Below are 57,500 nucleotides of genomic sequence, written 5' to 3' on the forward strand. Positions count from 1 at the left end.
ATGTATGTATATATATATATATATATATATCATCATCGTTTAACGTCCGTTTTCCGTGCTAGCACGGGTTGGACGGTTCGACCGGGGTCTGGGGAGCCAGGAGCTGCTCCAGGCTCCAGTCTGATCTGGCAGTGTTTCTACAGCTGGATGCCCTTCCTAACGCCAACCACTCCGCGAGTGTAGTGGGTGCTTTTTACGTGCCACCTGCACAGGTGCCAGAGGGGTCTGGCATCAGCCACGATCGGTTGGTGCTTTGTATGTGCCACCGGCACAGAAGCCAGTTGAGGCTGCACTGGCAACGGCCACATTTGGATGGTGCTTTTCATGTGTCACCGGCACAGGTATCACAACTACTGTTTCCATTGATATTTGGTTCGATGTTCATGTACATGCACTTGACTCAACAGGTCTCCTCAAGCACAGCGAGATGTTCCGGGATCCAAGGTACTTTGAATGGGCAGGGGTTATGCGGAACTGGTGCCGGAAGCATCCCGGGTCTTAGTAGTCACAGCACATCTCCAGAGATCTTGGTCCTTCGCCATTGCCTCTGTGAGGCCCAACGCTCTGAGGTCATGCTTGACTACCTCATCCCATGTCTTCCTGGGTCTACCTCTCCCCCTGATTCCTTCAACTGTTCGGGAGTGGCACTTCTTCACACATCTCTTCTCATCCATCCGCAGTACATGACCATACCATCGCAAGCGTCGCTCTGGCACACCACATCTGATGCTTCTTATGCCTAGCATTTCTCTCAGGGTGCTTACACTCTGTCGTGCATTCACACTGACATTACACATCCAGCGGATCATGCTAGCTTCATTTCTTTCAAGTCTACGCATGTCCTCTGCAGTCACGGCCCATGTTTCACTGCCGTGGAGCATGGCAGTTCGCACACATGCATCATACAATCTACCTTTCACTCTGAGTGAGAGACCCTTTGTCGCCAGTAGGGGTAGGAGCTTTCTAAACTTTGCCCAGGCTATTCGTGTTCTAGTGGTGACACTCTCTGAGCATCCACCCCCACTACTAACTTGGTCACCCAGGTAGCGGAAACTATCAACTACTTCTAGTTTCTCCCCCTGGAGTGTGATGGAATCTGTTTTCTGAGTGTCTGTGGTGTCTATTGTCCCTGTGCATTTGCCGCACATGAAAGCTATCTTATCAGTTAATTTCCCTTTGATGTTGCTGCACCTCTTATGTGTCCATAGCTTACACTGGGTGCATCTTATGGAGTTTCTACCTACACCTTTCCTACAGCTCGAGCAGGGCCACCTGCCCGATGAGGTGTGTGCTGAGTTTGCCTTTCTGCATACTATAATTTTGGTCTTCGCTACAATTACTCTAAGGCCCTTTGATTCTAACCCTTGTTTCCACACCCGAAATTTCTTTTTTAGTTCCGGTAGTGATTCTGCAATGAGGGCCAGGTTATCAGCATAGAGGAGCTCCCAGGGGCAACCTGTTTTGAATTCCTCTGTTATTGCCTGGAGGACTATGATGAATAAAAGGGGACTGAGGGCTGAGCCCTGGTGTACACCTACTTCTACCCGGAATTCTTCACTATATTCGTTGCCAATCCTAACCTTGCTGACAGCCTCTCTGTATAGAGCCTGTACAGCCCTTATTAGCCATTCGTCAATCAACAGTTTCCGCATCAACCACCAGATAAGGGATCGGGGAACCCTGTCAAAGGCTTTCTCCAAGTCCACAAAAGCTATGTAGAGGGGTTTATCTTTAGCTAGGTACTTCTCCTGCAGTTGTCGGACCAGGAATATAGCATCAGTGGTGCTTCTACCCGGCACAAAACCGAACTGCATCTCATCTAAGCAAATTCTCTCCCTAATAAGATGGGTTATGACCCTCTCTGTGGCCTTCATCACTTGATCCAACAGTTTAATACCCCTGTAGTTTTTCTATCTAGAGCATCGCCCTTACCCTTGTAGCAGTTGACTATGGTGCTGCTGCACCAGTCATTGGGTATGACTCCATTGTGAACTACCTGGTTTACAATGCGGGTGACTAGGCATAGCCCACATAACCAGCTGTTTTAAGCATCTCAGCAGTGATACCTGATGGGCCGGGGGCTTTACCTGGTTTCATATCCTTAATTGCCTTAACTACAAGGGAGCTGTCTATTTGGATAGCTGGCCCCTCTACTGGGTCAACATTTGGCAGGCTCTCCTCCTCCCATTCATTCTCCACATTCAGCAGTCTTTCATAATGGCTTCTCCAAGCCTCTTTCTTTTCACCAACATTAAAAGCAAGTGCCCCATCATCCATGCGGACACATTTCTCTCCTGTAACATCACTATTTTCTCTCACACACTGTCTAGCAATACGAAATACCTCAGTTCTTTGGTCCTCACGTCACTGGACATTGGCAAACTTCTTCTTTTCTGCTATATCTTTGGCTATGTATACCTGCCGCCCGGCCTCCCTTTTGGCTACTTGGTACGGTTCCCTGCTACCCCCATCCCTCCAGGCCTGTTTCTTTGAACTAATGGCTTTGTCTACTGCACTATTCCACCACGTAACTCTAGGTCTGGAAGGAACTTTGCACCATCCACAGACTTGGTATGTGGCACTCAGCAAGCTGTCCCGTAGGAATTTCCAGCTACCTTCTATGTCCGACATCGGTAGCTCCTCCTCCCTCTCATCAAATTTCTTGATGAGGATGTCTCTAAATCTCTGACCATGTGAAGGGTTCTTTAGCTTCCAAATCCTTCTTTTCTGGATTGGTCTGTTTCTTGGAGTCCTTCTGGCCTCAAGCCTAAAGTCACTAGTTATTAGCCTATGCTGAGGGATACACTCTTCACCCGGGAGGGTCTTTGTATTTAAGAGCGACCCTGCATCCCACTGTCTGGTGAGGATGAAGTCTATTTGGCTAGCGGAGTCCCCTGACTGATAAGTTATAAGGTGGCAGTCAGGCTTCCTGAAGTTAGTGTTGCAGATTAAAAGGTTACATGCATCACAGAATTCCAGTAGTCTAGTTCCCTCCTCATTTCTGGTGCCAATACCATGGCCACCGTGAACCCCAGTGAAGATACCCGATTCCTGCCCAACATGCCCATTAAAGTCTCCACCCACAAAGATGAGGTCCTTGCCACTAGTCTTTGAGGTAGCCTGTAGAAGGGTATCATAAAAGTGGTCCTTCTGATCATTTGGTAGGCCCGCTTGTGGGGCATAGGCGGAGATAATCGTAGATGTGCCACTCTGTAGGACTAACCTGAGCTTAAGCACTCTATCCCAAACCCTGACAACCTCTATGACCTTATCCACCCATTTCTCTGCAAGGAGAATGCCTACACCCCCTACCCCATCCATGTTACCTTGCCAGAAGACTTTATACCTATGTGCCTTGCCTGTGAGGACCCTAGCTGAAGCACCTCTCCACCTTACCTCTTGTATGCAGCATACATCAACCCGTCTTCTCTCAAGCATCTCTACAATCTCACTAGACCTACCTTTCAGTGTACCAACACTGACAGTGCCAACTCTGAAAACTGGGAAGGAGATGTGGGGGGGAGGGGTGCAATTCGGCACCTGAAAAGAAGAGGGTTGTTGTGGTGGCAGTGAACGATTTTTAGGCATTTTCGTCTGATCTCTCTTCTGACCTGACAACATTCAAGCATTTAGGCATGTTAAGGTTCTGGCCCCTGCGGTAGGCAGGATCAGGTGTTAGCAGCATTGTAAGCACAAGCATTAAAGTCATTGATGGTGTAGATGTAATCTCTGTGGTAGAAATACTGAAATTCTAGGTGTTAGTAGTATTCTAAGCAAGCATTATGGTCATTGAGCGACGTGGTTTAAGCAGTGTAGCAGAAACATGGATATTCTAGAGATGGGCTGGGGGGTGGGGTGGGGTTCTAGCAGGGAGGTGAGAGAGTGAGGGGGATGGGGAGAGGGTGCAGGTAATATAGGGTAGCACCAGTGGGGAGGGGTGTTAGGAGAAACGATGACAGGTTCTAGACAAAATAGAACATAGGATATCACGAGAGGGGTAATACATGGTGAAATAGCGTATTGAAGAGGGGGGTTCGAGGAGTAGACACCCATAATGGTGGTGGGAGAAGGGATATCCGGTATAGATGGAGAAAAATATAGAGATATCCGGTATTGGTGGTGGGGGTGGGCAAGGGCGGGTGCACCGCGAATGGCAAAGTTTGATACAGGGGAGAGTGAAGACTTGAACGGGCAAATTATCATAGAGGGCGAAGACAAAGTAACATGAAGAAAGGGAGAAATTATTAGCACATAAAAATGAAAGGATATTTTGGGAAGACGATGTCAACTGCTTAGCTCACGTAAAGAAACAAGTGTATTAGTATTAGTATATATATATATTATATATATATATACATACATACTCTTTTACTTGTTTCAGTCATTTGACTGCTGCCATGCTGGAGCACCGCCTTTAATCAAGGAAATTGACCCCAGGCCTTATTCTATCAGTCACTTTTGCCAAACAGCTAGGTTACGGGGACATGAACACACTAGCATTGGTTGTCAAGCGATGTTGGGTGGGGAAACACAAATATATACATATACATATATACAACGGGCTTCTTTCAGTTTCCGTCTACCAAATCCACTCACAGGGCTTTGGTCGGCCCGAGGCTTATAGTAGAAGACACTTGCCCAAGGTGCCACGCAGTGGGACTGAACCTGGAACCATGTGGCTGGTAAGCAAGCTATTTACCACACAGCCACTCCTGCACCTATATATATATATGGTGACCAGTTATAGTCACAATTTTGGCTAGGAAAAACCTCACAATAAATTTAGGGGATCCAGACAAAAACCAGCTAGGACAAACCCCCGTGACATTGTTTCCTGTGACCTTTTTTGACCTGGATTCATATATATACACACACACACAGAGTTGAAAAGGGGTTAAGAGTTCATACAAATCAAAAATTATGGTTAAAAAAGTAAAAAAAAGTTGGAAAAGGAAAATTTTAGAAGATGTTTAATATTTTTGTTACAGTGAGTGATTTAAAAAAATACCAGTTTTAATGTATCCATCTTATCAAATATCAAAAAGAATTTTTGGGGAAATATGTTGCTTATGAACCACATGGTTCCGGGTTCAGTCCCACTGAGTGGCACCTTGAGCAAGTGTCTTCTACTATAGCCTTGGGCCAATCAAAGCCTTGTGAGTGGATTTGGTAGATGGAAACTGAAAGAAGCCTGTTAAATATATGTGTGTATATATATATATATATGCATGTATGTGTGAGTATATGTTTGCGTGTCTGTGTTTGTCCCCCCCCCCAACATCGCTTGGCAACCAATGCTGGTGTGTTTACATGCCCATAACTTAGTGGTTCGGCAAAAGAGACCGATAGAATAAGTACTAGGTTTACAAAGAATAAGTCCTGGGGTCAATTTCCTCACCTAAAGGCGGTGCTCCAGCATGGCCACAGTCATATGACTGAAACAAGTAGAGAGAAAGTTTGAACCCATGTTTTAGTGCATAGTGAAATCCTACTTCAGGGACACTTGTTGTTATGTACCTTTTAGTCTATGTAGGATTAGGATGGGGGTTCAAGTTTCAGGAACTCTATTGAAATTGAAGAGGGAGATTCCATTCAGGATATGGCCAGATGGAACATATTGTCTTTCTGTTGAGGGAACATGGTCTGTGGTCAAGTGGTTCTTTTTAGGGATTGTCATTTGAAGTATTTGGAAGGAATCGTTTTTCATTTGCTGTGTGTGTGTGTTTTGTTTTGTCTGTGTGAGTGTCTATATATGTGTTGCAGGATATAGGGACGTGTCTATATATGTGTTAAGGCGGCGAGCTGGCAGACAAGTTAAAGCGCCGGGCGAAATACTTAGCGGTATTTCGTCTGTCGTTACGTTCTGAGTTCAAATTCCGCCGAGGTCACGCACTGGGGTCGATGTAATCGACTTAATCCGTTTGTCTGTCCTTGTTTGTCCTCTCTGTGTTTAGCCCCTTGTGGGTAGTAAAGAAATAGGTATTTCACCTGTCTTTATGTTCCAAGTTCTAATTCCGCTGAGGTCGACTTTGCCTTTCATCCTTTCGGGGTCGATAAATTAAGTATCAGTTACGCACTGGGGTCGATGCAATCGACTTAATCCATTTGTCTGTCCTTGTTTGTCCTCTCTGTGTTTAGCCCCTTGTGGGTAGTAAAGAAATAGATATAGGTATTTCACCTGTCTTTATGTTCCAAGTTCTAATTCCGCTGAGGTCAACTTTGCCTTTCATCCTTTCGGCGTCGATAAATTAAGTACCAGTTACGCCCTAGGGTCTATGTAATCAACTGGATCCCTTCGTCTGTCCTTGTTTGTCCCCTCTATGTTTAGCCCCTTCTGGGTAGTAAAGAAATATATATATGTGTTGCAGGTTATGGCCAACTGTGAGTGGGGTTTGGGAATACAGGGTCAAAACATTTTTCTTTTTTTTTCCCTTTTTCTATTGAGAGAATATGGTCAGTGGTTAAGTGGCGTTTTTAAGGATTTGGAAGGAATTATTTTACATTTGCTTTGTTGTGTGTGTGTGTGTTGTTTTGCCTGTGTGAGTGTGTGTGCCTATGTGTGTCTCTATGTATGTGCCGTTTTTGTTTTTGGGAAATGTTTTGTATATTGTAGTGTGTGTGTGTGTGTGTGTCTTTTTGGCTTTTGGGAGAAATGTATTGTGTGTGTGTGTGCACATGCATGTGACAGATCCTTATTTATTGATTTTGTTATTTGGGAGACAGGGTGGATGTGAAGCAGCTGTGACAGCAAGGGCAAGACTAGGAAATGTGGAGTATTGTTAGGTGGGAAAAGGTTCTGATTGGAGATAAAAGGAAAGGTCTATAGGAGTTGTGTGAGAGCTGCAATGCTGTATGGGAGTGAGACATGGTGTTTGAGGGAGAGAGAGAGATGGTAATTTTGAGAAGGACTGAGAGAGCAATGGTGAGAGAAATGCATGGTGGGAAGCTGTTTGATAAGAGGAGGACTGTTGACTTGATGGGGATGCTGGGTTGGAGGAATCGGTGGAATGGCTGGCAAGGGGGAATCGAGTGTGGTGGTATGTGTACGTGTTGAGGATCATGTTAATGGACGGTAGACTGGCGGTTATATCCATAGTGACCTCATTATTAAAGGTAGGGCATACCTACACAAGTATACTTCACACGAATTTGTTTCCTCATAACTTTCAGAAAAATTGGTATTGCTTTTAGTGAAATCTTTCACAAATACTTTTCGGATGGTATACATTACGATTACATCGGAATTTAATACGAACAAGAAAAACAAATGGTGACCACGCACATCACCTATCTACAAAATGAAGTTTGAAATTTTGTAGATATAAATGGAATGTGTGTCACTTTCGTTGTTAGAGAGGGGAAGGCGGCGAGCTGGCCGAAAGGCTTACCTGACAAAGAAGGAAGATTTATGTATAAATGTTAACTATTTTATTTTCTCATTCATAGAGAGGGAGAGCAAAATATGTATGTGTATGTGGTGAGGATCATGTTCTGAGGAGGGTGCTTGAGTTTGTGGTAAATGGATTGCAAAAGCAACGTGGAGGGGACAGGAGGAGGAGGAGATTGGGAGGGTTGGCTTGAGAAGGGAGGATGCCCCAAACCAGGCAAGATGGTGTGAGGGCAGTTGCTATGGCATTGAGGTAGATCCAGCCACCCCCATTAACGGGGACAAAACCCAGATTTAAAATACTGGATGATGATGATGATAATAGTGGATGTTTAGATACTTAGTTGTGACTTAAATTTGTAAAAGAATTTGGTGTGCTTATGGTTAGGGCAGCAGACTCGCGGTCAGAGGATTGTGGTTTCAATTCCCAGACCGGGCATTGTGTGTTTATTGAGCGAAAATACCTAAAGCTCCACGAGGCAGGGGGTGATGGCAACCCTTGTTGTACTCTTTTGCCCCAACTTTCTCTCACTCTTTCTTCCTGTTTCTTGAGTAACGCTGCAATGGACTGGCGTCCCATCCAGCTGGGGGGAACACATACGCCATAGAAACCGGGAAACTGGACCCATGAGCCTGGCTAGGCATGAAAAGGGTGCATAAAAAAACATATATATATATATGTATGTATGACTGTGGTTATGCCATGTAAAAAGCACTCAGTCCACTCAACCCTGTATGGTTGGTATTAGGAAGGGCATCCAGCTGTAAAAACCAGCCCAAAACCATTACAGAAGTATGTTGCAGTCTTCTGCTTGGTCAGCTCCTCTCAAACTGTCCAACCCATGCTAGCATGGAAGGCAGATGTTAAACATTTGTCTGAGGTGCCACAAACCGGGACTGAATCTGGAATTATGTATTTGGGAAGCAAATTTTTTTTTTAACTGTTTGGCTGTGCCCATGCTGTTATAAGGCATAGTTGAGAAAGGCATGCACATCATGCAATCTCCCCTCAGTTATAAAAGAGATATAAGAAATTTGCTGTGGATTAGCAAATACATACCAAAAACTTCATTGTATAATTAACTTGGTGTGACAGATACCATAGATAGCAGCTATTTGTCAACTGACGTACCTGATAAATAAACAGGTAAATAAATAGAAAGATTAATTAGACAAACATGGGCAGGTGTGGCAGTGTGGTGAGGGGCTTGCTCCTAACCACATGCTCCAGGGTTCAGTCCCACTGCATCACACCTTGATCAAGTGTCTTCTGCTACAGCCTCAAGCTGAGCAGTTCAAGAATTCGGACCTGGAGATCTCCATTTCCAGCGACTTCGAGGGGCCACCTCCCAGTGGTGTCGGGCGTCAACGAAGAGCCCTCGACTACAACAAGACGACCAAAGTTTTTTTTCTTTTTTCCATGCTGGGACACCACCTCGGAGGGTCTGGTTGAACAAATCACCCTCAGTACTTGTTTTTAAGCTATATACTTATATCAAACCCTTTTTGCTGAACTGCTAAGTGATGGGGTGTAAACAAACCAACACTGGTTGTCAAGTAGTGGTGGAAGACAAACAAATACATATACAAATAGATATATATGAGACAGGCTTCTTTCAGTTTCCATCTCCCGCCCCTAAGCCCTAGACCATAACCTAATCACCCTTACCCATCTTGTTGCTTAACAACAACAACAGCCTCAAACTGACCAAAGCCTTATGAGTGGATTTTGTAGACAGAAACTGGAAGAAGTCCATCATATGTGTGTGTGCGTGTTTGTGTCTGTGCTTGTCTCCCACCACTGGTTGCCAGCCAGTGTCTGCAGGTTTACATCCCTGTAACTTAGCAGTTCAGTAAAAGACACTGATAGAATAAGTACCAAGCTCAGCAAAAACATTAAGTGCTGGGGTTGATACGTTAAACTCAAAATTCTTTCAAGGTAGTGCTCCAGTCTGGCCGCAGTCTAATGACTGAAACAAGTAAAAGATAAAAAGCAAAACATAAACACAAACAAGGCTTTGGTCAGCCCAGGGCTGTAGTAGAAGACACCCAGTAGGACTGAACCCTGAACCATTTGGTTGGGAAGCAAGTTTTAGTCTTTGGACTGTGGCCATGCTGGGACACCACCTTGGAGGGTCTAGTTGAACAAATCACCCTCAGTACTTGCTTTTAAGCTATATACTTATATCAAACCCTTTTTGCTGAACTGCTAAGTTATGGGGTGTAAACAAACCAACACTGGTTGTCAAGCAGTGGTGGGAGACAAACAAATCATCATCATCGTTTAACGTCCGCTTTCCATGCTGGCATGGGTTGGATGGTTCGACTGGGGTCTGGGAAGCCCGAAGGCTGCACCAGGCCCAGTCTGATCTGGCAGTGTTTCTACAGCTGGATGCCCTTCCTAACGCCAACCACTCCGTGAGTATAATGGGTGCTTTTTACGTGCCAGCAATACAGGAGCCAGACGAGGCCAAGGTCGGATGGTGCTTTTTACGTGCCACCGGCACGGAGGCTTGGCGAGGCTGGCAATGGCCACGATCGGATGGTGTTTGTTACGTGCCACCGGCACAGAGGCCAGTCGATGCAGTGCTGGCTACGGCCACGTTCGGATGGTTCTCTTGTGTGCCACTGGCACTGGTACCACAACTACAAATTCCATTGATGTTGAAACAAATACATATACAAATAGATATATATGAGACAGGCTTCTTTCAGTTTCCATCTACCAAATCCATTCACAAGCCCCAGATTTATAGCAGAAGACACTTGCCCAAGGTACTGTGCAGTGGGACTGAACCCAAGACTGCACGGTTAGGAAATGAGCTTCTTAACAACACAAAGAAGGTTGATTCATTTGGTTTTATCGTTACCTTCTAATAAACACAACTGACCAGCTAAAAATAGCAGCCAGATCTCCCACAAATTACACTGCTATAGTCAAATATTCTTTGAACTGTAGACACAAGGCCTGAAACCGTGGGAGAGGGAGGGGCTAATCAATCACATTGATCTCAGGGTTTAACTGATACTTATTCTATTGATTCTGTAGTGATGCTATTTGGGAAGTTTTCAGCACGCATGCGCCGAGTTGGATTACTTCTGGTAGGCTGCCGGAAGTTCCCCCATGCGCAGAGAACTGCCAACAGGAAGTTTTCCCGCTAGATCGGTCTTTTTGTAGCTGCAGCCCTATCGAGCGGACACGACTCAACCTTCTCTCAAGGGAAAACCCAACACGTAGAGAAGCCCCCTTCTACGCGGGAACGGAGACAGCATTTTGGCTCACACAAGTTAACTATTGTGAATAGTTTTATGGACTTGGCTAACGGTTTTGCCCTGAAGAAAATATACGTGTATATATTTTATTTGCGAATCCAGACAAAATAAAGTATTATTTATTGCTGTTGAAGATAGTCGAAGTTTTGGTTTTCCTTCCGACACAATTGAATGTAACAGGATAAGACCGACACCCCTCAAGTGTTCCTGTGGCCTTCATCCCTGTTAGAACGCTAGAAGGAAGAAAGGCAAAGATGGACCTAAGTGGAATGTTTGCTGTCATAAATATTAGGTATATGTCTATCCCAGTGGTTTTCAACCAGGGTTCCACGGAACCTTAGGGTTCCGCAAGAAGTTACAAAAATGCTAAAATCGACAGTAATTTTTAATTCTCCTGTGTAGATATGTGTGCATAAGACAATTAAATTATTGCACAGGGGTTCCTCGAGCCTGTGAAATGTTTTCTTGGGGTTCCGCTCCAGCAAAAAGGTTGAAAAGCACTGGTCTATCCAGTATAATGTAATTCCTGGATACCTTGAAAAAAATTAACTGGAATGCCATAGGTCTGCTCAAACAGGGTGGGCCTGGGGCAAAAGAACAATTAACATGTGTAGGTATGGTTGTGTGGAGAGAAGCTTGCTCCCCAACCAATTGGTTCAGGGTTCAGTCCTACTGGGTGTCTTCTACTATAGCCTTGGGCTGATCAAAGCCTTGTGAGTGGATTCAGTAGATGGTTACTGTTGTATGTGTAATTATATATGTGTGTCTGTGTTTGTATTTGTCCCCATCCAGACTGCTTGACAACCAGTACTGAGCAGTTCAGCAAAAGAAACCAATAAAATAAGTGCCTGGCTTTAAAAATTCAACTAAAAATTCTTCAAGGCGGTGCCCCAGCATGGCTGCATTCTAATTGATTGTAAAAGATAAAAGTGAAAGGGTCTAAAACATAAAAGATGCCAATAAGGGACAACTATGTGGTTGCTCAACCTGCCAGAAACTGGCAGAAACGTTAGCACGAGTAAAATGCTTAGCGGTATTTCGTCTACCGTTACATTCTGAGTTCAAATTCCACCAAGGTTGACTTTGCCTTTCATCCTTTCGGGGTCGATAAATTAAGTACCAGTTATGCACTGGGGTCGATGTCATCGACTTAATCCCTTTTTCTGTCCTTGTTTGTTCCCTCTGTGTTTAGCCCCTTGTGAGCAGTAAAGAAATAGGTATTTCGTCTGCCGTTACGTTCTGAGTTCAAATTCCGCCGAGGTCGACTTTGCCTTTCATCCTTTCGGGGTCGATAAATTAAGTACCAGTTATGCACTGGGGTCGATGTCATCGACTTAATCCCTTTGTCTATCCTTGTTTGTCCCCTTGTGGGCAATAAAGAAATAAGAAACAGCAGTCTCTTCTGTACAAGCAAAGCATTTTAGTTCTGGATATAAAAAATGCCTGATCAAAGTTAGAAACTCTGGGTTAATGGACGATAGAGTAGCGTTTATATCCATAGTGACCTCATTATTAAAGGTAGGGCATACCTACACAAGTATACTCCACACGAATTTGTTTCCTCATAACTTTCAGAAAAATTGGTATTGCTTTTAGTGTACCAACCACATGGTTCCGGGTTCAGTCCCACTGCGTGGCACATTGGGCAAGTGTCTTCTACTATAGCCTCGGGCCGACCAAAGCCTTGTGAGTGGATTTGGTAGATGGAAACTGAAAGAAGCCCGTCGTATATATGTATATATATATATATATATGTGTGCTTGTATGTTTGTGTGTCTGTGTTTGTCCCCCTAGCATTGCTTGACAACCGATGCTGGTGTGTGTATGTCCCCGTTACTTAGCGGTTCGGCAAAAGAGACCGATAGAATAAGTACTGGGCTTACAAAGAATAAGTCCCGGGGTCGAGTTGCTCGATTAAAGGCGGTGCTCCAGCATGGCCGCAATCAAAATGACTGAAAGAAGTAAAAAGAAAGAAATACTTATCAGGTGGAATAAATTACGATTACATCGGAATTTAATACGAACAAGAAAAACAAATGGTGACCACGCACATCACCTATCTACAAAATGAAGTTTGAAATTTTGTAGATATAAATGGAATGTGTGTCACTTTCGTTGTTAGAGAGGGGAAGGCGGCGAGCTGGCCGAAAGGCTTACCTGACAAAGAAGGAAGATTTATATTCTCTTTTACTTGCTTCAGTCACCTGACTGCGGCCATGCTGGAGCATCACCTTTAGTCGAGCAAATCGACCCCAGGACTTATTCTTTGTAAGCCCAGTACTTATTCTATCAGTCTCTTTTGCCGAACCGCTAAGTGACGGGGATGTAAACACACCAGCATCGGTTGTCAAGCAATGTTGAGGGCGACAAACACAGACACACACACACATATATATATATATACATATATACGACAGGCTTCTTTCAGTTTCCGTCTACCAAATCCACTCACAAGGCATTGGTCGGCCCGGGCTATAGCAGAAGACACTTGCCCAAGATGCCACGCAGTGGGACTGAACCCAGAACCATGTGGTTGGTTAGCAAGCTACTTACCACACAGCCACTCCTGCACCTATAAATGTTAACTATTTTATTTTCTCATTCATAGAGAGGGAGAGCAAAATTTCACAATTTTTGGTAGACCTGGTATTTGTCAGTGAAACACTGGTTGCTGAGATTGGTGGAGGTCAACACCAAGACACATACATACATACGTTTCTTTATTACCCACAAGGGGCTAAACACAGAGGGGACAAACAAGGACAGACAAATGGATTAAATCGATTATATCGACCCTAGTGCGTTACTGGTACTTAATTTATCGACCCCGAAAGGATGAAAGGTAAAGTTGACCTTGGCGGAATTTGAACTCAGAACGTAACGGCAGATGAAATATGGCTACGCATTTTGCCAGGAGTGCTAACGGTTCTGCCAACTCGCCGCCTTAACATACATATATATGACGGGCTTCTCTCAGTTTCCCTTTACCAATTCCATTCAAAAGATTTTGCTCGGCTGGGGTTATAGTAGAAGACACGGCGAAGGTAAAGAATACGCACACCCGGCAGTTAGGGTTAGGGTTTTTTCTTACGCTGGTGACGGGGGTTGTGCGTGTTCTATACCTCCGCCGAAGACACTTGTCCCGAACCGGGAACTATGTAGTTGGAAATTAAACATCTTACCATATATAACGCAAAAACAATCTACAGACTGCAAGAGTCAATAACATAGAAACGCTCCGGCCCACAACTCGCGTGTCGCCAGATCAGAAGCACAGGCGTGCGCCTGTGAACTCCTCCCCCATCTCCCCTACTCTCCTGACCTTGCACCCTCTGATTTTCACCTCTTCCCAGCGAGGGGTTGTTTGGCTATGGACTACATTGAGCTTTCCATGTTGTGGTTTAGCCACTTTTTACACTAATGTTTTGTTTGTTTTTGTGCCCGGACCGGGTTTGACCTCAAGAGGGTCTTCCTCCACAAAAATACTTCCTTTTTCTTTTTAACTTGGAAAACATTTCTGATAAAAAAACAAAACAAAACAAAAAAACTTTCACTTTCAAAAAGATCTAAACAATTATTTAAATAGCAACCTGTAATAGAAATAATTAGATAAACGAAAATGAAATTTGGGAAGGAAAAGCTACGCACTTGCTTAATTGTCAATGAGTCGATGTGAGAAGCATGCTGTACGGCCGGACGGTGTTTAATAAAATTGGTTCCTAATGAATAAAAGCTTTGTAATTGTAACGCCGGTGTGCAATTCCTTGTACCTACCCACCAAAATATGTTGGAATATTATCGCTATTATCCATTAAGAAAAACGGGATTATCTGAAATATTATCATTGTAATCTAATGTGAATAGTTTTACGGTCGTTCGTTTTACCAAAAATAACAGCCAAATTACTTTCAACTACAATCAAAAGTTTGATTAATATTTTGTTTCACTCAAAGGTTTATACACCCTGCTGGGATCTTTTCGGTTTGAACGGCAGTTTTTAACATAATTTCTAGGTAACTAAAAGGTGATGTTACGGTACAAGTACCGGTGTACTTCTGGAAGTACCAGAGACGAGTGGCGTGTGCCAAAGACCTCGAGCAGTAGAGAACTGTCGTTCCTATAGAGATTAGTGGGCTCCTAGAGCTGATGATTAATTTCCCGTGTAAGGAAAAACAAACTGTTTATATAAGTATAACGAAGACTAAATCGGGATCTTTTCGGTTTGAACGGCAGTTTTTTCTAGCGGTGTCATATGAAATTGTCACCGATAATTATGACCCTAGTATCGATCTATTGCATTTCAATCTGTTTTAGATTTAGGGTTAGGGTGGGGGTAAGGGTATCTTTTTTTCTTCACAAATGTAAATAAACCCAATCTGTTTCTTAAACGAGGGACATATTCATACGGCACAGAAGTTGTTTACCTAAATGGACGTCAGTGATTGGTTAAAATTGCCGAAATGCAAGAAATCAAAGACGAAATATCTTACAAACTGTAGAATTTTCTCAATAAAGCCAAGAGAAAATGATGTTTTATAAACACATTCTACCATTATACGAAGTTAAAAATTTTTTAGTTACCTAGAAATTATGTTAAAAACTGCCGTTCAAACCGAAAAGATCCCCCTACTGTGTCAACCGATATGCGCAGTGACCAAAAGAACAGGATAATCCTCTTTGGAATGCCTTTAATTATAGGTCCACGGGGTCAATGTTAATCTGGATTTAAATAACAAAAATAATATCAGCATGCAAAACTATATAGGCACAGGAGTGGCTGTGTGGTAAGTAGCTTGCTAACCAACCACATGGTCCCGGGTTCAGTCCCACTGCATGGCATCTTGGGCAAGTGTCTTCTGCTATAGCCCCGGGCCGACCAATGCCTTGTGAGTGGATTTGGTAGACGGAAACTGAAAGAAGCCTGTTGTATATATGTATATATATATATATGTGTGTGTGTGTGTGTGTCTATGTGTTTGTGTGTCTGTGTTTGTTCCCCTAGCATTGCTTGACAACCGATGCTGGTGTGTTTACATCCCCGTCACTTAGCGGTTCGGCAAAAGAGACCGATAGAATAAGTACTGGGCTTACAAAGAATAAGTCCCGGGGTCGATATGCTCGACTAAAGGCGGTGCTCCAGCATGGCTGCAGTCAAATGACTGAAACAAGTAAAAGAGTAAAAAGAGTAATATCAGAAGTATAGTTTTTACCAACTTTCAGATTAACCCATAAAGCGCTGAGGTTTGCCGAGGGCACATTTTATGAAAATGAGACTACCAAGCACACATAAAAAAACAAAAGATAGTTAAAATATCTTCTCAGTGCTTAATGGCAGCAAGTTTTACAGAATCGGAAAAGTCATTAGTTGAACTAATAGTCCTCTTGCATTCTGGGTGAGGAGAGGGGTATCTGAGCGTTTGGGTGACATTAGACGTCAACAAACGCCCATACATTAAATGCATCTATCTGGCCCACGATCGTGGCCTGTCGAACTGTGCCTCATGGCCACGATTGTGGCCCGTCGTGCTTTATGTGTTAAGATTTGTTGTTGGAAAACCCCCAAATTTTTCTTGGTATCTCTATTGTTAATTTTAGTTATCTAGATGGTTTTTGAAGACATTCGGGCTGGTCGGAGGAGATAGACCACTGACGAGTAAGATTTTTACTTTTTGGCTTCCCAACTCACTGAAATATCAGATAATGCTTGAAGGGTGCATAGCTTTTGCCTTGCCTTGCAATTTCCTGTGGTAATACCTTAAGAGTTTTCACTTTGAGTCTAAATATCTTTTTTAGAGGACAACGTTAGTTTTATGGCATGGTGTCTAATTAAAACGCTGTGCATCTCTCTTTATTAAATACTGATTTCCATTATTTTTAGTCCCCTTTTTCTTGTTATTTTCTTACTGTTTACTTTTGTAAATCATGTTCTATATCAGTGGTACCTAAACATTTTTCAGGCTACCACTCCCTTGATACCCAGGCCATATTCCTAGCGTCCTCATCCCGACTAACCATCACAAACATAGTCCCTTTTTCTGAAGCAAATTCAAAGCAACTGTATTTCACAAATAAAACTTAACCTAATGAACCCTTTATTTTGTTCCTTTTACATGAATTGCTATTCCATCATCGCTCCACTTTTCTTCAACAGCCCTTTGGAACTTTCCACTGCCCTGAGAGGGGCCCATTTTGGGAACTGCTGTTCTATATCCCTGAAGTGACATTTGGTTTCAAATGTTGGCACAAGGCCTAATAACTTTAAGGGATAAGTCAATTCCATTGACCCCAGTACTCAGCTGGTACTATTTCATCGACCCCCAAAATTATGAAAGGCAACTATACCTCAGTAGAATTTAGGCTCAGAAAATAAAATGCCACCAAGTATATTGTCCTGTGCACTAATGATTCTGTAAGCTTGGGAATCTTTTCCGTTACCGTCAGGTATCTATTTAAATAAATTTTCCTCAGGCGGCTTTCAAATTTGGTGTTCTTGTGTGCTAATTATGAACATGAAATTCATTCTCACCATAAATTAATAAATAAAATGTTTTAAAACTTGCTAATTTTGGGTAATTTTAGCCAATCGAAAGTCACAGACACATTGGTGCCTATTTCCATAGTAACAAGACAAGCTGTAGTCTGCTTAAAATTACATTATGTGCATTTTCTTTTCTTTACCTGCCAATTTACTTTGACAAGTGCCAGTTTTCTGGACTGTTGTACCTCATTTTTGTCACTTTCACATACTCTTTACTCTTTACTTGTTTCAGTCATTTGACTGCGGCCATGCTGGAGCAACTCAACCCCGGGACTTATTCTTTTGTAAACCCAGTACTTATTCTATCAGTCTCTTTTGCCGAACCACTGAGTAACGGGGACATAAGCACACCAGCATTGGTTGTCAAGCAATGCTAGGGGGACAAACACAGACACACAAACACACACACACATACATATATATATATATATATATATACATATATACGATGGGTTTCTTTCAGTTTCCGTCTACCAAATCCACTCACAAGGCTTTGGTCGGCCTGAGGCTATAGTAGAAGACACTTGCCCAAGGTGCCACGCAGTGGGACTGAACCCCGGAACCATGTGGTTGGTAAACAAGCTACTACCACACAGCCACTCTTGCACCTATGCTTTTTTTCTTTTTTGAGAAATGGATCTGTTCAGTTGCTCTCTTGTCACAGCTTCAAATTCATAATTTTCAACTTTTTTCCTTTAACCCTAAATCCTATCTCTATCCCTAAAGCCTAATTCTCACCCTAAACCCTCACTCTAACCCTAAACCTGAATTCTAACCTTATATCCTAACCCTAAGTCCTAAAGTACACTATTTGTTTTGTAATATTTAGCCAAAAAATTTTGTGGAGGATTTTTCCTTTGTAAATTATTTATATGCTTGTCCAACTGTTTCACATTACTTTATTCATTAAAATATATTAAAACTTTAAAACTTCTTATAACTTTTATCATCACATTGTTTTTTGCTTCCATTTTGTGACAGACAGCTATAATGCAGAAAATACCAGCTTCCAAAACATGTTTTCTGATTGGGTAAAGACTATCAAACTTTAAACCTTTTGTAACATTTTTCAAAAAATATTTTTTGGAACAAGTGAAAAACAAAGATTCATTGTGAAAAATTACATCAATATCCTAAAGTTGAAAAATTTTCACTAAATTAGGCGCAGGAGTGGCTGTGTGGTAAGTAGCTTGCTAACCAACCACATGGTTCTGGGTTCAGTCCCACTGCATGGCACCTTGGGCAAGTGTCTTCTACTATAGCCTCTGGCCAACTAAAGCCTTGTGAGTGGATTTGGTAGACGGAAACTGAAAGAAGCCCGTCGTATATATGTATATATATGTGTGTGCGTGTGTGTTTGTGTGTCTGTGTTTGTACCCCTAGCGTTGCTTGACAACAGATGCTGGTGTGTTTATGTCCCCGTTACTTAGCAGTTCGGCAAAAGAGACCGATAGAATAAGTACTGGGCTTACAAAAAAAATAAGTCCCGGGGTTGAGTTTCTCGATTAAAGGCGGTGCTCCAGCATGGCCGCAGTCAAATGACTGAAACAAGTAAAAGAGTAGAAGAGTAAAGAGAGAGTAAATTTTAAAATTTCGAAAACTGTGACAGCAACAGTAAAGATCCCAGCTCACTGCCTTAAATATTATAGTAAAATTCCTAGAGAAAATTAATGATTTTTCTGAAAAAGTGTCAGGGGATGGACAATATCAGTTGTTTTATTTGTTCGTTCTCGAGCCGTCCCTGGCTCATAAGGGCCAGTTTCCCAGTTTCATTGGCGTATAGGTTCCCCACCTGGATGGGACGCCAGTCCGTCGCAGGTGAGCTGCAAGATGCAGGAGGAAAGAGTGAGAGAAAGTTGTGGCGAAAGAGTCAGCAGAAGTTCGCCATTACCTTCTGTCAGAGCCGCGTGGAGCTTAAGTGTTTTGCTCATAAGCACACACATCACCTGGTCTGAGACTCGAACCCACGATCCTTCAACCGCTAGTCCACTGCTTTAACCACTAGGCCATGTGCCTCCACTGACAATATCAGAAGAGAAGAATGGCAAACAAAATGCTTTGGAACATTTCGTTTGGATCTTCACATTCTGAGTTCAAAATATGGCCAAGGTAAACTTTATGTTTTGTCCTTCTGGATTCTATAAAACAAGAACCAGTTCAGTTAATCCCCTTATCCCCAAAAAGAATGATTTTGTGTCTGTGTTAAAAATCATTATTTGTGTAGCATTATTGAATATTGAACTGCAGTCCTTTGCACCCTGAAGTTAAATTTGGCTGAGATCAGTTATCATTCTGAAGGATGACAGATAAAGTTTCATAAAATTATAAACAGTTAAGTACTAGGGCCGATATACGTGACTATATCCTTCTGCCAAAATTTTTCTATGTTAGAAGTCAAGGACAATAGACTCGTCAGAGCGTTCGTCAAAATGTGTCAAAATTCTGAGGAGATGAATATTGCCTTTCATTCAAGAGTACCAGTTAAGTACTGCAAACGGATATAATAGACTGTTCCCTTGTTTCAATTTCTGACCTTGAGCCCTTGAGCAGGCTGGCAGAATTGTTATCACATTGGACAAATTGTTTGGTGGCATTTCTAATGTATACTCTTTTACTTGATTCAGTCATTATAGTCTGCCTGCTTTCTCTTTCTCACCAAGCTGGTGTTTCTAGCCTTTTCTTTAACCACTGTCCACATGGTTGATTGTCTCCTCAAGTTTTCTAGTAATTCTAGTACTCTTGTTTATCTCAAAGCTGTATCCACTACATTACTCCATATATGCATTGTTTCTTGTGTGTTTAGATCAATGAGGAAGTGTTTAAGTACACTATCACAGCAATTAGATAGGTACCACTTCAACACTGAGTCAGTGTGATCCCTTTCCTCTCAAAATCGCTGACCTCAAAATCGCCAATATTAGGAAGAATTATTTTAAACTCTTTCTCTTTACTCTTTTTTTACTCTTTTTACTTGTTTCAGTCATTTGACTGCGGCCATGCTGGAGCACCGCCTTTAGTCGAGCAAATCGACCCCGGGACTTATTCTTTGTAAGCCCAGTACTTATTCTATCGGTCTCTTTTGCCGAACCGCTAAGTTACGGGGATGTAAACACACCAGCATAGGTTGTCAAGCAATGCTAGGGGAACAAACACAGACACACAAACATATTCACACACACTTATATATATATACATATATACGACAGGCTTCTTTCAGTTTCCGTTTCTAATTTGGCTATGTGATGGATTGACAGAATTATCAGTAATTCTCAAAAAATACCTTGTGGTATTTAGTTATGACACCATGCTGAGTTCAAATGATTTTGCCCTGTTTAATTCTAGAAAAGTAATTATAAAAAAAAATACATGAGTGGCTGTGTGGTAAGAAGCTTGCTTACCAACCACATGGTTCCGGGTTCAGTCCCACTGCGTGGCATCTTGGGCAAGTGTCTTCTACTATAGCCTTGGGCCGACCAAAGCCTTGTGAGTGGATTTGGTAGGCGGAAACTGAAAGAAGCCCATCGTATATATGTATATATGTGTGTGTGTGTGTGTGTGTGTGTGTTTGTCTGTGTTTGTCCCCCCAACATCACTTGACAACCGACACTGGTGTGTTTATGTCCCCATAACTTAGCGGTTCGGTAAAAGAGACCGATAGAATAAGTACTAAGCTTACAAAGAATAAGTTCTGGGGTCGAGTTACTCGACTAAAGGCAGTGCTCCAGCATGGCCACAGTCAAATGATTGAAACAAGTAAAAGAGAGTAAAAGAGAAAGAGATTTCAATATCAACCCCAACCCCCACAACCACTACCTGCCTCTCCCCTCTCTCTCTCTCTCCTAACATAACTGCCCCCCCCCCCTTGTGCATCCCTCTGTATCTATTTATTCCCTTCAGCTAACTTTTTAACCACTTAATAAGTATTTCTTCCCTACCACACCACATGTCGTTGACACATCTCTCTCCCTCTTTTTTCTCTCGTTTCTTCGCCTCTGCCTTCGCTTCTCATCCCTACATGACCACTCGGCCCGAGGATATTAATATTAATATTACTTTCAACTCTTCTCTCTTTACTCCTCCCTCTTTCTCTCTCTCACAATCTTACACCACCTCTCACTCACTCCAGCTCCACCTTTCACTCACTCTCACTCACTTCACCTCACCCTCACTCCACTTCACCCTCACTCCACCTCCCACTCAATTCACCACCACCACCACCACCACCTCTGAACCTAGCTAATATGTAACAGGCAAACAAACAAGCAGATCATTATATACATATAACATTATAAGTTACCTCGCCTGCAAATAATGTGTAGCATCATGGAAGTGAGAGAACCGGTTTTAGGTACATAACATATTATTTACAATTCACTTTTGTTCCTTTAGATAAAATCCTTTCTGTCTGTCTGTGTGTGTGTCTTCAGGATCTCGGGCATCCTCCATCTGATTGCGCTCAAATTTGATTTATAGATACTGACAGCATCAGGGAGTGTATAAGTCTTTAAAAAATTACAAAAATCGATTCCAGGTGAGAATGCGATCGATAAAGCCGTGGGAACGTGCACTGGTACGCACAAGTACATCAGCTGTTGCAATCGATACTATGCGTATGTGAGAAAAATGCACATGCAGTTTGCACAAAAAAAGCCGGCTGGCTTGAAATAATGCCACAAAATGCAGTATATTTAAGAGACCAAAAAAGTAAGATGCAAAAGAGATATTTTCTTCAAACTTGACATGAAGGAAGGAAAAACTATTTGGTTTCTCAAGAAGTTTTTTTTTTTTTTTTGCCTTAACTTCGTTTAACAAAACTAAAAATTTTATTGAAATAAAGGCATGCTTAATTATTTTTTAATGAAAAGAAAACACTGATTGCTTTTTATTCAGTGGATACGATTCAGCCCGTCCATTGGACAGGGGGCAGAGGGCGTTTTGCTCGTGTAATCCTAATTACGTTTCCATTGTTATTACTCATGTTTTTCTTTCAAATAATTTCCTTCTTTTCATTCATAGTCCACTTCTTTAAATTTTCTCAATGCATTGCACAATTTTAGCTAGTTGCTGACCTACACTTTGTTTTTGGAACTTGATCATTTTTAACAGCAAGAGGGCATCCCTTTACGCCAGTTGTTTCACTGAACTAGAAGAGTTTTCTAATATCTTATTTGTCAAATCATATCCATCCTGAATGAAAATACATCATCATCATCATTTAGTGTCCGCTTTCCATGCTAGCATGGGTTGGACGGTTCAACTGGGGTCTGGGAAGCCAGAAGGCTGCATCAGGCCCAGTCTGATCTGGCAGTGTTTCTACGGCTGGATGCCCTTCCTAACGCCAACCACTCCGAGAGTGTAGTGGGTGCTTTTTACGTGCCACCCACACGGGGGCCAGGCGAGGCTGGCAACGGCCATGATCGGAATGTGCTTTTTACGTGCCACCCGCACGGGGGCCAAGCGAGGCTGGCAACGGCCATGATCGGATGGTGCTTTTTACGTGCTACCGGCACGGGGGTCAGGCGAGGCTAGCAACGGCCACGAATGGATGGTGCTTTTTACGTGCCACCAGCACAGAGGCCAGTCAGGGCAGCGCTGGCAACAGCCACAATCAGATGGTTCGCTTACTTGTCACCGGCACTGGTATCACAGCTGCAATTTCCATTGATGTTGATCGACTTCGATTTTGGTTCTGCTTTCTGATATCTGATTTGATTTGATTTTGATTGATTTTGATTTGGAAAATACGATAAAATAAATTCACAGGTAGTGAATGCATGCCAGGCCGCGTCTGTGACCGTGGCCGATGCTGCCAGCCTGGCATCTGTCACTGACCAGGCCGCGATGGCATGGTTGGTATCACCAGTTGGCTGAGTCCTCTCCCCTTTGCGACGCCGTGCCATCGCAACGCACTCGACCGATAGTTCCTCGCCTTCCTTCACACTCTTGTGCTCATGCTTGTTCCCAACCCAACCCGTCCTGTCTCGTCCCATTCTGTCATAACAGGGTCACACATTCATGATCATGCTCCCATGCATCATCGTGTTCCTGCTCCAACTCAGTTGTAGTAGGTGGCTAGGATCCCAAAAGATGGTAATCCATGCCCTGTCAGAACAAAACCAGAGGAAAATCCAGTGGAAGTCTGAAGTGCCTCTGACGTGCAAATCAATCATCGGAACTGGGTGTAGCGACACAAAAAACCCAACTCAGCTGTCTAGTAGCTGGTTTCCTCCGAAATTTCCTTCAGAGTACCTGGTGCCAGTGGAAGAACAACATGCAATTCTGTTCAGTAAAGTGAATGACTGGAGGCCCCAGGGACATTGACAGTTTTGATCTTCTCTCGTACACGGAACGTGCGAAATGGGCCGTTCCTCTCCTGATCGCAGGCAGCCGTATATCGCAACCATTGTGACGCAATGAATGCATGGTGCCAAGTGGGCCACTTTTAGTAAGCAGAACTGGTGATGGGGGATCAACCAAACGTCTGGCTAAGGTGCCCGATGCTTTGCCCATTAGATCCCTGAAAGGGTGTTGGTTGATATAGACAGCACGATGGTGACCAAAGAAGTTGGAATCTGCTCAGGAGTGTGTAACAACTTACCTGCTGAATCGACTGGCCCCAAAAATGGATGGTGCTGAAGTGAGCGACCGATACCAGACCAGCCATTTGACAGGTTGCATGATTGCCAGCGAGGTGACTTTCTGATGCCTGGTTGAGTAGGAGGGTGCTGCAGTGTGCATGGAAGCTGCAGGCACAAGCCTGGGTGAAACCAACTGTGGGTGCAGGTCTCGGTCGTAGTAGCATATATTCAAACGAGACCTTTGAAGACCAAAGTGGAGAAGGGTTCTGTGCCAACGGCAGTCGAGCACGGGTCAACTGGTCCTAAGAAGTAGACAAAAGCTTCCATGAAAGGCACCGGATCCATTGTTGTTGTTGTTATCAGTGTACGCATGCACACAAGCAGCTGGCCTCACATCAAAAGGGAATTGGGTTAATATTCCTGAACACGATCTCGGAGAGTGCCCATCCAGCTCCGGGAACGGGGTGTGCTCGTAGCAGTACATGTGGTCGAAGCCAGCAGGCAGGCAAAGCTACGGCAATGTAAGTGAGCATGGAAATGTTGCTGGGAGCCCCGGGAAGAGTTCTCTCTTCTTTCTAAAGGACCATGTCCATGGAATCGGCTCGTCCGGTGATATGGATATGGAGACAGAAACTGGTTTCTTGCTGTCAACTTAAAGAAAAAAACAGTTTCTTCATCTTTTTACCTTTCACTTGTTTCAGTTACTGAGCTGTGGCCATGCTGCAACACCATCTTGAGGGGTGTGTAGAACCTTAATTACAAAAATGTCAGTCCTTCTTACTTGTTTATAACTTTCTCTCATTACAGTTTCAACTGAACTTGATCTGTCCACTGTCCAAGTCAGCCTAGAAATCCCAGAACTTCAAGTGAACCATAGTGTCTTTCACCCATCAACACCAAGTAATGCCGAAGTCACAATCACATTTGAAGGAAGGTATGCATTAACATGTCTGTCTGGATGCTTCTGTGTGTGTGTGTGAGTGTGTGTGCATGCATGCTAAGATAGATGATACGCGACAAGCACTTCATGGTAAGGGTAAGATGTATGATTCAGTGGTCAGAGTATTTGGCTCACAATCATGAGGTAGCGAGTTCGATTCCTGGACCAGGCTGTGTTTTGCTCTTGAGAAGACACTTTATTTTCACGTTGCTCCAGTTCATTCAACTCTTGAGCAAGACACTTTATTTTCACGTTGCTCCAGTTCATTCAACTCTTGAGCAAGACACTTTATTTTCACGTTGCTCCAGTTCACTCAACTTACTTACCAATCCCCCATAACTGCTGGCCTTGTGCCAAAATTTGAAACCATTATTATTATAATTCAGGCAGGGAGTGGGCAGAATTATTGGTACACTGGACAAAATGCTTAGTGGCAGTCCGCCTGTCTTCACGTTCTGTTTTCAAATTCAGCTGAGTTTCGCTTTGCCTTTCATCCTTTTAGAGTCGACTAGCAGTATCACCCGGCGTTGCTCGGGTTTGTAAGTGAAATAACTATAAAGCATTTTTAGAGAGTTATAGCCAAAAAATAGCAAAAAAATGGAAAAAAAATTATGGTAAATTTTTTTTTGAGAGTTAAAAAGGTCAAGTTGCGTCCCCTAGACAGTCTGTGGTTTGTGTTTCTGATTCTCGACCCCATGTGGAATTTATCGATTTTTTTCAGAACTGGGGGAACTTTTCAAAATTTTCGGTGCGTTAGTTTTGAATTATGACATTGGGCTACATGTGTTTCGCTTTGCCTTTCATCCTTTATTACCATTACCATTACCAACAACAATTTGATCACCTACAATACATTTAGGAAGCCCCAGTGTTGTTATACAACTTACTAAAATTAACAGTTAAACTTCCCTCAAAGGATTATAACCTAGTCAGGCATGGGTCCCTATGTCTCCGGGCTTCTGAACAAAAAATAAATAGTTACATATACAGCTCAAGGCTAACAATTGTAGGTAAACTAATGGATACATACACAAAAAAAATTCAGAATAACAATAAAAGGGCCTAGCTCAAAAGTACCCCATTTGTTCACCCAAATTGGGAGTAAGGACACATTGGATAATTGAGTTGAAAGTAATCAACAATTTTGATTGGGTTTAAGAAAATAACTAACTTTTAGATTAATTAATTGTTGTTTAGCTCTGATGGGACAGATTTAGGATTAAAACAATTTCCAATGGAGATTAACTGGTTTTCCTTCTTTTAAGGCAGTAGAGTAAGTTTTAAGGAAGATTTAGCTACTATTTCTAACAACATTAATTTGTTGGTTGTGTATCCTCAGATCAACTTCAGTTCATCATATTCAGGGATAGAGAGTCTAGGACTAAAATGTTTAGTCCACATCACTCCTTTAAGGAGCACGGGGCTGGTTTCCCAGTTTCTCTGGTGTATATTTTCCTCCCTGGATGGGACCCTGCTCCCTTGCTAGATGACTTGTTTTTAGCAACTGAATGGCCTGGAGCAACATAAAACAAAGTGTTTTACTTATTTTTTATTTGTTTTTGTTTGTTCCTTCTCGAGCCATACCTGGCTCATAAGGGCCGGTTTCCCGGTTTCATCGGAGTATAGGTTCCCCACCTGGACGGGATGCCGGTCCATCGCAGGTGAGCCGCAAGATGCAGGAGGAAAGAGTGAGAGAAAGTTGTGGCGAAAGAGTCAGCAGAAGTTCGCCATTACCTTCTGCCAGAGCTGCATGAAGCTTAGGTGTTTCGCTCATAAACACACAGATCACCCGGTCTGAGATTTGAACCCGCGATCCCTCAACCGCGAGTCCGCTGCTCTAACCACTAGGCCATGTGCCTCCACAAAGTGTTTTACTTGAACACAATGCACCTCATAGTCCAGAAATCGAAACCACAATCCTATGACCATGAGTTCAACACCCTAACCACTAAGCCATGTGCCTCCCCATAACGAAAATACTCTTCTGATTTTTTTAAAGGCGCAGGAGTGGCTGTGTGGTAAGTAGGTTGCTTACCAACCACATGGTTCCGGGTTCAGTCCCACTGCGTGGCATCTTGGGCAAGTGTCTTCTGCTATAGCCCCGGGCCGACCAATGCCTTGTGAGTGGATTTGGTAGACGGAAACTGAAAGAAGCCCGTCGTATACATGTATATATATATATGTGTGTGTGTTTGTGTGTCTGTGTTTGTCCCCCTAGCATTGCTTGACAACCGATGCTGGTGTGTTTACGTCCCCGTAACTTAGCGGTTCGGCAAAGGAGACCGATAGAATAAGTACTGGGCTTACAGAGAATAAGTCTCGGGGTTGATTTGCTCGACTAAAGGCGGTGCTCCAGCATGGCTGCAGTCAAATGACTGAAACAAGTACAAAAACAAAACAAAAAAAAACTGTTATTTGAGGGAGATTCAGCCGCTTTTTCTTCTTTCCAGTACATTCCAATAACTATGGAGAAACTCCAGTGCAGTTGGGGGAAGAGAGAACTGTGATGTCAGTCATGTTTCATTGGCTGTTGTTGTTTTAGCCTCGTCATGGTATTACAGACATGATCATCGGTATTTCGTCCGCCCTCTGCGTTCTGAGTTCAAATTCCACCGAGGTCGACTTTGCCCTTCATCCTTTCGGGGTCGATAAATTAAGTACCAGTTACGCACTGGGGTCGATGTAATCGACTTAATTCATTTGTCTGTCCTTGTTTGTCCTTTCTGTGTTTAGCCCCTTGTGGGTAGTAAAGAAGTAGGTATTTTGTCTGCCGTTATGTTCCGAGTTCAAATTCTGCCGAGGTCGACTTTTCCCTTCATCTTTTCGGGGTCGATTAAATAAGTACCAGTTACGCACTGGGGTCGATATAATCAACTTAATCCGTTTGTCTGTCCTTGTTCGTCCTCTCTGTGTTTAGCCCCTTGTGGGTAGTAAAGAAATAGGTATTACAGGCATGACCATCCCTCCTTATATATGGACAATGGTGTCTTAGATGTCATCCAACGATGCCCATCTTCATCAGTGGTCATTAATGTTGGAGAATAGCTGAAAAAGTACAATCATGAATACAAGGGGCTGAAATGGGGTCCCTCTAAAGCACTGGTTCCCAACCGGGGTCCATAACTCACTATTCATACTCTTTTACTCTTTTACTTGTTTCAGTCATTTGACTGCGGCCATGCTGGAGCACCGCCTTTAGTCGAGCAAATCGACCCCGGGACTTATTCTTTTGTAAGCCCAGTACTTATTCTATCAGTCTCTTTTGCCAAACCGCTAAGTGACGGGGACACAAACACACCAGCATCGGTTGTCAAGGAATGCTAGGGGGACAAACACATATATATTTATATACATATATACGACAGGCTTCTTTCAGTTTCCGTCTACCAAATCCACTCACAAGGCTTTGGTCGGCCCGGGGCTATAATAGAAGACACTTGCCCAAGGTGCCACGCAGTGGGACTGAACCTGGAACCATGTGGTTGGTAAACAAGCTACTTACCACACAATAATTTTGTTTTTTGTTAGATATTTCACTTTGGAAACAATCATGCTAAGAGAAGAGGGAGAAGTGGTGGTGTTGGGTGTGTGTGTGTGTGTGTGTGTGCGTGTTTGGTGGTTGTATGTGCATGTGTGCGTGCATATGCGTGTGAGTGTACGTGTGTGAATGTGCATGCTTGTGTGTATGCATGTGATTATGGACGGGCAGGTATGCATGCAAGTGTGTGTGTTTTCGCACATGTGTGCATGGATATGTGCCTACATGTGTGCATGCTTCTGTGTGTGTGTGCATGCACGCTCAGATAGATAATACACGACAAGCACTTCATGGTAAGGGTAAGATGTATGATTCAGTGGTCAGAGTATTTGGCTCACAATCATGAGGTTGCTCCAGTTCATTCAACTCTTGAGCAAGACACTTTATTTTCACGTTGCTCCAGTTCATTCAACTCTTGAGCAAGACACTTTATTTTCACGTTGCTCCAGTTCACTCAACTTATTTACCAATTCCCCATAATTGCTGGCCTTGTGCCAAAATTTGAAACCATTATTATTATAATTCAGGCAGGGAGTGGGCAGAATTATTGGTACACTGGACAAAATGCTTAGTGGCAGTTCGCCTGTCTTCACGTTCTGTGTTCAAATTCAGCTGAGTTTCGCTTTGCCTTTCATCCTTTTAGACTCGATGAAAGAAGTACCTGTTGCATACTGGGCTCAGTGTATTCATCTAGCCCCTACCCCCAAATTTCAGGCTTTGTGCCTATAGCAGAAAGAATTATTGCTTTTGTGTTTTGATTATTTGTTTAAAATTCTGTGGGATGACGTCAGCATCTGGGGAGCTAACCGGAACTTGGGGCTGACCGGAAGAGGAAGGAGCAGGAGTGACGCGCATGCAGGCAAGGCAGCATTGTGCCCTTTCGATCGGGGTAGCCGACAGAGCTGGACATGTGAGTGTTTTGTCAAGGTAGGGGAAAATCAGCTGCTATTTCTAGCGTTCGGGTTAGGCCACGTGGGAGGGCACATTACTGCTGGAGAGGTCTGCGTCAACAAAGAGAAGGTGGGTGTCTCTATTTCAAATCTCCCGCATACACCACAAATTCCTAAATAATGTTTCTTACTTTTTGTTTTTTCTCTTTCTGTTCAATTCGTCAGATGGCTTCAAGTGGACATCAAAATCGAGGAAAAAAATTTGATTTACAAGTTCAAAACTAAAAAGTTACCAGGAGCAATTACCATTTGTGCCTCACAGGTCAGTTTATTTTAAACAACCGCTTGGAGCTAAATAAAGTTTCTGCTGTCTTTTTTCTGATGAGGAAATAAATATCTTGATTAGATAACTTAGATATGTTTCGACCAAAGATTGGTCCAGGCCATGTCTAACTTAATAGCACCACCTGATAGGATTATTCAAATCCTGTTTAAGCCAAGTTTTGTTTAAGTCAAGTTTTGTTCAAGTAGTGAGTTCTTGTTGGGTGAGTTGTATCCAATTATGGGTGGCTTATCTGGTATTCTTTGAAGGTATTTATGTCTTCTTTTTATTTCAGGACATTTGTTTTGGTTTTTGTCCAACACTTGTCTACCTGTCACTGTCTACTTGCATATTACTCACTGTCCATCTGTCACCGTCTCCCTGTTTCTGCTTATCATCGACAATCTGTTACTAGCCATCAGATCTGTATCACTGTCTATCATTACCCAGTTATTGTTTAACAGCAACTGATGAAGTGCAAAGACACAGAAATCCCGAGTCAGCGATTCCACCACCACTGCTGGAGCTTTTTCGTCTACTGACGTACTTCTGTGCTCTCTAGTCTACACAAGAAGCATTCTCAAGATGAATTCTACAGTTTTGTGGCTTTCAATACTATATCCACATTAGTAAAGTATACAGAAGCCTACTCTGAACAAGTATTGTCTCCATTGCTAATAACAAATAAATACTCACACACACACACACACACACAGAGGCTTGGCTGTGTGGTAAGAAGCCTGATTCTCAACTGCAGGATTCTGGGTTCCATCCCACAATGTCGCACTTTGTGCAAGTGTCGTCTACTATAGCCTCAGGCCAACTAAAATCTTGTGAGTGGATTTGGTAGATCAACTACACACTCCCCCATCCCCACCTCATTATTCTTACTCTTTCACAGTCACTCACCTAATTGTTTCCGTACGTTTATTTTCTTTCAGTACGAAAATGGCAAGATTATTCTTTTTCTCACAAAGGAAAAAGCAGAGTCCTGGGCAGCCGCCCTTGCGTCTGGGCTGGAAACAGAAAAAGCTTGAGTATTTTACAGCACTGCATCTTGGAGAAACAAGATACGTTTTAATAGAAATAACTAACCCAAACTTTGTATATCTAAATACATATATATATTAAATTGTGCGTGTATATTGTTTCATACATATATTTATACTTTTGATTGTACTTTATAATCTCTGATGAGGCCTAGGGATATATATAAGTACCTCATTTTCAACTGCCTATCACCTCAATACACTTGACTTATATAGGCACAATGAGTTACTATTATCCATAGGCTGAAACAGCTGTAAGTGATTTTAATAATTTGTATTCACGTTTTTTAATAGCTACTTGTATTATTATCTTATATGCATTGAATAATATACTATATGTATGTATGTTATTATGGCTGTCGTTTTGATAAATAAATAAGTCAACATTTTAATGTCCTAAAGCTGATGAACCAACTAATGTGCTTCTCCATTTTCTTATTTGTATATATATATATATATATATATATATATATATATATAATATATATATATATATATATATATATATATATATACTTTATTTAAAAGCAGCAGAAATTCAACAAAACCTGTTACTCAGAGTTTCATGTTCTCGTTCGTCGGACAGTTTTGTTAAAATTTATGTGTTTACTCCGGTATATATATATATATATATATATATATATATATATACACACACACATATATATAACTGTCCCAAGCTTTGCACACCTATATACTTTTTTATATGCACACATACAGACAAACAGACAGACAGACACACATTCTCAGTTTTACAAAGGCAGTGAGCTGGCAGAAATGTTAGCACGCCGGGCGAAATGCTTTGCGGTATTTCGTCTGCCATTATGTTCTGAGTTCAAATTCCGCCGAGGTCGACTTTGCCTTTCATCCTTTTGGGGGGTCGATAAATTAAGTACCAGTTACGCACTGGGGTCGATGTAGTCAACTTAATACCTTTGTCTGTCCTTGTTCATCTCTTCTATGTTTAGCCCCTTGTGGGTAGTAAAGAAATAGGTATTTCGTCTGCTTTTATGTTCTGAGTTCAAATTCTGCCGAGGTCGACTTTGCCTTTCATCCTTTCGGGTCGATAAATTATCAGTTATGCACTGGGGTCGATGTAATCGACTTAATCCGTTTGTCTGTCCTTGTTTGTCCCCTCTGTGTTTAGCCCCTTGTGGGCAATAAAGAAATAACACATTCTCAGTTTTACATATATACATAGACTAGCAGTATTGCCTGGTGTTGCTCGGGTTTGTAAGGGAAATAACTATATAAGTATTTTTAGAGAGTTATAGCCAAAAAATGCATTAAAATGGAAAAAAAAATGATGGTAATTTTTTTTAAAAATCACTGACTCATCGTAGACATTTTTAGAGAGTTACTTCCCTTATATAATAGCGAAAAAATGCATTAAAATGGAAAAAAAATTATGGTAAATTTTTTTTTAAATCGTTGACGCGCGCTAATACCCAGAAGGGCTCGATATGAATTACGACTATAAGATACCGGTTTTGGTTAAACTGCACTGCAAAATGTGGGAGTAGTTAGGAATCTAAATCGTAGGAGACAGACAGCACACAACTTCACTTTTATATATAAAGATATGTATGTGTGTCTGGTGTCTTTGAATGCTGACCTTACTAAGTGTTGCTGCTGAATATTGCTGACAAATTTATGGTTTTAGCCCTTCAAATCATATCTTGTTATCTGAAGACAGTTACATACATACAATGGTATTTCTGAAAGTGTGTCAATCCTGTATATTCTTCTGTAAAACTACCCTGACAGTGTTTATTGCTTTCTTAAAACCCAGTTTTCTATTACTGATAAGAAATTTCTCTCTATTAGTCATGTGTGTGTGTCTATATATATATATATAATATATATATATAATACAAATAAGAAAATGGAGAAACAAATTTAGCTTGTTCATCAACTTACGGATATTATAATGTTGGATTATTCATTCATTTTACAAATGAGAACATCAAAAGCCTACAAAAATATTATATAAATCAATAGATAAGATAATAATACAAATACAGATTTTAAAAGTCTTGGATAAATGATAACCCATAGTGGGTTACACCCATAACCCCTATCTTACTTCGTACTATATATATATATATATACCAATTAAGGACTGAACACGAAAAAGTGGACAGTCAACATGCTAGATATAGACATCAAATCGCCATTCTCCACAAAAGATTATGTTCTCAAATCAAACTCAACACAAACCCAAGCAATAAACAAGTGAAAATATACGAAAAACAATATTGTTTTTCGTATATTTTCGTGTTCAGTCCTTAATTGGTATATATAAATATTTAATCTTCGGATTCTTTTTTAATATGCTAGACCACTGGTTTTAATTGATAAATATTGATTTCTACCCTTAATTAATTATATATATATATATATATATATATATATATGTGTGTGTGTGTGTGTGTATTTATATATATATATATATATATATAAAAGTTATTTTCCCATTTATATTCATGTTTTTTATAATAATTACTGGTATCCTTATATATTACTATATTATATATCCTATATCTTATATGTAAAGAATAATATGTTATATGTATGTATATTATTGTAATTATCAGTTTAGTAAATAAATAAGTTAACATAATATAACGCCAAAATACAATGCCACCTATTGTTCTCCTCCATTTTCTTATTGCTATACATATATATATATATAATATGCTACCGGATAATTGTCACATATTATATTTACAGATAAATTCCTCTACTTACATAATATTGAGGCCTCTTTCTTTCTTTTGTTATCTTATCGTTTTTTCAAATATATATATATATATATATATATATATATATGTAGGTCTCGGGTTGAGTCGGGGTTAACCACAGTAAATAAGGTACTCAATACATAGCAGAGTAAATTAATTTATTTTATAGAAGGAGCTTCTACAGGACTAGAACTGTTTCATTCAGAAGAAATTTTTGTCACCTAGCTTCCTGATGATTTCTTCTGAATGAAACAGTTCTAGTCCTGTAGAAGCTCCTTCTATAAAATAAATATATATATATATATATATCTTTTATCTTTTCCATGTTTCAGTCAAAATATCTAAAATACCTGTACTGGAAAATGAAATCAAATACATTTATTAAAACAGTTATAAGCTAATAAATTTGGGAAATGTTTTTTGTGTTACATTGTCTTTTGAGATAAGTTGCATGTATGTTGAGGCATGGCTGTGTGTGTGTGTGTGTGTATGTATGGAGATGTCTTTCTCTCTATTGCTCTTTTACTCTTTTATTTGTTTCAGTCATTTGACTGCGGCTCTGCTGGAGCACCACTTTTAGTCGAGCAAATTGACCTCAGGACTTATTCTTTGTAAGCCTAGTACTTATTCTATCATTCTCTTTTGCCAAACCGCTAAGTTACGGGGGACGTAAACACACCAGCATCAGTTGTCAAGAGATGTTGGGGGGACAAACACAGACACACAAACATATACACACACATATACATATATATACATATACATATATACGATGGGTTTCTTTCAGTTTCCGTCTACCAAATCCACACACAAGACTTTGGTCGGCCCGGGACTATAGTAGAAGACACTTGCCCAAGGTGCCACGCAGTGGGACTGAACCCGGAACCATGTGGTTGGTAAGCAAGCTACTTACCACATAGCTACTCCTGTGCCTATACTCATGTTTATTTATATCTATATCTGTATCTATCTATCTATCTATCTATCTATCTAACTATCTATATATATATATATATATATATATATATATATATATATATCTTTTATCTTTTACATGATTCTATCATAGTAACTTAAAAACCTACACAGAAATGGCAAAGGAAATAAAATACATTTATTAAAACAGTTATCTCTCTATATATAAAACTGAGAATGTGTGTCTGTCTGTCTGTGTGTTTCCCTAAAACTTGAGAACTACACGACCAATTTCATTCAAATTTTACACATGCCTTACTTAACTTTTTCCCTAGGGCGACCCCACAGCAATATCATATCTTCTCCACTATTTCAGTATTACGTGTTAAAAGTGAAACAAAAACATCTCTCTTTTGTAATGCAGACACTTTCATTTTAATACTGAAACTATTAAAGTGAAAGTATTATATAACAGGGATCAACCATTAACAATGGTCATCCATTTTGCTAGAAGAAGATCCGCTATGGTCTTATATGCTACACCACTGGTTTTCAATTCATATTAATCAAATTAATATTCAATTTTTCACCCTTATTATGTGTGTGTGTGTGTGTATTAGCAATTCGTATTAAATTGCATCAATGACTTGAACTTGAATAAGTGGTTTCACATAAATGGGGATAAATTAAAAAGGTCTGTTGTTATTATTATTACTGTTTGACTATTGTAATCACGTTTGTTGGTTCCTTGTCAGGGAAACATTGCTTTGACAATTGTATCTGTAGAAATTTATTTAATGCAGTCATAACAGATTACATCATTTATAAATCTCTCCACCATCAGTCATTATTTAAATTTAGTCAACCATGACATGGCTTACTAATTTCAACTGGTTGACTAAGTTTGAATAACATCTGATGAGGTCAGGCACTTGTGGTGTGTACGAGAGATTCAAAATAAAGGAACCTACCTTCTCTTTGCTCTGATGGAGACCTTTCAGCAGTAATGGATCCTTCGACACAGCCTGACTCGAACGCTAGAGATAGCAGCTGCTTCACCCAACCTTAACAATGTGATCACCCGCCTTAACCCCTCGACGACCGGACTCGAAAAGGCAGAATGACCCGCTCGCTGCGCACGCATCACGGCTGCCCCTTCCTGTCAGCTCCCCAGCTGCTGACATCATCCCACATGCCACCATGATCTTAAAGATCACAATCTCTCTACTCCATGTCGTAGTCCACCATCCAACCGGGAGGGCGCCATGCGCGTCGATCTCTTCTCAAGCTGGGCACCTCGTTCTCCCCCTCTCCACAATTGTTGTCCGTCAAAGCGACAATCCTGCGGTGTTCCATCCACGGAGACGTTGTTTCTGGAATTGACCGCCATCACCGTTCCTCTGCTTCATTGAGACATACAGCGCGCCTTCGGTGGCTTAACCCAGACTTTCTCCCATATTTTCATGCAAACAGGTCCCTTCTCTTCCTCGTGGCCTTCCGGCGCTTTGCTCGGGTGCCTCCATTCATATTTAAATACAGCTCTCTGCGGCACAGATTCCTCAGCTTGTCCGGATCGGGGAGACAAGTTGTACCAAAAAACTGCTTCAAGCGGCGAAATGTGCCCTCTTTCCGCTATGGCCTTCACTGTCCGGTGGTGCCTCTCTACGATCCCGTTATCGCTCAGCCTATTCACTGCTCTGAACAAGCGACGCACCTTCCACCAATCAAGCATAACCCTCAATGCTTCCGAACGAAACGCCGCCCCGTTGTCCATCAGCAGTACTTCCACGGGACCTCTCTCTAAAAAATCCCGTTCAACATCTGCGCGATCTCGTCAGCAATGCCCGTTCTCAACTCCCTCCAAATGACCAGCCGGCCTGGCCCACAGTCAACCATGGAGAGGTACATTCCCTGACGGTAGTGCGTCACATCCACAGCTAGCCTTTCCAGTTGTACTCCACTGAAAGGCTTCCCTGTTCATGCCCACATGGAGCAGGGTCAATGGACTGACACCTGTCGCAGCTCCCGACCACTTTCCGGATGCTTCTCCTAGTGACGTCAGCATCAATTTTCTTCGCCAGATACAGGGTCCTGTCCACACCCAGGTGATGCATAGCATGCAGTTTCTTCAGTTCAGAGTCATCAAACCGACCTCTGGTTCTTCCAACCACGCTCTTTTCACCCTGGTCAGTGTGTCCGCCCTGTTTTTCTCCGAAGGCACGAAAACCACGTTCAGCTTCAGTCCGAACTCAGTGATCAATTCACCTAGAACTCCTAGACGGCGCTTCACTAACATCTCCGCAGCACCTTTCGTCTGCACTCTCCTTTCACCGGTGATCACCGATCCTACCCAGCCAAGCACAGTGGCCGAATCCATCCAGATTTCAATCGTGCGCAGCCCCCATTTCAGGGCCAAGTTCACCCCTTTCAGCACCGCGTCTAATTCGGCAACATTGATGTGGTTGAAGTCATCTGCTTTCCGAAGCCAGGCCGCGTCCTCCATCGCAGCACCTTCGATTGCCAACACAACCCCTATTGCTATACTGCTAGCATCACACCAGATGGTCCCGCATTCCGTCTTGGGCACATACCAGTTCCCCCTGACCGGGTCTTCCGCTCTCGTCCTCTCCAAGATTTCCTGCATCATCCCACCTTGTCGCCCCAACTCTCCCCCTCCGCTTGTCTCTTGGTGTAACTGCACGCCGTGCACAGCCATCCAGCGATCGGGTAGTGACCGACCAACTTCCCACACCGAGAACAGCTCTCTCCTGCTGACGCTGGAACTCAGCTCTGGGATTTCATTTCCTCTCCGGAACACCAATTCACCTGATCTATCTCTTCGCAGCTTCAGCCCCAGCGCGGCTCCCCCTTCCATCAACTCCAGTGGCTTCGCAATCAGTCCGAACTTCTCCAGATATCTAACTACCTTGTTGGCTGGCACTACAGTTTCATCCACCAAAATGTCGTCAATGTAGGAGCTGGTGGCCTTTCTAATCTTGCCGTCTTTCCCTAGGACAGACTTAAGCACTGCCGCCATGATCTTCGGAGCGGAATTCAGCCTGAAACCCAGCCTGGTTAAACAGTACGTCCGGCCTTTGTACCGCACCAGCTGATATTGCCACAGTTTGTCGCTCACATGGAGCTGCAAGTATGCCAATTTCAAGTTGACAATCGTCGCTGGCTCGGTCGACTGTCTCCACGCACGTAACGTCTCGCCACAAACGTATGTCGCCTCACCTCCCATGTGACACGATATATGCTGGTTTAGCTCCCTGAAGTCCAGCACCGGTCTAACCTTTTCCTTCGTAGGCTGCACCACTGCCATCAGGGGTAGCACTCCAACCGCTACCTCCACCTCCCAAGAGACAAGAACCCCTTCCTCGATCCATCTCGTCCTCAAACTCAACCCTGGCGTGGCCTTTCAGGGTATGCTGGTAACAGCTCAGTTTTTCAGCATCGGGGGCTCGTCCTTCCATCTCCACTCTATCGTCCACCGCTGACCATCGAACACCGCCTGAAAGTCTTTGTCCTCGATGGTGTAAGCGGCGCAGTCCCTTGCGGGGCTCTGTTCTCTCTGGCGATCCTGACTCGCAGTGCACGATGCCCCCACGCTTCTGAACGTGACCTCATCTCCCACAATACTGACGCCACCGAGGCAGTTGATGGCGTCCATCCCCATCACCACATTAACCCCATCTATCATGCGTTCAGTTACAATTACCTGCAGCCTTAGAGTCGCGTCGCACACCACTATCTCTACCTTGCTGCTGCCTCTGCAACGGATTTTGCTGCCGTCGACCGGCCGGACGCTACTTGCCCCGTTCCATTTCTTCGTCACCCTTGAAGTCACAAGGGTAGTCATGCAGCCTGTATCCACGAGGGCCCTGAACGTCTTCCCCTCGGCCTCCATGTCAATTAATGGCAGCGTCTCCAATAGCGCCTCTACTCGTTTGCGGGGAAAGTTCGAGTGGCAGCAACTTCTCCGCGGTCGTTTCCCTGGCCACAATCACGGGCGATGTGCCCGGTCTGCCTGCATCGATAGCAAATGGGCCCCAGTTGCATACAGTCTCGCACCATGTGCGACCCCTGACATCTAAAACACCGACCTGAGAACGGCCGCTGTTGTTGCATGGTAGGCTTCTGTACGTCTTTCTTCAGTCGTCGTCCATCTTTACACACCTCCGTCACCGCCATCGCCTTCCGCCCTGAGTGTCGCATCAACACGCGGGCTTGAGTCACAAGTTCGCTCAGTGCCATCTTTTTAATCCCAGGCAATCGTTGTAGGTGAATCCCTACATCGTCGGGGAACCCATTTACAAACGTCAGTCGCGCTGCTCTCTCCAGCCCTTCTCCTGTAAACCCAGCCAGCATCGCTAACCTTCGAACTTCTGCTGCATACTCATCCACCTGTCCTCCCGTCCATCTGATCGTACCCAGCTTAGCAAAAGCTGTGTATTCACACGCTGTGTAGGCATCCCGCAGACGTTGCTCTATCTTTTTCTTGCTCAGGCGTTCCTCCTCGTCCATCTCAAGGTATAGCGTCAACGCGCTCCCTTCTAAATACAGCGCCATAAGACTTGCCACATCGCTTATACCTTGCAGTCTTGCCACCAGTCTGATTTTACGCATCCAGGCCACTACATCGCCTTCACCATTAAAGGGTCTGATGATGTCGCTGGCGATCCTGATTTTCGCTGCCATCGTGGCGATGACTTATATGGAGTGCCGAAATAGCTTATGGTGTGCGCGAGAGATTTGAAATAAAAGAACCTACCTTCTCTTCGCTCAGATGGAGACCCTTCAGTGGTAACGGATCCTTCGACACAGCCCGACCTGAACGCTAGAGATAGCAGCTGCTTCTCCCAACCATAACAATGTGATCACCCGTCTTAACTCCACGACGACCGGACTCGAAAAGGCAGAACGATCCGCTCGCTGCGCGCGCGTCACGGCTGCCCCTTCTGGTCAGATCCCCAGCTGCTAACGTCATCCCACAGCACTTACATAAAATGATGTCATTAAATAACGACTGCATTAAATAAATTTCTACTGAAATAAGTGTTGCAAATTTAAACCTCCGTTCGTCAGTTATATATAAACATATGCAGTAATACCTCACTTTCTGAGGACCTGCTTTACGCAGTTTCAGTCTTTAATTAAAAAAAAAAATTAATTGAAAAATCTGTGCATGAGATGGAACAGATCTTAATCCAGCTCCCTATACCTATTTCTTTACTACCCACAAGGGGCTAAACACAAAGAGGACGAACAAGGACAGACAAACGGATAAAGTCGATTATATCGACCCTAGTGCGTAACTGGTACTTAATTTATCGACCCCGAAAGGATGAAAGGCAAAGTCGACCTCGGCGGAATTTGAACTCAGAACGTAACGGCAGACGAAACACCGCTAAGCATTTCGCCCGCTGATTTCCTGTTTTATTTAACAGCAGGTGCCACGCAGTGGGACTGAACACGGAATCGTGTGGCTTGAAGGAAATTTCTTTATTTCATATAATTTGCCACAAGGGCATCACACAGATGGAAGCTTTGCGGGCTGGACACGGACATTAATGAGATGAATGATAATGATGCAAAAATGATGATGATGGGAGAAGACGAAAAGCGCCCGCAGACTTCCGCTTCTCTAAAACATTGTTCTTTTTTCCTTTTTCCCCCCAAAACACAATGAGGCAATAAAGAATTCTTTTCTCTTTTTTAAATCACACTGAGGTTATAAACCTCGTACATTACACAAAAAGTCACATATTTCACATTTTGTTACCCGGCCGACCAGTATCCTTGCTTCATTGAAGCATGTACTCGGTTCCAGGCCGAACCACACAGCCCTATATCTGTAGGAGTCCCCCCGGGAAGGAATTCATGATCCTGCACAGATCACTATCCCATAGAACCTCACCTCCGCAGCCACCTGCGAAGGCCACTCAGGGTCCTCCGTGAAGGAAATTTCTTACCACACAGCCACGCCTATTTACAATAAACATCTCCCAAAACAATAGACATGCGACTTAGAGTGATATTTCTTTATTACCCAGTAGGGGCGGCACAGATAAAAAAAAATCACAAGACATTGGGGACATAGAACAAATTAAAATTATGGGAAATGAATAAATGAAAATGATAATATGAAAGCGATGCTAACGGCCCAATGCGACTTGGAGTGAATTATCGCAAGAGAAGCATGTGCGTGCGCACGTGCGTTTGCGCGCAATTAATGCATTTGTTATTTAAATAAAGAATTACAATAAACAACGATTACTGAAAAAAATTTAATAAATATCAATTGATATGTAATATTCTAAGTTATCTCCCCTACAAATGACGCCGAGCACCATGGAAGTAAAAGAACCGGATTCGGGTACCGTAACGTTTTATTTACGATTCATTTACGTTCCTTAAGGCATTTACCATATGTAATCACAATTACGTGTTCGTTGTCGTTGTTCATGTTCTACTTTCAAATGATTTCCCCCTCTTTTCGCTTATCTCTCAATGCATTGCACACTTTAAGCTAATTGCTCGCCTACGCCTTAATTTTTTTTGTAGAACTTGACAATTTCTAACGAGTGGGGGAGGGATTCCTTTAATGCAAGTTACTTCGTCTAACTAGAAAATAACTATCGAATCTGTTTTGTTAATTCATATCCCTGTTAAATTAAAACAAGCTAAAATAAATTCGCGGGTAGATCGTTGGTGTTCTGCTCCGCGATGGGTGAATTTGGTAAACAACAACAAACTTGTCTTGCGTCGGTAACCAACTTGATATGGCGGGACCGTGTCCGGGAATTTGTTTCATTTCGTAGATTTATGAGATCTGTGTCAGTATATACGTGTGCGCGCCTACCGTCTTCGTTATCCACCCCCTTTTTTTTTATATATTAGACACTAATATAATCGTTATATACACCACCTGAAAGGTATTTTCTGTAAGTTGTAAGAAAGTCGACTCTACTCTCTTTACTCTTTTACTTGTTTCAGTCATTTGACTGCGGCCATGCTGGAGCACCGCTTCCAATCGAGCAACTCGACCCCGGGACTTATTCTTTTCTAAGCCCAGTACTTATTCTATCGGTCTCTTTTGCCGAACCGCTAAGTTACGGGGACCTAAACACACCAGCATCGGTCGTCAAGCAATGGTGGGGGGACAAACACAGACTCACAAACATATACACTCATACATATATACGACGGGCTTCTTCCAGTTTCCGTCTACCAAATCCACTCACAAGGCTTTGGTTGGTCTGAGGCTATAGTAGAAGACACTTGCCCAAGGTGCCACGCAGTGGGAATGAACCCGGAACCATGTGGTTGGTAAACAAGCTACTTACCACACAGCTGTTAATTATCCGAAACTTCCCTCTCCCAAATTCTTTTCCCATCTAATTCCAACATACTTGGAGTTTATATCATCTGGAAGTTATTTGTAGAAAATTTCACTAAAAAATATCTTTCTGAAAGTTATGAGGAAACAAACCCTGTGGTGGTGGTAGAGGCATTCGTCTTTGGTGTCTTTCACTTGTTTCAGTCATTAGACTGCGGCCATGCTGGGGCACCGCCTTGCAGGAAACTTTTAGAGGAAGGAATCGAACCCAGTACTTGTTTTAAGGCCTGGGACTTATTCAGTTGGTATCTTTTGTCGAACCACTAAGTTATGGGGGGGGGGCGTAATCACACCAACAGTGGTTGTCAAGCAGTGGTGGGGGGTAAAAATGCAGACACAAAGACACACACACATACACAGATATATATACGACAGGCTTCTCTGAGTTTCCTACCAAATCCACTCACAAGGCTTTAGTCAGCTCGAGGCTTTAGCAGGGGCCATTTACCCAAGGTGTTATGCTGTGGGACTGAAACCAGAACCATGTGGTTGAGAAGCAAGCTTTTTAACCACACAGCCACGCCTGTGTACGGGGGAAGTTGACCTAATTTCAATGTGTTCGAGGAATTTGACATAGTTTAAATGTGTGGCTGTACTGTACACATCCTGAGTGGGTTTGAAAATTGATCTGGTTTCAGTGAATGTAGGAAGCTATTTGAATGTTGACTGGAAAGTTTTACCAAATTTCAGTGTTTCTGATACCCAGATTCCTCTTCCTTCAGATAATCTCGCCAACCCATGTATAATGTATGGTTACCATGTGTCTTCTCTACAGCAAGACATCTGTGCTTGTCACTCTAAAATTCTTTAGCCTCTCAACACCTAGCATAAAGCCACCTTTCTTTCTACTGGAACCCTACTTGGTTGAGGGAGTTTTTTTCTTTGTCTTGTGAGTTACTTGGTCACTTCACAAACACCTGTCTCATTAAAAAAGCATTAAAAAAAAACTAAATACAGTGGAAGCTCTGTAAAGTGGTTGGCATTAGGAATGGCATTGAACTGTATGAAGCACGCCAAAGTAGTCAGACACTTGAGCTAGACACTGTCCTTCAGTTCGTTGGATCCTGTCAAAACGTCCAACCCATACCAGTATAGAAAACAGACATTAACCCTTTCATTACTGTATTCATTTTGAGACACTTTGTGTTTCTTTCTAATTTTAAATATAACAAAGAATTTAGTACAATAACTTAATTATCATTAAGCTAGTGTTAGGAACATTAATTGTGACTAAGATTTGATGGAAGATTTTAATTCAAAACTTATGAAAATAAGACATTTGTACTACAGAGCTGGAGGCGGTTCCAGCCAGGTTGGTAATGAAAGGGTTAAATGATAGTGGTAATGATGATAATTAGGACAGCGACATACATGCACACACCTCTCAAATCACATCCCATGGGATTTAGTGGAAATTTGTAACATGTTGAGTGACAACGAAGAGGCTCTGTTGTTGGCTTGTAGTCAAGAACATTTTATCTGGTGGGATTTGAAACTCATATTTATTGCATTGCAGCTGACTATAATAATAATAATGAAATTATTGTATACAGTGCTCAGATGCACCACAACTTGTCAAAAGTGCGTATAAAGTATATGCGGTAATATACAAATGTCTAGAAAGTGAACAGTGTATGTGTATGGAGGGGAGAAAATCAGGTGTAGTGTTGGCGAATCTCAGGAAGCATGGAAGTTTTGAAGGATGCAGTGCTCCGACAACTAACAACAATGCCGGCAGTTTGTTCCATGCTTCAGCAACTCTCAGCGTGAAAAAATGTTTCCGAAAGTCATGGGAGCTGTGCTGTTTTCCGACTTTGTAATTTAAACATGTCCACGGGTGTTAGACAGGTGGATTTTGAAAAGGTGCTCAGAGTTATTGTTTGTAAGATGGTTAATAATTTTATGGGTGTCTGCCAAGTTAGCTGCCAGACGTCGGAGTTTCAATGTGTCCATGCCCAGGGAAGTAAGGCGTTCAGAATATGTTACCAATTACACCACAAGATGCCTCCACACTTGTCACTGAGCTGCTACATTTCCCCTCCCACACTTATTTATTCTTTTATTCTCTTGACTATTGTACCTGTTTCAAACATTTCATTTATTTATCTGTACCACACCCTGATTTTAATTTGCATACTTTCTCTTTCTTTCTGAGCTGGTTTTTCTAGCTTTTTATTTAACCTCTGTCCATATAATTGATTGTCACTTAAAGTTTTCTGTTAATTCTAGTACTGTTGTTTATCTCTGAAAGCCTTATTTGTTACATTACTCCATGTATGCATTGCTCCTTGTGTGGTCGAGTCAATGAGGAAATGTTTAAGTACACCATCGCAGCAATAAAACTGACATAAGTCAAAAACAAAGCCTATCTGTATAATTTGATTTGCTGGTATTAGTAACTAAATCTCTCTCAAATCATACAAGGATATATTGGATAATGTTGTCATAGCCTATGATCAATAATTTTGAACATAGAACTGCTAGATCAGAGCTAACTTGAAGCTAAAGAAAACAGGCTGTCCATATTATATTACAATTATAGAAATAATTGGTAAATGATATCGATAAATTTTGTTTTTAGATTTGGTTTGCAAGATTCTTTATATGAGTTTGTGTGTTGAAGCATATTCTGTTGTGCCTGGGGAGAGTCATTTTCTTTTTGTGCCTTATAATGTAATACACCCACCGGTAAAATTTCCACTTGAGACTATTGAAAAGGTTGCAAGACGCAACGAAAATTTTAGGAAAATAAAAATAAGAAAAAAGTGGAAATTTTACTGGTGAGTGTGTTACATTAAAAGGCACAAATAGAAAATTACTCTCCCCAGACACAACAGGATATCAATACAGTTAAAGCATATATAAAGGGTGTTTCAAAAAATCTGATATTTGAAATGTAAATATTACAGAAACTACATAGTCAAAGTGTATGAAACTAAACAGGCTTAGCCCTTTTGTTACCAACCCGGCTGAAACCGGCTCAGGCTCTGTAGCACAAATGTGTAGGAAGATAAATGGAAGCAGGACATTGCCATCACTAATGATCACTCCAAACACCATGATGTTGACTGGATGTTTGATTTTTATCACTCTCGGTACATGTTTTGTCCTTGATGTCTTGGGATAAAAATTGGCCCTTTCTCATTTTGTATGAGGAATACCGAATGTCTTCATGCACTGCCTGTCTGATAGAAACTCAGACACAACCATGTCCCTGTCGATGGACCTGATTGATTTGGAGGGATCGTTGTCAATCATGGCCTGGATCTCACCAACAAATTCAGGAGTTCTTTTCTTATCAGAACGATCAAAGTGAGTTTTCCAGGCTGCTGTACCTTTGTAATTACCATTAGATTCATCCAATTCTTTGCAAATCCTCAGCACTGCCCTCAGATTGACACCCAAACACTCTGAAACGTTTGTACTGGAGCTTCCAGCACGAATGCCAAGCAGTAAAGCATATCACTTCCAAATTTCTGGCAGAGTGAATTGCATTGTGGTACTGTTTTTCCCATAGATGGTGCCCAACTGACCCTACCATACTGTGTAGTCAACAAAATCGAAAACAAGCAATGTGCAAGCGTGAGATTAAAAATATAAAATAATGACAATTTACCAATCACACCTTGTATATTATTTTCATTATCATCATCAACATTTAACATTTGCTGTCTATGCTGGCATGGGTTGAACAGTTTGGCCAGGGCTGGCAAGCTGATATGGCGTGGTTTTTACAGCTGAATGTCCTTCCTAACACCAACCACTCTGTGAGTGTAATGAGTGCTTTTATGTGCCAGTTGCGTGACACCAGTATCTGCCATGACTATGATTTCATTGCCTCTGTGAGGCCCACTGCTCAAGAGGTACTTGATATGTGCCACCACCAGCACTGGTGCTACTTTTGCGACACTAGCATCGGCCACAGTGCCTCCATGAGACCCAACGCTCGACAGGTGGCGCTTACATGCCACTGACATTGGTGCCAGTTGTGTGTTGTTGTTTGTTCCTCCTCGAGCCATGCCTGGCTCATAAGGGCCGGTTTCCTGGTTTCTTGGCGTATAGGTTCCCCACCTGGATGGGACGCCAGTCCATCGCAGGTGAGCTGCAAGATGCAGGAGGAAAGAGTGAGAGAAAGTTGTGGCGAAAGAGTCAGCAGAAGTTCGCCGTTACCTTCTGCCGGAGCCATGTGTGGAGCTTAGGTGTTTCACTCATAAACACACACATCGCCTGGTCTGAGATTCGAACCCGTGATCCCTCGACCGTGAGTCCGCTGCTCTAACCTCTAGGCCATGTGCCTCTGCCAGTTATGTGACACCAGCTTTGGCCACAAATATGATTTCACTTGGTTTGATGGGTTTACTCAAGCTTGGCATAATGCCAAAGGTCTTGGTCCTTAGTCATGGCCTCTGTGAGGTCCAACATTCGAAGATTATGTTTCACCCGTCATCTCATATCTTCCTGGGTCTACTTCTTCCATAAATTCCCTCCACAGTTACAGATCAGCACTTCTTTACACTGCTCTCCTCATCCATATGCAATAATTTTAAATTATTAATTTAAAAAAAATATTAGGACAAAGTTTTTAACGATGTTTTAATTATTTTTTTACAATCTGGTAGGCTTTGTTCAGTTTGACTGTGCAAATGTCACTGTGCATATATATATATATATATATATGTCTGTGTCTCTGTATGTCCATGCATGCATGTGTGTATGTGTGTCAAGCCTTAATTACATCAAAATTTTACTTCTGTTGTCCATGCTGCCATGGGTTGGATGGTTTGACCAGGGCTGGCAAACTGAAGGTTGCACAAGACTCCAGTCTGATTTAGCATGGTTTCTACAACTGGATGCCCTTCCTAACACCAGTCACTCCAAGTGTGTAATGGGTGCTTTTACGTGCCACTGGCACAGGTGCCATTTGCATGATACCAATATATGCCATGACTACAATTTACCACATGTTTATATCTCTCTCTCTCTCTCTCTCTCTCTCATTACAGTTATTACAACCGAAGTTGATCTGTTTACTGTCCGAGTGAACCTGTCAATGCCAGGACTTCAGGTGAAGAAAAGTTTCATGAAGTTTACGAAACCAAAACCACGTAATGCAAAAGTCACCGTCAAATTTGAAGGGAGGTTTGTATAAACACGTCTCTCTGTCTATACTCTTTACTCTTTTACTTGTTTCAGTCATTTGACTGCAGCCATGCTGGAGCACCGCCTTTAGTTGAGCAAATCGACCCCGGGACTTATTCTTTGTAAGCCCAGTACTTATTCTATCGGTCTTGATACGCCAATTGAATGCCAGCTAGCTGTATGTGATTGGTCAGAGATTTGGACAGTACTCGTGTGTATGTGTGCACGCACGCAGCTGTATATACATGAACTAGCACTCGGTGTTGCCGGGTCATAGTGCTAGTCGTAAATACAAGTTTTTCTCAAAAATGCTAAGAGTAAAAGATGTTTTATATGACACATTCTACCAATGTCCGAAGTTTGAAAGTGTTTAGTTGCAAAAAATCATTTTTTAAATCTGTCGGTCAAAAGGTAAAGACCCATAAAATTAATTACTAGTCATGTACTTCTTGGTAAGGGTAAGATGTATGATTCAGTGGTCAGAGTATTTGGCTCACAATCATGAGGTAGCGAGTTCAATTCCTGGACCAGGCTGCGTTTTGCAAGACACTTTATTTTCACGTTGCTCCAGTTCACTCAACTTATTTACCAATCCCCCATAACTGCTGGCCTTGTGCCAAAATTTGAAACCATTATTATTATGATTCAGGCAGGGAGTGGGCAGAATTATTGGTACACTGGACAAAATGCTTAGTGGCAGTTCGCCTGTCTTCACGTTCTGTGTTCAAATTCAGCTGAGTTTCGCTTTGCCTTTCATCCTTTTAGAGTCGATGAAAGAAGTACCAGTTGCATATTGGGTTCAGTGTATTCATCAAGCCCCTACCCTCAAATTTTAGGCCTTGTGCCTATAGCAGAAAGAACTATTACATTGTTGTTGTTGCTGTTGTTGTCTTTTGATTATTTGTTCAAAATCCCTAAATAATATTTGTTTGTTTTATTTCATTTCTGTTAAATCCATCAGACAGCTTGAAGTGAACGTCATAATGGAAGAGAAAAATGTGAATTATCAGTTCAAAATTAAAAAGTTACCAGGACCAATTGTCAATTGTACTGAAGAGGTCAGTTTATTTTAGCCAAATAAAGTTTCTGTCCTTTTTTTCAGATGAGGAAATAAATATCTCGAAGAGATATTTATGTCTTCTTTTTATTTCTGGCCATTTGTTTTGGTTTTTGTCCAACACTTGTCTACCTGTCACTGTCTACTTGCATATTACTCACTGTCCATCTGTCACCGTCTCCCTGTTTCTGCTTATCATCGACAATCTGTTACTAGCCATCAGATCTGTATCACTGTCTATCATTACCCAGTTATTGTTTAACAGCAGCTGATGAAGTGCAAAGACACAGAAATCCCAAGTCAGCGATTCCACCACCACTGCTGGAGCTTTTTCGGCTACTGACGTACTTCTGTGCTCTCTAGTCTATACAAGAAGCATTCTCAAGATGAATTCTACAGTTTTGTGGCTTTCGATACTATATCCACATTAGTAAAATATACAAAAAGCTATTTTGAACAAATATTGCTTCCAACGCTAATAACAAATAAATTCTCTCTCTCTCTCTCTCTCTCTCTCTCTCTTTCTTTCTCTCTCTCTCTCTCTCTCTCTCTCTCTCTCTCTCTCTGGTGCAGGCATGGCTATGTGGTAAGAAGCTTAATTCTCAACTGCAGGATTCTGGGTTCCATCCCACAATGTTGCATTTTGTGCAAGTGTCGTCTACAATGGCCTCAGGCCAACTGATGCCTTGTGATTGGATTTGGTAGATGGAAACTGAAAGAAGCTTGTCGTATATTTATGTATATATTTGTCTGTGCGTCTTCATGTCTGTGTTTGTCCTCCACCACCACCTGACAACCGGTGCTGGTGTGTTTATGTCCTCGTAACTTAGTGGTTTGGCAAAAGAGACTGATAGAATAAATATCAGGCTTTAAAACAAAATTAGGCCCTGGAGTCAACACATTTGCCTAAAAATTTTTCAAGGTGTTGCCCCAGCATGGCTGATGTCTTAGAAATTGTAGTTGTGGCCGATGCCAGTGCCACCTGACCGGCTCCCCATGCCGGCGGCATGTAAAAAGCCCTATCCGAACGTGGTTGATGCCAGTCCTCCCCACTCCAACTGGCTTCTGTACCAGTAGCACGTAGAAAGCACCATCCAAATGTGGCCAATGCCAGTGACGCCTCACTGGCTCCCATACTGGTGGCACATAAGAAGTACCCACTACACTCTCTGAGTGGTTGGCGTTAGGAAGGGCATCCAGCTATAGAAGCACTGCTAGATCAGATTGGAACCTGGTGTTGCCTCCTGGTTTTCCAATGCCCAGTCAAACCATCCAACCCATGCTAGCATGGAAAACGGACGTTAAACAATGATGATGATGATATATATATATACTCTTTTTTACTTGTTTCAGTCATTTGACTGCGGCTATGCTGGAGCACCATCTTTGGTCGAGCAAATCGACCCCGGGACTTATTCTTTGTAAGCCCAGTACTTATTCTGTCGGTCTCTTTTGCCGAACCGCTAAGTGACGGGGACGTAAACACACCAGCATCGGTTGTCAAGCAATGCTAGGGGGACAAACACAGACACACAAACATATACACACACATACATATATACGATGGGCTTCTTTCAGTTTCTGTCTACCAAATCCACTCACAAGGCTTTGGTCGGCCTGAGGCTATAGTAGAAGACACTTGCCCAAGATGCCACGCAGTGGGACTGAACCTGGAACCATGTGGTTGGTAAGCAAGCTACTTACCACACAGCCACTAATATATATATATATTATATATATATATATATATATACACACACACACGTTTTTGAGGTGCATATATATGTATTTCATTGATACAAGTTAATGGACAATGCCATGCAAATTTATAACTGCATTTAATATGCGATCTCCGGTTGTTGAGTCCCATGGAGACAATGACATGTGGCCGAGTCTTTTTGCAGTTTACTGTGCTTGAGAGGAGACTTCAGGCAAAGTGAAATCATGGTTGTGGTCTGTGTCGGTCACATGTAAAATGCACCTGTGCTCCTGACATGTAACAGGCACCCGGTACACTCTGTGGAGTGGTCGGCTTGAGGAAGGGCATCCAACCATAGAAATCAAGATAAACCAGACTGGAGCCTGGCACAGCTCCCCAGCTTACCATTTCCCATCAAACCGTCTAACCCATGCCAGCATGGAAAATGGATGCTAAATAATTATGATGATGGTGATGATGATGATTTCTTGCACTAACGAATGTTGTTTAACATTTTTTGTCTTTAATCTTTTACCTGTTTCAGTCATTAGACTATGGCCATGCTGGGGCAGCATCTTGAAGGCTTTTAGTCAAAGGACTCAACCCCAGTACTTAATCTTATTGCGAAGCCTAGTATTTATTCTATTAGTGTCTTTTGCTGAACTGCTAAGTTGCAATGACGTAAACACAACACTAGTTGTCAAGTGGCAGTGGGTGACACACAGACACAAACATACACACACACATACATGTAATATTGTTTTATTTGTTTCAGTCATTTGACTGTGGCCGTGCTGGAGCACCACCTTCAATTGAGCAAATCAACCCCTAGTACTTATTCTATCAGTCTCTTTTGCCAAAACGCTAAGTTACAGGGACGTAAACACACCAACATCGGTCGTCAAGTAATGGTGGGGGAACCAGCACAGACACTCAAATATGTGTGTGTATGTGTGTGTGTGTGTTTGTTTGTTCCCTACCCACGATCACTTAGTGGAGGCACATGGCTAGAGCAGCGGACTCGCAGTCGGGGGGTCGTGAGTTTGAATCTCAGACCGGGCGATGTGTGTGTTTATGAGCGAAACACCTAGGCTCCACACGGCTCCGGCAGAAGGTAATGGCGAACTTCTGCTGACTCTTTTGCCACAACTTTCTCTCACACTTTCCTCTTGCATCTTGCTGCTCACTGGTGTCCCGTCCAAGTGAGGAACCTATACACCAAGAAAACCGGGAAATCGGCCCTTACGAGCCAAGTATGGCTCAAGAAGGAACAAACAACCATCACTTGACAACAGGTGTTGGTGTGTTTACATCTCCGTAAAGTAGCGGTTTGGCAAAGGACACTAGTAGAATAAGTACGGGTTTGAGAAAATAAAATATAAAGTCCTAGGGTCAACTCATTCGACTTATAAATCCTTCACGGTGGTGCTCCAGCATGGCCGCAATCCAACAACAGAAATGAGTAAAAGATAAAATGTAATGGGATCTTTTCGGTTTGAACGGCAGTTTTTTCTAGCGGTGTCGTATGAAATTGTCACCCATAATTATGACCCTAGTATCGATCTATTGCATTTCGATCTGTTTTAGGGTTAGGGTTAGGGAAGGGTATCTTTTTTCTTCAGAAATGTAATGGCCGCAGCCTTCGGGCTGAAACATTTTTAAGGATTTAAGGAAACCCAATCTGCTTCTTAAACGAGGGACATATTCATACGGCACAGAATGTTTTCACCTCAATAGACGTAATTGGTTGAAATTGCAGAAATTGAAGAAAAAACAACAACAAATATCTTACAAACTATAGAATTTTCTCAATAAAGCCAAGAGAAAAAGATGTTGGCGATCTTTCGTCTCTAGTAGACTTTTCCGTCGATTTCCGTAAAAAAAATTTTTTTTTTTACATATGGGCTTGCGGGAACTTTTGAAGTAATATACGTACATATACACATACACCGAGTAAAAAATTTCAGTTATCTCTTTCTTTCACACATTACTCTGTCTCTTCACACACACTAACAGAAGCACTTCACTTACACAACATACTGTCTGTACCCACACCCCATCAAACACTCACATACATGTACATCAATGCTTCCCATGCACGGTAACTTCAAAAGAATTTCCCTCGTCATACAATCGCTTTCTCTTAGTCTCTTTCGCTGTCATTACTTCAAAAGTTCCCGCAAGCCCATATATAAAAAAAAAAATTTTTTTACGGAAATCGACGGAAAGGTCTACTAGAGACGAAAGATTGCCAAGATGTTTTATAAACACATTCTACCAGTATACGAAGTTTAAAAGTGTTTAGTAACGTGGAAATTATTTAAAAAAAAAACTGCCGTTCAAACCGAAAAGATCCATATAGTGAACTACACAGTCTCTCTCTCCACATCATTCTTCTTCTTCTTTCACAGTCGCTCACCTAATTGTTTCCGTACGTTTATTTTCTTTCAGTGCGAGAAAGACAGAGTAATTCTTACCCTGACGAAGGAAAACGAAGAATCTTGGGTAGCTTCCCTTGAGAATGGGCTGGAAACGGCAACATAAGCAGCTTGAATGTCTTAACCAGCGCTGATCGATGGAGGAACAGAATACGTCTTATCAAAACTAACTATCCCTAGCTCTGTATATCTATACATATGTATGTATGTAGGTATGCGTGTGTGTGTGTGTCTGTGTGTGGTAATTGTTAAGTTTAGTTATATCAAATAAAGATTAAGGGGGAGATAACTAGTAAAGGGACATACATAAGGGTCAACATAAATACCAGATATTATTTACTTTGGAATTGATCAGAATGGCGCACGTGGAAGAACCCGCGGGAACCACCATTCATTATTCCTGAAAATTGAAATCCTCAACTGTGAATCAATCCTGCAATGTCACCCAATTAGCCGAATCACGAGACAAGATTCTTCAGTGGTTGGCACGGCGTCGACTAATAAATTTATACTCGTGCGAAAATTGGGATCTTTTCGGTTTGAACGGCAGTTTTTAACATAATTTCTAGGTAACTAAAAAATTTAAAACTTCGTATACTGGTAGAATGTGTTTATAAAACATCATTTTCTCTTGGCTTTATTGAGAAAATTCTATAGTTTGTGAGATATTTCGTCTTTAATTTCTTGCATTTCGGCAATTTTAACCAATCACTGACCGTCTATTGAGGTGAGCCTAGTATCGATCTATTCAATTTCAATCTATTTTAGATTTAGGGTTAGTTAGAGTTAGGGGTGGGGGAAGGGTATCTTTTTTTTTTTTCACAAATGTAAATAAACCCAATCTGTTTCTTAAACGAGGGACATATTCATACGGCACAGAATGTTGTTTACCTAAATGGACGTCAGTGATTGGTTAAAATTGCCGAAATGCAAGAAAATAAAGACGAAATATCTTACAAACTATAGAATTTTCTCAATAAAGCCAAGAGAAAATGATGTTTTATAAACACATTCTACCAGTATACGAAGATTAAAATTTTTTAGTTACCTAGAAATTATGTTAAAAACTGCCGTTCAAACCGAAAATTGTAATTGTAATTCGCTACTACAGTATTTTTTTTTTTTAACAGTAAGCTAACTTATGTATGGCCCTTTACTAGTTATCTCTCCCATAAAGTTTATTTGGCGGTCCTATACAAGGACGATGTTGGTGTTGTTTAAGCCCCCAGAAAAAAACATCTTTTCCAGCTGGCTATCAACACAAAACCTGTTGGTAACCAGCTGGAAAAGATATCTTCCTGGGGGGCTTAATCAACGCCAACATCGTCCTTGTATAGGACCGCCGCATTCTGTTAGCAAATAAACTTTACTATTCAGGACTTACTGTAAATCCCTCGCTGTGAGATTTAAAACAAGTTGTTTTTCTGCCTCTCTATCTAACTCTCTCTCTATATATATACACGCATTTTTTCTCTCCTTGTTTCTTTTCTGTGTATCTTTCTGTAGAAGAGCGTAGGCTCGAAACATAAAAGACTTGTTCTATTTCTATTCCTGAGCGCCATTCTAATACAATTGTTTGTTTGTACTCCACCTGCCTTCGTCTTTTGTTTATTTTCGTAAACCTTCCCGTTATATATATAACTATCTCAAGCTCTGTATGTTTATATACATTTTTATACATAAATGTGTGTGCGTGGTGTCTTTGCTGATTTTACTAAGTATTGCTGCTGAATATTGCTGACATTTATGGTTATAGCACTTCAAATTATATCTTGTTATCTGAAGACATTTATAAACATTATAAACAGTATTTCTGACAGAGTTTCGATCTTGTATATTCTTCTCCAACACTGCCCTATCAGTGCTTATTGCTTTTCCTAAAACCCAGTATTCTGTTACTGGTCTGAAATTTCAGTGCTAGTATAGTATGTCGTTTACCACGGTGTCAAACAGGGGTATCTACCTTATCTTTCAGATATTTCCAGGTATTTCAGAGATAAAACACTTCAGATATTTCAGAGATCAATTAAAAAAAAAAATTTTTTTCAGAATCATAGTTTTAGCATCTAAACACGATCACCGAATGGCCCGAGTGTCTCTGCTCCGGTGTCACATAAAATCCGATGGCATTTAAATTATTATAAACGGGTCACTTACCTGAATGAATTAGTGAACCTTTTTCACATTCTCTTTCAATATAATTAGGTTCAGACTGTTCCCGTCACGCCGTTCCACACAAAAGCATCAACAGTCTGAGCCTTGTTTGAGACCAAAAACTCACGGCCCATCAATTCCACATCCATGGTTCCTGTTGTTTCCTTGTTCTGCATCATTGTCTTCGAAGAGAGGAGCATTGTCGCCATTCAGCATCCTTCCTCAATTGTATTTTCATCCAGCTAAATAGGGTTATCTCTTGTTCCAACCATCTTCCCTCGTCGTTCATGAAAAACTATGCCCCCCCCCCCGCGGCACATATTGTACCAAGCCTGTTATTGTATTTTTTCAGATTTTCCTGTCAGAGCCACTGCTGTGGTTATGGGTATATGCAAGACAAAGAAAAATATTAGTTCTGAAATCTCACTTAGGCTCAGCTTGCAGCTTAATTTGTTGCTAGTGTCCGTAAAATGGTAAAATCGGTTTCCTTGACAAACGGAACGTTCAAGGTAGATAACCCTGCCTATACTGTTTGACAACGTGGAAGACCGCATAACTATTATAGCACCGAAATTTCTCTCTATTACTCATGTTTATAAATATTTCTATATATCTTTTATCTTTTACATGTTTCAGTCATTAGACTGCGGCCATGCTGGAGCACCACATCAAAGGATTTTCAGTCAAGTGAATCAATCCCAATACTTTTATTTTTTAAGCCTAGTACTTATTCTATTAGTCTCCTTTGCGGAATGGTTAAATTACAGGGACGTAACTGCACCAACACCGGTTGTCAACTGGTCAGTGGGGACATATACAAACAGATACATACATACATACATACACGCACACATCGATCTTCTTTGAGTTTACCAAATCCACTCACATGGTTTCGGTTGACCCCAGGGTATAGTAGAAGGCACTTGCCTGGAAGGGCTTTAGTTGAACGAATCAACCCCGGTACTTATTTTTTTGAGACTGGTACTTATTCTATTGGTCTTTTACACCGAACTGCCAAGTTACAGGAATGCAAACAAACCAACACCGGCTGTCAAACAGTGGTGGAGGACTAATGAACAGACATACACATATGTATAGACACACACAGGCTTCTTTCAGTTTCTGGCTACTAAATCTACTCTCAAAGTTTCGGTTGGCCTGGGGCTATAGTAGAAGACACTTGCCCAAGGTGCCACGAAGTAGGACTGAACCCTGAAACATGTGATTGGAAATCATACTTCTTATCATATAGTCCATATAGATACAGTTATGCCTCTATCTATCTGTCTGTCTGTATATATATATATATATACATATAATTATACACACTCACTGAGTAGCAATTTCTCTTAGTATTATTAACCTTCTTTAGGGTGGTGAGCTGGCAGAATCGTTAGCACACCGGGCGATATGGTTATCGGTATTTCATGTCTTTACATTCTAAGTTCAAATTCCGCCGAGGTCGACTTTGCCTTTCATCCTTTCGGGGGTCAATAAATTAAGTACCAGTTGCATACTGGAGTTGATCTCATTGACTGGTCCCCCCACGCCATTCCCGAATTTCGGGCCCCGTGCCTAGAGTAGAAAAGAGTATTATTAACCTTTTTTTTATATCTATTTCCGCTTTGCCTTTCAACCTTCTGGCATTGGTTAAATAGATTGACCCCAATACTAATCAACGTCAGTTATTGTTCCTTCCTCTGTAAATTTTTAGCTTTACAAAATACCTTGTGGTATTTGCTCTAGGGTTGATAGAATAAAGTACTAGTTCAGTATTGAAATCAATGGAATTCACTAACCCCTTGGCTTGGATAAGTGTCCCAAAGCAAGTGATATACTGTCACTAAATTCAATCTGCTGTGTTGGTTTATTTCTTGAGGAAGTAATTTCATTTCTCTTGTGAAATATATGACCATCATTATATGGACTCCTATTTCCTTGTCAAACAAAATCTTTAATATTTGTCATTTCAAGACTTCATTAATATCTTTCCAAATTGATTGCAAATTATAATTACTTGCTCACGATCAAAAAAAAAAAAAAAGAAATTCAATTTCCTATAAAATCAATTCTTCCATATGCATACACACACACACACACACACACACACACACACACACACACACACACACACACACACACACACACACACACACACACACACACACAGGCATACCTCTTCTTACGCCATTTCGAGATACATCTTTTTTCAATGCAACCCCAATCTGAAGAGGACGGATTATAGGGACGTAAACACACCAACACCGGTTGTCAACTGGTCAGTGGGGACATATACAAACATAGATACATACATACATACATACACGCACACACACACATTGATCTTCTTTGAGTTTACCAAATCTACACACTCGCAAGGTTTCGGTCGACCCCAGGGTATAGTAGAAGGCACTCGCCTGGCCATGCTGGGCCACTTGCACCCTGAACCATGGGATTGGAAATCACGCGGGTTCTTTCTTTTTTTTTTTTTTTTTTTTAAAGAAATTAACAAAAAAAAATGGAAAAATAAACCCCAATCTCAGTTCATTTATCCGACTTTATGTTGATCTCAGCGAACATATTTAAAGGTATATCAATATAACATCTAAAATACCTGTGCTGAAAAGGCAAATGGAATAAAATACATTTATTAAAACAGTTATAAGCTAATAAATTTTTTTAATGTTTTTTTTTTTGTGTTACGTTGTCTTTTGAAATAAGGTTCATGTATGTTGAGGCATGGCTGTATATGTATGCGTGTGACTGGAGACGTCTTATTGCCTGAGCAATTTAGAGTAACAAATTATAAAACTACAAATAATATATAATATTATATACATACATATATACATCATACCCATCTATTTAGAAATAAAACTGTTATTTTATCAAATTGTAATTTTGTTCTTTGTTTTCAATTTGTTATTGTTTTGTAATTACAGTGTAACAAAATTAAAATTTTGTATATGTCTTTAGTGTTATTTTCTATTTGCTTCTATCTAGAAATCAAAGGAAATGACTACTATTCCCTTCACCCATTGCTTTTGTGACCTAGACATCTATGTTTTGAAACAGATCTCTTTTCCATTACATATCAGATTCAGCACTGAGTTGCTGAAGCAGAAATATCCTTATAGGTGAGATTGAGGTTTATTAAGGTGGCGACCTGGCAGAAACATTGGCACGCCGGGCGAAATGCTTAGCGGTATTTCGCCCGTTGCTACATTCTAAGTTCAAATTCCGCCGAGGTCAACTTTGCTTTTCATCCTTTCGGGGTTGATAAATTAAGTACCAGTTACGCACTGGGATCGATGTAATCGACTCAATCCCTTTGTCTGTCCTTGTTTGTCCCCTCTATGTTTCGCCCCTTGTGGGCAATAAAGAAATAAGAACCAACCTTATAGTAAATATTCTGCTCAATACCACAGATTTGCTTG

General features: G+C 41.7%; 3 protein-coding genes across 3 annotated transcripts in view; 2 read left to right on the forward strand and 1 right to left on the reverse strand.

Moving 5' to 3' along the window:
• The window catches only part of LOC115224345 (biotin--protein ligase), a 29,354-nt gene extending 14,962 nt beyond the window's left edge, over positions 1-14,392 (reverse strand). The window contains exons 1-2 of the mRNA XM_029795217.2: positions 14,309-14,392; positions 8,448-8,519 (exon numbers count right to left, since the gene is read on the reverse strand). Of these exons, the coding sequence (XP_029651077.1) occupies positions 8,448-8,459 (12 nt within the window). The 5' untranslated portion in view covers positions 8,460-8,519; positions 14,309-14,392. The remainder of the gene's footprint in view (positions 1-8,447; positions 8,520-14,308) is intronic.
• Positions 14,393-21,454: 7,062 nt separating this feature from the next.
• LOC115224214 lies at positions 21,455-30,660 on the forward strand. Its single transcript, XM_029794993.2, has 4 exons — positions 21,455-21,546; positions 24,584-24,710; positions 29,370-29,466; positions 30,408-30,660. Exons 1-4 carry the CDS (start codon positions 21,510-21,512, stop codon positions 30,501-30,503), a joined length of 357 nt encoding a protein of 118 aa, XP_029650853.1. The 5' UTR covers positions 21,455-21,509; the 3' UTR covers positions 30,504-30,660.
• Positions 30,661-40,412: 9,752 nt separating this feature from the next.
• LOC115224394 lies at positions 40,413-52,550 on the forward strand. Its single transcript, XM_029795286.2, has 4 exons — positions 40,413-40,553; positions 46,580-46,715; positions 47,677-47,773; positions 51,923-52,550. The coding sequence occupies exons 1-4, from the start codon at positions 40,514-40,516 to the stop codon at positions 52,013-52,015; spliced, it is 366 nt and encodes a 121-aa protein (XP_029651146.1). The 5' UTR covers positions 40,413-40,513; the 3' UTR covers positions 52,016-52,550.
• Positions 52,551-57,500: the final 4,950 nt, after the last annotated feature.

Source organism: Octopus sinensis, linkage group LG25 (genome assembly GCF_006345805.1).
Source record: "Octopus sinensis linkage group LG25, ASM634580v1, whole genome shotgun sequence".
Taxonomy (NCBI): domain Eukaryota; kingdom Metazoa; phylum Mollusca; class Cephalopoda; order Octopoda; family Octopodidae; genus Octopus; species Octopus sinensis.

Excerpts from the sequence above, each read along its gene's own strand:
- LOC115224214 (XM_029794993.2), top strand. The coding sequence starts at position 21,510 with ATGTGTAGCATCATGGAAGTGAGAGAACCGGTTTTAG. Across the intron at positions 21,547-24,583 it reads AGTGAGAGAACCGGTTTTAG|TTTCAACTGAACTTGATCTG; the intron begins GTACATAACATA and ends CTCTCATTACAG. Across the intron at positions 24,711-29,369 it reads ACAATCACATTTGAAGGAAG|ATGGCTTCAAGTGGACATCA; the intron begins GTATGCATTAAC and ends TCAATTCGTCAG.
- LOC115224394 (XM_029795286.2), top strand. The coding sequence starts at position 40,514 with ATGACGCCGAGCACCATGGAAGTAAAAGAACCGGATTCGG. Across the intron at positions 46,716-47,676 it reads ACCGTCAAATTTGAAGGGAG|ACAGCTTGAAGTGAACGTCA; the intron begins GTTTGTATAAAC and ends TAAATCCATCAG. Across the intron at positions 47,774-51,922 it reads TTGTCAATTGTACTGAAGAG|TGCGAGAAAGACAGAGTAAT; the intron begins GTCAGTTTATTT and ends ATTTTCTTTCAG.